Source organism: Orbicella franksi, chromosome 2 (genome assembly GCF_964199315.1).
Source record: "Orbicella franksi chromosome 2, jaOrbFran1.1, whole genome shotgun sequence".
Classification (NCBI taxonomy): Eukaryota; Metazoa; Cnidaria; class Anthozoa; order Scleractinia; family Merulinidae; genus Orbicella; species Orbicella franksi.
Window position 1 is genome coordinate 26,852,982 of NC_138146.1, and position 71,364 is coordinate 26,924,345.

Sequence of the window (71,364 nt, forward strand, 5' to 3'; positions counted from 1 at the left end):
GTCCAAGAGTGAAATCCAGCCGTCATACTGATTTCAAACATGTCACTCTTTTTCAAAGTGATAATTGGAGAGTCATGTAAACTGAGTATTACTTTCCAAATACTTCTACAAATGCATTTAACTGTTAAAATAGATCGTCTTTCGTTACGAAACCTGAAAATGGTTTAATCCAGACAAATATTTCCTGTGGTAAAAAAATTGGAATTTTGCCGGAGGGAAGATGGATAAATGTGTCAATATTGACGGAAATTTTTTCTTGGCGTATACCTCGAGAGGATGCCACCAGAATTTAAAGACATTTTTAGTGGAACATGCCTTAAGCGGTCCTTAACTTAGCGGAAACTCTCTATTTAGCGGGAAGTGGTTTAGGGTCCCTAAGTTTATCTTATGTAATTACTGTAAATAACACCTCTATTAGGCCACATTAAGCGGCATCAAAAAGGTGCTATCGATGTGAACTTGAGATTTCTTCATTTTTTTTTTATTTCAACAATCGACCTTTTATTTCAACAATGTTTTTAACACGGCTTTTGCTCTAAGAAAACAATAACAACAATAAGCCCAACGGGAAAAACTATATTCACTGCACACTGCCAAAACGTATTATGAGTACGCCAGAAAACGCCGCAATACGACTGTGAGTGGAGCGTAGGTGTAGAAAAAGACTCTAGAAGGCTTCTCCTTCAAGCACGGTGAAAGAAGGTCTTTCGCTCTTTTTCCTGGCCCAACTTTCCTTTGAGAAAAGTGAAATTGCCTTCAAGGGGGACGGCAGCCGCAACTTATTGCTTTCTGTGGGTGATCATGAACAGTTCAAAAACATAATTTAGCCAATGCCTTTAAGAACGTATTGTTTTTTGTTTAAAATCATAATTATATTGGATGAGTTAGATTAGATTTATACAGGAAGGATTTTGCCCCCTTTTATTTTGAATATTAAAGGACGGATTACAAGAGAACGACAAGTAGACAAGTGTTAAAACTTTTTGTACTCTAGTTTGATACCAATTCCGATCGTGCTTCTGCACTCGCATCGGCTAACTCGGAATTTCCTGGCGCATTCATCGAATTCGAACCTCCTCGGGAGTCAAATGAGTTTGTGCTTGTGTTACAGGAGTGACTGAGAGTTGATGAGAGCTAAGAAAGGCCGGATTTTTACCCCACAATACTCGGACTGGATTCAATCTTTAGACGAAACCCTCAGCTAAGCAGGAGTCCTGCTACACATAGTGCTCAAGTAGGCACTCGTCGAGTTTTCCATAACGCTTAAAAGCGCTACTCAGTGTAGTTTAAACCCCTATCAGTCTATAGCTCCACCGACAATTTGGAGCATTTATCTCAATGGAGTTTTTTGTTTAGCCTGCAGTGAAGGCATTTCTTGGAGAGCAGTATCGCTAAATTTGTTTGGTATTTGCGGGGTCAACCGCAGACCTCAAAGAGCGAAAAGATATCGACGAGTTAAAATGTTGATCATATTTAGGTTCATACTTAAGAGAAATGTTTCTCAACGTTTCTTTAAAGCTGGCCGGGTCATCCAAACAAATGACGAGGCAATTCGTCAACTGCTCGCCAAAAGCAGCCAAGATTTTTTGTATGCTTCCATGGAGGAAGATGAACACTTGCCTCTGTCTCGACCAAGCAATCATGCTTAATTGCACTTGCACTACGAGATATTTTACAATTAAAAAGGCGCCACTTTGCGCCGGATTTAAGAAAAGATGTACATGAAATCATAACATTTTCTATATTGGGTTCCTTTCTTCATTATTGCTATTTACACAATACACCCTTGCTATAAGAAAGCTATTAATTGAAAGAGATAACCTCGGCTTTTTTCATCGCCTTATCATTATAGCATCAACTCACGAGAACTCCGCGTGGTTTTCGTCACGTCGTAAACAACACTTTTCTGGAAAAAGGTACGGATAATAGCATGGCTCTATCATCAGATTGCAAATATGTTGTTCACAAGTTCTCGAGCTACCCTTTCAGTGAAAAAAGGATTCCAAGCACACTTGAAGTGTGGTTTATCTGCAAAAATAGCGTGTTGGATTGGCATGATGGAACCCATTTGAAACTCGTTAACTACTTTGGCCATCTACCAATAATCATATAACAACTTAATCTGCATGCTCACAAGCAACTCGGTGTAAATTTGTAACATCCACCTAACCGTATTCAGTCCTGTTGAATACCGGGTACAATGCATAAAAAGGCTTTGGGAGGAAAAAGTGCATATTTCAGAATGCTTCGGCGAGGTACATGCTGAATTCCTCTCTATCCAAGTCGTCGCATAAGAGTTCTGTAAAGTTTTCTAACACAGCCCCCGAGTTTCCTCTCATTCGTTCAGTATACTCATCGCCTTCGTCGTCTTCATTTTCAACAGCTTGTGGCTGGGCAAATCTGCAAGAACTCAGTCTTGTTCGGCCTGCTATTTTGTGTGGTTGGCGATCGTCTGTGGGTACTGTAGATCCACTACTTCCTGCGGGATGTACCGCACTTTTGACAACTGATGAACGAGGTCTATTAGGATAATAATGTTCAGATGATTTTATCTCTCCGGGCTGATAGGCACAAGGGGAAAGCATAACATCTTTCCTTCCAGCTTCGACGGGGTAAAAAACACGCTCAGCATTCGTACCAAATCTGGCATCGTCATACTCAGTAGTGTTCCGATCTGATGCGAAGCATACTCCTGCTTTAAATTGGGAATTGTGGCAATCGAGGGTAGCTGATGCGATATAATGAGATCTGCCGTGTTCTTTTTCCCATCTCGTCGCCGGGTACACATGGTAATCGTGCTGATTGCTTAATGATTCTCTGAACAAATTGGAGTTCCAATCACGGTCTTCAGTTCCTGCGGAGTAATATTGCTGTGCATTGTCCGCGTACTGAGTTGAGGAAAAATGCCTCTCCTTGGAACTTGGATCTGGAGAAGGAGGCATTCCGAACACCTGCCTGCTCATGACAACATTAGAAATGCTGCTGATGAAGGTTGGATTGATGTACGTTGAATTAGTTCGCTGGCCTGGTCGTCGCTCTTGCGAGCGCCTCTTTGGTGTGTAACGGTAATTTGGATGTTCCTTCATGTGGCGAATTCGGAGCCTTTCTGCTTTCTCGACAAAAGGACGCTTTTCCTTCGTGGTGAGCTCATTCCATGCTTTGCCTAGTAGTTTGCTGATTTCTGCATTGTGCAGTTTTGGGTTCTCCTCAGCAAATTTACGCCTCATAATTTTGGCCCAGATCATAAATGAATTCATCGGCCTCTTCACATGCGAGTCGTCGTCGTCTTCAAGGTAAGTCGATGGAAGCATCTGCGGCTGAACCATGCCGGGCCAATTTGTTCCAAAGTCGCTATGCCACATTTTCGTTATCGAGATAGCGGTAAACTTTCAACGTATCACTGCAGCTGTACACAAAGAGACACTAATTCGAGTGGGATGCTTTTATGTAACAGCGCCCATATAAAGGATACAGGTACGGTTTCGTGTCGCGGCGTCTTTGGTAGGGGGTAACTAAGGCACGAGCTTTGAAGAGGTCTTACTGTTAGGTTGACACCCTCCCATTATCTCCCATAGTGGGAATTTAGCGTTCTACTTCATAGCCAATGTTCAACATTTTTTTCCAAAATTGCACAATTACGGAGCTGACGTTCCAAAACGTGGTCCGGGGCTTTGGCTATTGAAAAGCAATAAGCAAATACTTCTGGCGATTTAGTTTATTTACAATTATCGCATGCTTAAATCTACCATGTGTTTCTTATTGGTGAAGAATTTTTCGCGTGACCCTAGATTCGGAAACGGGGCTTGCATCTTTTTCCTGTCTGCACTGTCAACAGGAAATGAAATTTCAACATATCTGGGCCTTTGCCGCACGGATGTTGTTGTTGATTTTTTTCTTCTGGACAATTTCACTTGTGAATCTCTTTTCAACTCGACATAAAAATCTTGACCCTTTTCAAATTAAAGTGGGTGAAAAGTGGATTTACTTGAACTTTGAACGGTCATTATTCCGAGCTTGCTGTAGTGACTGCAGTCAGCTGGAATGCAGAGCTTGGCTCAAGTTATGTGGACTAGACACGCAATTGTTATCTTTAAAACAATCTTAAGATTACTTCTTAATCACAAGAAATAGCAATAATTTCACTCTCGAAGGAAGGCTTAAGCGCGATGGAACATCATTCGGGTGCTGGGTTTCCTCAAATTTATAGACAGCAGTGTAATGCCTTGGGATAAACAGTGACCACTATCAAAGTGAGATAGATATCGATAGTCCAATTGACATGTGACCTAAATGCTTGGTATCTAACCTTATCGTTTCCCACTGCATTGGATTTCTTCTACATCTAAAGATCAGAGTTTTCAAATTAAAAACAAACATTGCAGTTGACACGTGATCAGCAGGTAAGGCGATTTTAATCAAACAATCACAATAACCTGTATTTGTGTTAATTTAAACTTCGTTTTCTCTTAATTTATGGTCTATTTTTGTCAATAGACATGGCCACTGGGCCCGTTATGTTTAAAGCATGAGTATGAAACATCCAGTGGAAGCAGGCCCAGTAAAGAAAACTGGATAAATTTCGATGAGCAGCTCTCCTCAAAGATACGGCCACTTCGGAGAGCTGACAGGAGCACGAAGGTTACCACAAAGGGAAATAACGCAGCGTGTAAACATTAACCGAAAGGACACAAGAAAATTCGATGTAGAACGTAGCTAACAGTGTTTCAAACACCTGCACAGTGACTAATAATAGTACAAAAGAAACATTGTGATTGCTAAATATCAACAATTATCGATAATAGACGGACTGGATTAGAGATTAAGGATCACAAATTCTTGTGGGGTGACTTCTGTCATCACCTGTCCAGCGGCGCATCATGATCAATTTTTCACTTGTCAATGCCAAAACTGGAATAGCCTTCAGAAGATTACACCAACCATCTGTCTCGTTTATTGACACCCTCAGTTAGGTTTTCCATAAATGAAGGTTAATGAAACAATTGTTTGACATGAAAAGTTGTCAAAAATCTTATAATGGTCATCACAAGTAATGCATTAGATGTCATTTGCGCAAGAAAACTCGAAATTTGAAAAAGGGAACGAATCAAAGCTTTACGGCTGTTACACCCTTCCAGTCTTCCAGAAGCGTCGATTCGATCTTTCCTGACGACTGAAAGGTCGAATCAACTCGCTTGCAGGATAATGTTACCGTAAGATGTTGAATATCAGTACGACTTCTGCAGTGTATATCGTCAACATCTCAGGCTTAAATGACCCTTTAATTTTCTTTAAAATCTTTTCAACATACTGATGCAGATTTTTTCAGTTCCAACTGATATGTTTATTATTGAGCTGATAATTCAATATTCAGTTTCGTAAACGACGAGCCGTTGACCTCGAAAGTTGATGCTAACGTTTTCCTTCTAGATCTTCTGAACAAATTTCAGTGCATCCACATTTGAATTTCGGTCAAACTATTTTCCAAACTATAATAGTTAGGATATAAATCATAAATTATGTACGATGCTATTCTGTCTCCCGCCAACAAGCTCTCGTTGTAGTCTTCTCTGATCTTAACTGTTTTAAAAACCAAGGCGGAAATTAAAATTCCTGAATTGTTCTCGATGGATGACTGACCAGACTGAGAACAAGTTGATCTAAAGTATTTTTATTACTATATTTACGCCAAAGGGCAAAAGAAGCTACCATGCTTACTACAAATTAAGAACATATGCCCAAAGATCCTAATTAAAATTAGGATAAAATCGTGACACACACATGGCGGGTTGTCCGCAAATGCCGCAATGACTCGGCTTTCAAAGAAATGTCATCTGATTTTGTCTCGATCATAAAAAGAATAATAGACATTTTTTTCTCTGTGCATTGGCAAGGATTTTATGGCCCTATTATTTTTACCCCCTTATCTAAGAAAACGAAGAGATGGGAATTCAGGATCCCCCGGGATGACCAACCCCAGCGTTTGGGTCTCACGAACTACGTTTCGTAATCATGATAAAAAGGTGTATCAACTGGAATTAGTGTTATTATAGTATTTAAACCATGCAGTTTCCGCTGAACTATGTACTCTGTTCATGAATTCGAACGCCTTCTTCAATCTCAGAGTCTTTATTTTGTTTGTTACATCAAGGCGGAAAGGCCTAAACTGCTATCGGATGAAAATGCATGAAAATGTTTTTTTTTTTACAATTGAGGCAAGCCAAAGCGTGTTTTACAGCTGTCTGGAGTAGATTTACCTAAGCCAGCTTACTACAAATTGAGAACATATGATATGAACTGCGATGATGTCGTGATACACACATGGTGGATTGTCGGTTTTGATCTTAATCTTCTCTTCAGTTTTGTCTCTTGCCTGGCAACAAATGCTGCCTCGGTCAAACCAAGGCTGCGAACCACTGGAGAATAGACTTGTTGTTAACTTGTAATTTAATGTGCGGTTTTACGCATTTCAAGCAAAAGCAGCAATTAAATTGAAACTTACATCTCTACGATGTACCCTTTCATGATCAACTTCACCTTTCTCTTTCTGCACATTTTTAGTATTTTTTCTTCTATTTTTCACCTCTGAAAATTCAGGCATAACCCCTTACACCACGGTACCTGGGGGTATACTTGGAAGGTACTTCACATCATAAGTGTAACCAGGAATCGGGTAGAGAGGGGAGTGGACTGATTTAATCATGAAACACCCAACCATAGGTGGGAGGCGGGTTAGTAATGCGCTCAAGTATGGATCGAGTGGTCCGGGTTCGAGCCCTGGCCGGGGACATTGTGTTGTGCTCTTGGACAAAACACTTTACTCTCACTGTGCCTCTCTCCACCCAGGTGTATAAATGGTTCCGGTAAACTTAATGTTGGGGATAACCCTGGGATTGACTAGCAGGAGTAGAAATATTCGTACTCGCCTCATGCTACAAAAACCGGAGATTAGCGCCGGCCTGTTAGACCATTTGGTTCGTATGCAGACTTTACCTTACTTTACCCTTACCAATTACAACACAGTGGGCAAAGTATTTTCTAGAAATTAAACCACAGTTGTTCAGCTTCTCGAAGCCGGCATTACTTAAATCAGATAATATTGTTCCTTTCTAATACGAACAGTAGAGTAGAGTTAACTATGACTTTAGTTAATTATTTTTTTGGTTCAATTTACTGTTAGTAAGAAAATGAATGATACGAATTTAATCCAAAGTCCGTTATATCTTAAAACTATGGCACCCACTGGCCACATGCCCTGCGCGAGCTATCTTTAACTTGAAATGTATGGCTTTACAAAGAATGGTTTTTTATTTATACTCTGTCACATATGCTTAGATTAACTTTAATTATAGCAGTTTACACTAGGTGGTATTCGTTTATGAGCAAAGCTGGTGCCCAGAAGGTCCTTGTATTAGAAACACGTTTGATTCTTTAGTGACGTGCTTCATTAGCTACCACACTAGGCCCTTGTACTTCCTCGTTTTCCTTATGGAAAAACCGTAACCCGGAGAAAACCCACAGAGCTTGGCGGAAATCATCATGTGACGACAAGCTTTTACCACATTTGTGGGAGAAGAGCGATCATCCAATTATACGAGCCAAAGACGAGCCAACACGGATAACACTAGTATTGGTTAACAACCCTGTTTTACAGACACCACATTAATACTGATACACTACACCCCTTTATTAATGGACGGTACCTTTGACTCCAGTTTGATGATAAGTTCAAGCAGTAACAGCTTGATTTTCGCTTAAATTCACCTGTTTATAAGTACTGGTCAACTTTATGGAACACGTGTGGCCATTCCGGCTGCGATATCCATAGTACCAAGCTTAAACTTTGGGATTGAGTCGAACCCTTTTATGGACCACACAAAGGGCTGTGTGTATTGAAAGGCTTACCCGCATTAAGCGCGTGAATTCAAGAGAAAGGTACTTAAAAACCACAACCATTGCGCGTGATAACGAAGTCTCCTCATTAACCAGGTGTCTTCAAGTGATGTTGCTAGTAAAGTCCCATCAAAAGGCGTTGTTAAAGTAAAATAAATAAAATAAAATAAATTGCAATAATTAAAGAGGAAGCACCACTGCGCCATCCCTGTTGGCGAATGACACTGGAATTGCTTCACCATGGTGGTCCTCTGTAACATTTTTAATATCAATAGCAAGAGATTTGTCCGCCATATATACAACCTTGAGAACCAATCAACAGTTAGTACACTGTCCATGACAACTGTTTCATACGCCCTCCATGCAGCATAGCTTCCTCAAGAGCTTGACGAGATCTGTCCGTAACGCCAGGGCAGCCATCAAAGATAAGAATGTTTATTCTTGGACAGCAAGCCAGCAGTGCTTCAATGCTGACATCTGTTATATTAATACAGTGTGACACTTGAATTTCCTGAAAAATTGAACAAAGATCCAGGTTTTGTTCCCGGCTTACACTTCTCTCAGTATTTCAATGCCTCTCCAGGGCTGGTAATATTATTGCTTCCAGATAGAAGATCGGGTGGTTGGGAGTTGGGCACTAGTTTGCCAAGTGCGATCAATAATCTCGTAGTCAGGCTTTCTCTTTGGAAGAGAAGAGTGAGGAAACCTGGGTATGAGATTGGTACTGATATCAGGGTAGGTAGGGTAGGGACAGCCTTGTCCAGGAGAAGGACTGTTAACTAGGACAGTTGTTACGAGAACATCCAAGGAAATTATCTGGAGTCAAGAGAACGAGGTGTATCTTTTGCGTAAAAATTGACCACAAACACAAAGATCACAGCATACTTTTACATATACTTACAGGGACCAAAATTTGTCAAACCGTCACGATCCGAATCGGATGTGCACTTGCTTGCTCGATGTCACATGATGTTCCCAAGCATGACCATATACGTAATTTGCTAACGAATATACCGCGCAAAAATGGACGCACAGCATAAATCAAGAAATGGAAAATTTTGCCGTTTGTCACGTTAAAGTTTTGAAGCAGGCAATGAGAGTGTAATGTCATTTTTTTTACGAATAAATTCACCGTTTTAAATCAGAAATAAATGCACAACGGTCTGAAAAAATATGACGGGTAATATTTTTCTCAATCTAACAATGCTCCTTTTGTTGAGTCATCCTTTGTGATCGCCTTTGAATACAAGCTTCACTTAAACAAAACATGAATCAGTATCAGACTTCAAAGGCCAAAGTCGATCAGTTAACAGTGCAAAACTCCTCCCAGAAGGGAGATGTGTACGTGTGTGGCTGTAAACACTTACTTTAAGAGAATGTTGACATTTTCCACTTGTTAAGTACATTATACCATCATCAGCTACCTGGAAGTTGATTTAAAATAGTCAATAAGGCGGCCATGCAATTGCACTAGGAGGGGTAAGCAAGAACATAAGTCAGGGCTGTCATTAACGTTTTCAGAAGGAGGGCAACTGGTTTTCAAACCCGGAGGGTGGGGGAGAGGTACTCTACAAAGTCTTACACGGGGAGGTTCTGCCCCAAGGTCCAACCCCTTAGCCTTTCATATACCATTTTGGCAGAAAACATACCCTTTTTGTATAACTTAAATTGACAAAAGATACCCCCTTCACATACCTTCTTAAGAACATGGCATCCCTTTTCTAAACCCAAGGAATGAAGTTAAAATTACAGAAGAACATCAAGCATTACCAGAACAGATGTTAACCAAAAGACAAGTATTATTTATTCAGTTTACATTCATGTTGTACCTAAATGACAGATTTCCCTACCCTTTCATATACCTCAACTTGTGATGTTCCTTCCCTCTTATATACCTGAAGCCTAAAATGGGCTCTATAGCTAGGCCATTACAGGAGCCCATGATGGGCTCCTGGCTGCTATAGGGAGTACCCCTTACCCTGTTTTCACCGGTGGGCATACGCTTTTGAAGTCAATTTCTTACATACGAAAAACTTTCCTCTAGATGGTCAAACAAGGCAGGTAAAATCCTCCTCAGAGCTAGTCAATTTGCCTTGTGCCTGGCCCCATTGTCGTCCCCATGGCCCTTTTCGCTCCTCTTAGCCGGCAGGGCCTTGGCACGAGAATCAGCCAAGAGGAGAGAAAAGGGTTATGGGGACGAGAATGGCCTGGCCCTTAATGAAATTCCCTGTAAGTATCATTTCCTCTACCTTTGTATTGGAGACGTTGAGACTTTGAAGAAATCTACAGTTGTGTGCTATGAGCTGAAGTGATGCATCTGTAATTTTGACACATCCACATAAATTGAGATGTTCCAAATGACTACAGTGTTGAGTCAGAGCAGCAACTGCATCATCTGTAAGATTAGCACATCGGCGAAGATACACTGTTCGAAGGTTACAACATGACGAAAACACTTCACTAATTCCTGCGAAATGAATAAAATGCATTTTATCACAATGAAATTATGATACTACCATCTCATCTTTTTTTTAGATCATGGACACTTTTTATGTTCCAAACAAAAGTTTTTTTTTACTTACATAATGGCCATTTGGTGGTCAGATTGGTCTCCAGTGGTGGTAAAGTTAGCACTTTTGATGTGACAGCAGTGAAATTTACATTTTTGATCAAAAGAAGTTGTACGTAACTAGTACCAGATCCTCATTAACTCATTTAATCATTTAATCTGAAACAACTCTTCATGCAGACAGTTAAATCAGCAAGAGTTACACTAGAAGGAAACAAATTATAAATTAAATTTCAAAAATTGTAAACCAAAAGCATCAACAGTACGAAGGTTATGGAACACGGAAGTATAAATATATCAAATATTCAGATTGTACTTTATCCTCAAGTCAATTCTCAAATATTTTTTCTAAGAATCTGTCCTGCAGAGGATGTATAAAAATTTTGGGTCGAAGTCTTGATCAACACATACCTTTAGAGGTGATAGTCTCCCTTGAATTCTTGGTAGCATTTAAGTCTAACTTCCTTAAGTTTTTACAAACACAGAGACAAGTAAGTCCATTGTCTGTTATCGTGCACTCACACAACTCCAGTTCTCTTAAGGAGGGATGTAATACCTTCAACAGGAAGTACCATAGAAAATTTTCAAAATGTCAAATCAGTCAATTTAAAATGTAAACTACCAACAGCAGAGCAGGGTGAAATGCAGACTGAAGGTAAAATGTAGACTGCAGACTAGACTATTTAAGTATATATCAAATTATTATATGGCTAGCTCCTTGAGCGGGCAAGATAAATCAAATCCTGCACTGTGATTGGCCACCCAAGCAGGCAAGATGGAGCTATCTTGCCTGCTCGGGACTACCCGCCATGTCCCGCAAGAAACATTTCCCCAAAAAGCCATATAATAAATCCTTTATTGACCAAGCTTGTTCAGTCAAGATTGCTGGATATTGGCCTTGTTCTTTTTTTGTGAGTTTATGGACCTCGACTCTGTCTTGGTCCATAAACACGCAAAAAATGAACTTGGCCAATATTCAGCCATCTTGACCTCACACTTGGTCAATGACCCATACTTATTTCCATTATTGAGTGCAGAACATAAACAGGATTATTCAGGGTAATTGCAGTGAAAGTCTGTACTCCAGTTAACCTGAACATCACTCCGGTTAGACTGCATCTCATTCTGGTTACCCCGTTTATGGTAAGCTCTCAATGATGGTAATGTTAACAAGATTCATTTAAAAATTCTACAGCCTGCAGTCTACATTTTACCCTTTGGTCTGCATTTTTGATGGGGGTGTAAAACCCAAACCTTGAAACCTGTATCCTATTTCAGACCAAAATCTGTGATTTTCCATACCCTATTTCAGACCTCTTAAATTGGTACAACATTTGAGAAGGGCTACAAATTTGTCAGATACCCAATGCCAAGCCTGAGTGAAAAACATACAATATTTCAGACCAAAATGGTCAAAGTCTATACCCTTTTCCAAATCAAAATCACTCAAAAATGATACCCTTCAGGGCCGCACATACCTATATTGCCTATATAAGGGAGTGCCTTTTCCCCCGTCCCCGGACTAACATTAAATGAAATATATAGCATCCATTCCAACCCACTGAGTCTATCTAAACCCTTTGCAATATATTTGAGCAACTTAAATTTCTATGAACGTCTAAAATAGAAATCAATGCAGCTGCAACACATCTGCACATCATAGAGATCAGATAAAAATCTGACTAGCAAGTTTACACTGTAAGTAACTTGCAACGTAAGCTTCAACAAACATCCCGATTTAATAGCCATCAATCTAGTCCAGATAGATCGATCCAGAAGGCATAAGAATACCTGACCACCTCCAGATATTTAAAGAAACATAGTGCTAAAACAACTGGGAAATCTTCCCAATCAGGTTAGATAAATGTATAAACCTGACTGAAAACTGCTTATCGTCTTTATCCAAAAGTAACAACAGACCGTTACGCTACTCACATTTGCAAGGTTGGAGTCCGTCAGAAGACCACGCTTGGAGAGCAAATTAACCAGTTTCGTTTTTATCTCTACTGGAAGAAATCCCAACGAGGTTTCGTGGTCTGGCAACTGACTAGCTACTGCTCTAAGACAATGATTTTGTAAACTACTCACCACTGCAAAAACCGCCATATTTTGTATTGTAATGGGTGGCAACCGCAGTAAAGGATGTTTTGTACGGGGGCTCATTTTAGAACCAGGCGCCAGTCTCCCTAATCTATCTCCTCACATGTCCATTTCACGTTACCAAAGATGTCGTCCCACTTGGATCGTAACCCTGGAGTGCCGCTGGATTTAGAGTGGGTAAGCAGGGCAAGAGTTAATCTTCCTGCAGTTAAACGACGCGCAGACACGCTGAAAACTCGCCGATCGGTAAAGAAGCAGTGGCAAGCGGCTTGGCTTCTCCGAGCAGTGACCTGCATAGATTTAACAACTCTGTCAGGAGATGACACAGCGACCAATGTGGCTCGATTGTGCTTCAAAGCACAAAATCCAGTGAGACAAGACTTGCTGGAAAGCATGGGTATGGCAGACAAGGGAATAACCACAGGTGCGGTTTGTGTTTACTCATCCCGCGTTCCGGACGCTGTCAAGACTCTGGAGGATATTAACTCCAAGATACCAATTGCCTCAGTGGCCGCAGGATTCCCAGCAGGTAGAAACCAAATCTAGAACTTTGGATCTCTAGCGCTTAATGGATATTTTAGTTTGGGTTGTCAGTCACCCAAAATTCTCCGAATTAACAGTGCACTTATATGTAGGCAACAAATGCAGTGGGTGTTATACCGTGTAGAAATGTACATCATCTACATGTCACATGTCGGCCGGGGTGTAGGAGGCGGAGGGGGAGGGGGAGGGGGAGGGGGAAAGGGAGGGGGAGGGGTGGAGCCCGTTTTGGGATCCAAGGGACCTCAACTTAACCACAAGAAGCTCCTGCACTTCAAGAAATGTTGCAGCGTAATTGTTGCATGGTTACAGGTATCCAATTGATTACAACTTTTTATAATTGGATACCTATAATTACCTCCTATGCCATATGCATGTCAATTAAGTGCACTATAATGGGATCCTTCCTTATGTTTATGTACTGTTAAAACTTACAGAAAACACTACTGACTTTGTTGTTCAAAAGAAGTTCATGAAGACTTGTTAATCTCAGAATTTGTTATTGTACAGTGAATAGTATTTGGACCTCATGTTCAATTCAGAGAGTAATCATGCTTGTATATTTAAATCGGCCTCATGCTGTGTGCTCCTCCAATTTTACAATTGCTTATCCTTTTACTCCCTCAGTTGCACAGCACTTGGTCCAGAACTTTCCTGTTACTTATTGACACTAGCCTGCGTAGTAGGCGTTAAAAGTGGGAGGGGAGGCAAAACATGGATGGAAGGAGGGGGACTGGGCACATATAAGTACATGTATACTTGGATGAATTGTGTATGTCCATAGCCTTGCGAGTAACATGTAATGGGGTTTAATTTTAGGTCAGACTCCACTCAAGCAAAGACTAGAGGAAATAGAGACAGCTGTTGCTTCAGGTGCCACAGAAATTGATATTGTTATCAGCCGAGCATTCGTGCTTGAAGGAAACTGGGAGGCACTCTACAGTGAAGTGCAGGCAATGCACAAGGCTTGCGGAGAAGCCCATCTAAAAACAATTATTGCCACAGGTATTTTTTAAACTTGAATTTTGTCATAGGCAATCAGGCTTTCCTGTAAATAATAGTATATCAAAGTTACTTTATTTCTGACAATGAACTGACAACTGGTTGACAATTTCAAAATCTCTGCTCGCAGGTGAAGATTACTTTACTTGTCACCTCCGAGTTAAACAGTTCGTGAGTTAGTAGTATGCAAATGCAACGAGATATTTTTATTTTTAGTTACAATTAGAGGTCACGAATCATCGCTTCTAGTTCTTAGGACATGTCTTAAAGTGGACGAGACTTTAGATTTGAAACAGTTCTAACGTTTACAATAGTAAGTGCGGGTAACGATTGTTTTGTTCTTGTTGCATGCAAATATAAAGTGTAATGTGACACTCTTGTTTTTCACAAGGGAGTAAATTCAATTAGAACGAACGAATCATCATCACTCTTTCCCACGAAATGTTTGCTATCTTTAGTAACAAATGGTAACTTAACACTTTTGTTTTTTATATGGGAGTAAATTCAATTAGAGCTGACAAGTTATCGCCTATTGTTTCCAGGATATTAAACAAAAGAGAAGCTTTCATTTCTGGACCGTTTTTACGTCTCTGCAGTAGCAGTTTAATAGTTTTATTTGATGACATTCATTTCAGTCCGATATTTTTTAAGGTAAAAAGTATGAAAACTGTTCAAATGTTCTTTGAAGACTGCGCACCACCAAGTTAAAGTGCAATTTAATTAAATCAGACTTTCAATGTATCAGAGGTTTTTTTCTCTTTCTTTCTATTTTCGGTGAAGTTGTGTGGTGTTGTGTTGTGTGAAAAGGTAAACTTACGTCTTGTATTAAATGCGAAAAAGTCCCTAAATTAACTTGAGTATTTTTGAGCAAAAATTCCTCTTGGGGGTTGGAAGGGTTATGTGATCGGTGAGTGAGGGAGTTTATGCATGTGCGCGTGTCACACTGGGTTGTATCAAAGAACAAATCAAATTGCCTGTTAGAAAATAAGATGGTATCTACATTAATCTGGAGACATGTCAGATTACTGTAGTTTGTTTAGTCAAACATTTTATGGCTTACTATTTAGCTATCTTACCATGACCGATGTAACATCACAACCACAAAAAATGTCAAATTAACCAAATCATTACTGTACCATGAATTCTCCTATCTCCGACACTTCACACAAAAAAATAACTCTTGCATGCCTTGCATGCCTATGTTCAATCCCTGCGTTGGCTTTACACTTTTTTGGTGCCAAGGTAAAGGTAAAGTCTGTATATGAGCCAAGTGGCCCACCGGGCCAGAGCTTATCCCAGTTACTGTAGCATGAAGCGACTAGGAGTATTTCTACTCCCCCCTGGATGGGATGCTAGTCCATCGCAGGGTTAACCCCAGCATTAAGTTCGCTGGTACCCATTTATACACCTGGGAGAAGAGAGGCACTGTGAGAGTAAAGTGTCTTGCCCAAGAACACAACACAATGTCCCCGGCCAGGGCTCGCACCCGGACCTCTCGATCCTGAGACGTGCACACTAACCATGAGGCCACCACGTCTCCCAAGTGAAAAGTTTAAAGTTAACAGTTCTCCATTTAAATTTGTACTACTTCATTTAAATCTGTACTTGTAATTGTGATAGTGTTTCAGGGAATATTCCGCCTGTGATCCAATCAGGACCGTCTGTTATTTACGTGATCATTTAGTAATATGATATCTTTCACAAACGGAATATTCCGTATTTTAGCCAATGAGAGGTGTTATTTTGGCAGAAATCAATTTACACATCCACAAAACTAATTGTTAGCCACACAAACATTGTCGATGCTAGCAGTTGCAACATATCAACATATCAACCAACTTAGACTTTTTTCTTTCATAGAAATTTACATGTTATGTACGCTATTATTAGTACTAAATTAAATTTACACTGGTTACCAGTAAGATATAGAATTAATTTTAAAATTTTATTACTTACTTTCAAAGCCCTCTATGGCATGGCACCTAGTTACATCATTGATTTAATTCATATTAAGACTATTACACGCTATTCGCTGCGCTCTACTGAAGGTGTTTTATTAAAGCATCCTTCGGGGAGAATGAAAAAGTCATTTGGTGACAGATCCTTCAGTGTGGCTGCACCCACTCTGTGGAACGCTCTTCCTGTTAGCCTCCGCATGATCAAATGTATTTCCACTTTTAAGTCTAATCTTAAAACTTATCTTTTTAAATTAGCTTTTAATATTTCTTAAATATGTATATATAATGAATGATGTAGTGTTTTTTTTGTTTATTATTATTATTATTATTATTTTAAAATTTTATTGTAGATTTTTTTTAATACTTGTACAGTTTTAGGTTATTTATTGTTGTAATGCGCTTTTGATCACCTGGTATGTTAAAAAGCGCACTATAAATCAATAAATTATTATTATTATTATTATTACTATATTGTTATTCAGAGTATACAATTCATAAACACTTGTTATTTATTCAAAGTATCTTAGTTGAACAATTTACCCTGATTTACTCTTGATCAATTTTGCGTTTGAAGAATCTTCTTATTCTTGTTGTTCAGATTTTCTGCACCATTTATTTTACAAAATGTTGCCTGAATATCGCCTGCATGGTTCCTGCATGATGATTTTCAAACGTGAACTTTGTCATCTTCTTCGGAATATTCTGTTCTTGATCCAATGAGAAGCATTGGTGTAATGACGACTCTGTCATCGACATCGATCGAGCCACAGCTATGTTTTTGTCTTCGCCGAACAGATTCCAGATGTTCAGTAGTCGCTTCCGGTTAACGGGCACGCAAAAAACATGTACCGGTATTCCTAGGAATTACTTCGATCAACTCTTTCATGAAAGAATATTCATATGCCAAAAATTGTCCAAAAATTTTTTGAAGTAACACCAGTGAGCAGCACGTCTGCGAACTACTTGAGTTGTAAAACTTTTTTATTCTCTCCTACGCGTTTTGTGTGACTAGCACACACTTCTTCAGGGAGTTTAACAATACAATCAAGTATACCTGTATATATACCTAGATACAATTCTGCATTTCGCAAAAAACGACACCTACAGATTTGCGTATACAAACCGCTTGGTAATGCGTCTAGGAAACAGGCGTAAAAATATTATTAAGGTGTGACATATTTTAAGTGTGACATAACTATTTGGGGCCCACAGTTTTAGCTAAAACTGTGGGCCCCAGGCGGAATATTCCCTGAAACACTATCACAATTACAAGTACAGATTTAAATGAAGAAGTACAAATTTAAATGGAGAACTGTTTGTTGTAGATGTTGACATGCATTATTGATTTTTTACTTATTTTTCCTTACAGGTGAACTTGGCTCTCTAACCAATGTTTACAAAGCTAGTCTGGTTTCAATGATGGCTGGATCAGACTTCATTAAAACATCAACCGGTAAAGAGTCTGTAAATGCAACATTTCCAGTCGCATTAGTTATGGTGCGGGCAGTCAGGGATTTCTATCAGGTAATACATGTGTGAGCATTTCTGTTTTGTTAGTTATGTCTTACAGTACTTTATAGTACTAGATATGTCAGTGTGGTCAAATCTGGCTTAACAATAATAACTTCCAATGATTTTTGGAAGCACTGATTGCGAGCTAATGTCAGATTTACAAATGTCGGCTTCACAAACCTGCTACAGTAGTTAATTTACCCTTTTCAACTTTAAGATGTTAAGTATATATACATGTAGCTAAGTGATTTACTTGCCCGCTGATGCAGCCTAACGGTTTCTTAAACAACTACACATCAACATGCAACACCTAAGTGAGGAATGTGTCATTGTCAAGTTAGTTATAGTCACATGGCTAACTCAATGGCTTCATGAAAAGCCTTTACTTGAATGATTCTCCAAAGAATGCAGAATACACCAGTTGTTCAAGTTATAGTCTTCTACCCCCCAGAAGACATGTTTAGGCTTGATGACTTGAGTCAGATATTTACATGACATCTTTGGTTGTCTGATGTAAAACTACTGAGATGCTGTTCATGAAAAAAGAAGGTTATGATTTTGCTTCTCATTTCAGCAAACAGGTCACAAAGTAGGCTTCAAGCCAGCAGGTGGAATCCGTAGTGCCAAAGATGCTTTAACATGGCTTTCCTTGATGAAGGAAGAACTTGGAGATGATTGGACACATCCCAACTTGTTTAGAATTGGTGCCAGTTCTCTGCTTGGAGACATAGAGAGGCAACTTTTTCACCATGTTACAGGGAGGTGAGTGATAAATTCAGGGAGGAAATGGGAACTCTTGAAAGAGGAAAGGAAGAGATCGATTAGGCTTTTAAAACATATATAAGTCAAAGTTGAGTAGAGACAAGGATAAATTGTTTTAAGGTGAGGGTGGGCTGGAGGATACATAGATAGTAAAAACCATTGATTACACCCACCATTTATTGTTGGATAAAGCATAGGTAGTCTATGTGATTCACCTCTTCACTCCCCTTGCCTTTAATCATCAAGCGTTCGTAAATACAAAGTTGCAAGGCTGTTGACATGTTATTGCAGGGATTTTTGTCATTCATTGTTTAAGGTCATCCTGGTGAATTGAAATTATAAACAATTAAGGCATGCATGTGCGCAACCACTGAGCCAGTAAAAAAGAAAGATGGTTATGGTTATGGGATTTAAAAGTTTCATCCTGTTTCTTTGTTTTAACTTGTCTAGATATGCTGCACAACATGAAATGGCAATGGCTTGATGACTATAAGGAGCAATTGTGTACTGAAAATACAGCAACCTTTCAACGCAGAAAGAAAAGAGTTACTCCATCATTACCAATTGTTCAAAGTTGAGAAACTTACCTTTTGGAGTGAAAATGTGAACTTCATAATTTATGGAAATGGGGATTGGTGTTTTTACCTGGAGTTGTCAAATGTGACCTATTTAATAAAACGTTTTACTAGTAATAAAGTGTAAGCTGTCCAAAGTTATTTTTATGTAAATTTTTCAAATAACCCTGAGGGATTTATGGTTTTAGTACCTCTGTAATACATAAATAATAGCCACCAATTCTTTTTTTTAACAATTCCAATGTTTCTTCTCCCCAAAAATTGAGCTTTGAAGTTCTTGCTTGAGCTCTGACCATCCAAGTTGATCGAGTGTTTGGAGTTTAAGTGTCTAATGAGGTCACTTCAGGAAAGGTACATAAAGAAGACTTTCACATCCAAATGGAACTTTGAAGAATCAGCCCAAGTGGTTCTAGTATGGTCATGATGTTACTTCCCCAATGACAAATCTTGCAGCAAAAACTTTTTCTCCTTGTGCAAGTCAAGTCAGTGTAGCAAATCACTATCTTTATAATAAACTGGTTTGTAGCTCTTGCTACAGACCAGGATATGATGTGATGATGAGTTTTGGTATGAACTGTAACTACCTGTGGCAGTAGGACAATTGATTTACTGCAATCAGTCAGTATCTGTTTACCATACTTGAGTCTGACTGGGGCAAATCTTGGGGGAGTTCGGGGGGTGTGGTCCAACCCCCGTAAGTTTAAAAAAAAACAAAAAAAAAAACGAGACATTTAAGAACAGGCTGACTTGGCCTGTTGGCCGGTACATGTATCTCGAACCTCCTTCTCCAAAATCCTCTATCCATCCCAGTCCAAGTCTAGTTCTGGTAGTGATTTCAAGGTCCTACTTCCCTTCCCCCATACCCAAAATTTAGCATTTTTGTATTTTTTGTCTTTTTACCATCCTTTATGGACAAGCGGTTAGGTGTTGGAATTCCTGCCCCCTCCTTCCCCACCTCCGGCACTAGATAGGTCTTGAACATCTTGTAAATCATCAACTGGTCAGCTTCCGATTAGTTGGGATTTTTAACAGGTTGTCAGTTCTCAGTTCGATTTGTAAATTATATTTGCTTCTTTGTTTGCTGTGTCCATTGACTTGCATGGTAAATAAATAAATAAATAAATAAATAAATATTAGTACAGCAGTGAGACTTAAAAAAGTGATTAATTTACTGATTTATTAAAATAATTGCAAATTTTATTTCTTTATCGTTCTGATCAGAATATTTTCTCAGATAATCGCATTAGCCATGACGTGCAAAGCAAAACTGAAGTGAAAAGGAAGAGGTAACAGATAAACCGACGAAATGCAGTGATTGGTTGAAATCGTTTACGTCACGTTCGCGCCTCTCACATGCCGCATGCCGCCAAAACAAGACTGTGACTGTTCAATTTGCCGGCACTCATCGTTATGGCCAACACGACTTTCCTCGTCATTTTGGCCGATGTCGTTGGCTGGGGATATTTCCTTTCCTGGACAGTATCTTTTTTGCCGCAGATCTATGAAAACTGGAGACGGAAAAGCGTGGTGGGCTTTTCGTTCGACATGTTGGCCTATTTCCTCCTCAGTTACGTTACCTACATGATTTACAATGTCACCGTCTACTTTAAGCCAAACGTTTTGGGCGATCTGACCGAGGACAACCCTGTCAAACTGACCGATGTCGTGTTCGCCCTCGTAGCATTTATTTGCACAAGTTTTCAAGGAATACAGTGCTTGATGTACGATCGAGGATCGCAGGAAATTCATCGTAGCACCGTGGTTCTTTGCATTTGTTGTCTGCTCGCTCTAGCCATCCTAACTGTTCTTAGTTGTTTTGGGCTCAGCTCTTGGTTCTTGGTCCTCCAGTACTGTGGATACGTGAAGTTGGTTGTTTCATTCGGCACGGTATGTTAAAAATATTCTAGAGTACTGTACATTAGATAATGAGCTTATCAAGGTATCTCGCGGCGTTGTTGTACATGTTATCTATTGTATTTTTAATAAACTCATACTTTAGTCAATGCCTGTTTATGCGACACGTAGATACAGGTAGGCTTATATTAGATACAATATAAGCTAAAAACTTTTAAATTTGCCATTCTCGATGACAGTTTATCATGTTTCGTTTCACGTGGTTGTTGTGCTTGGCCAACATCAAAGAATATTGCGAAATCGTAACAATCTTCGAAGGCAATATTTGTCCTGATAGGGGATGGGGTGGAGGATAAGGCATGTTTGGTCATCGCGGCTCCCTGTATGAGTTAGATAAATTGCGCTCGAAAATTGGAGCATTACACCTTTCAGCATCACCCCTAAAAACAGCAGTATCCTGAGAATTAAGCTCCATTTAATAATTCAATTTAAGAGCCTTAAAACGCTTTCCAATCCCCTCACCCCTTCCCTGCTGCTAACAGGTAAAAGTTTTAAGGGAAAAAGTCTTACTGAAGTTCAGAACACAACATTTTATTGGACCACATTTCTCAAAGTAGAAGCTATAGAAGGCCAAATTCACTGACAGTTGAAAAGTGGGTGGAAATCACAAAATTGAAAAGTGAGTACAATATAATCGTGATTTGGAACTTGCAGAAACTCAACAACAATTTTTTTTTTGTCATCTTCCCTTGGCTAAACTTATTTCTCTCTTGAACTTGAAATGGAGTTTAAGACATTCATGCTTAAATATTTTAGTCATTATGTCACCATTATGCTGGATGCTGTGATTCAGCAATTTTATTTCCAGAATTTTGCTGGCGTAATAATTTATTTGACCTTAGCTCTCTGGGCTTGGGCTTGAGTGGCCTGGGTTTGAACCCTGGCTAGGGTCATTGGATGGTGTCTTTGCACAAGGCTCAATAACAGTGTATCTCCCCACCTGTAGCAATAAGTGACTAGGAGTATCTCTGCTACCCCCTGAATGGGATTTGAGTCCATAGCAGGGTGCAAAGAAGACGGGGTTCAAAGAAAACCAATGTGATCAGAAGTATCAAGAGTGGGAAAAAAGTAAATAAAAAACTATGAAATTGTTTCTATCCATGCATGCCTGCATGTAAAACAATTTTCCACTCTAGACAAAGAAAACTATTGTTCTCGTTAGTGACTAAAGTTATAAATACCGATTGTCTATTCCCATGGTTAGAAAGAAATTATGACACTTAGCTGTACACATGTGTCAATATTCATTTGGAAGCTGCCAACAATCATCCATCTAACCAATCAGGTTATGATAATCAGAATCTGGTATCAGGGATGAGCTTGCTCATAGTCTACATTTCGATGGTCTAAAGACACATACCTTCACCAATTAGGTACAAGGTCAGTGTTAAAGGTGGTGGACTTAAATTAACAGAGAGCTGCTTGCTCAAGACTTATGAAGCTCATTATTGGAAGGGATTGATGGGACAGTTATATGAAATAAAAGTTACTTCGTCCAAAAGTTATATTCTTGGAAACATAATTTTGTTAAAAACAAAGTTAAGTTCTGAAATAACTGAACTTATTTTTCACATTATTTTTTTTTTGGTATTTTTCAGTATTCTCCTCAAGTTTGGCTCAATTTCAAACGCAAGTCCACAGAAGGATTTCATATTGGTGGTGTGTTGCTTGATTTTGGAGGTGGCGTTCTTAGCTTGCTGCAGATGGACCTCTACTGCTTCATTGAACACAGTAACAAGCAACTCACTGGAAACATTCCCAAGATGGCCTTAGCTGTGGTCACACTCCTGTTCAACATCATACTGGTCTGGCAGCATTATGTTTTCTATTTTGGAAATGAATATGATCCTAGTGAACAAGAACCCCTGTTGAGAGATGCCAAGAAGACAAAGTTTTATGCTGTAGATGTCAATGCTGACGATGGAGAATTTCTGGTGAGAAGTTTGTCTGTTTCTGATGAACAGAATGCTGGAGAGACAAAGAGAAATTCACAGGAGTCGCTTGTGTAAGAACATAATGTCAAATTGGTTAGTGGAGTATATTATGGCTATAAATGCACAACATATACATTGTATAAGTATAAGTAACTAATTTAACTAGGCTGAAGGAAAGATGGTTTGCGATTTAGATAATACTGTTAAAGTGATATTAATATATATTTTTTGACCAATAAGGATTTACATGAAATTGTTGTCAGTCAATTTGGTAACAAATTTATGGATATATGTACATGACTTTTATAATAGTTTTAAACACTGCGAGTGACCATACCGTAAAAATGTTCTGGGAGACTATTGCAGATGTACAATGGAATGTTTATTACAGATGCGAAACAAAATTAAAAAAAAAAACAAAACAAAACAAACAACAAACACACACAAAAAATAAAAAACAAAAGAGAAAAGTTTTAAAAATCAGGCTATTAGTACTTGCAGTGCACTCGCGAGAAACAAGAAAAGATGCGAATGAAACAAGACGTGACTCGAGAGAAGCAAGACTCGTCTCAAGAGTTCTAAGTGAGATGCGTCTTGCGAGATGGTGGTAACTTAAATTTGAGTGCAGTGGAGTGGTTTTCAATTGAGTGTCAAAGCCAAAACTAAACCAATTACTTGCCAATTAGACTACTCAGCCAAACTCAAACCATGGTAAAACCAAAACCAAAGTAATTGAATGATTGCTTTTGACAATCAATTGAAAACCGCTCTATATCAATATCAAACAAATTATTATTCAAGCTAAGCTTGTACTAGGTAGGTAAAGTTTGCATATGAGCCAAGTGGCCCATCAGGCCAGTGCTTATCTCTGGTTTTAGTAGCATGAAGCGACTAGGAGTCTTTCTACTCCCCTTGGATGGAATGCTAGTCCACTGCAGGGTTACCCCCCATCATTAAATTCGCTGGTACCCATTTATACACCTGGGTGGAGAGTGACAGTTTTTACCTTAAAGCTAGTTTTGTACCTGTCAGAAAGTTTTACTGTGTAATATTGAGACTCATATTTTAAGCTTGCACAAGGGTTTTCTCCATTGTGATATATCTTCACCCAGTTTTGTAGATGAAAAGCAAGAAAAGGTCTTTGCCTAAGTAAAGCCTATCCTGCTGCTCTGCAATGTGTGTAGTTAGTTTGGTGTTTGTCTTTGGGAGCAGTTTGTGTTCACCATCTGCCAGGTAAATACAATCCAAGCCACTGACCATTAAGATTTCAAGACAATCGTTGAAGGATAAGCCAAATGTCAAAGTGTGATATACCACATAACCAAGAGTATACAATACACCAAGTAAAACATACCATTTAACGTTGCTAAGTAAAACATACCACTTACCATTGCTAAGTAAAACATACCACTTACCGTTGCTAAGTAAAACATACCACTTACCGTTGCTAAGTAAAACATACCACTTACCATTGCTAAGTAAAACATACCACTTACCGTTGCTAAGTAAAACATACCACTCACCGTTGCTAAGTAAAACATACCACTTACCATTGCTAAGTAAAACATACCACTTACCATTGCTAAGTAAAACATACCACTTACCATTGCTAAGTAAAACATACCACTTACCATTGTTAAGTCCAACATACCACTTACCATTGCTAAGTAAAACATACCACTTACCATTGCTAAGTAAAACATACCACTTACCATTGCTAAGTAAAACATACCACTTACCGTTGCTAAGTAAAACATACCACTTACCGTTACTAAGTAAAACATACCTGACTTACCGTTGCTAAGTAAAACATACCACTTACCGTTGCTAAGTAAAACATACCACTTACCATTGCTAAGTAAAACATACCACTTACTATTGCTAAGTAAAACATACCACTTACCATTGCTAAGTAAAACATACCACTTACCATTGCTAAGTAAAACATACCACTTACCATTGTTAAGTCCAACATACCACTTACCATTGCTAAGTAAAACATACCACTTACCGTTGCTAAGTAAAACATACCACTTACCATTGCTAAGTAAAACATACCACTTACCATTGCTAAGTAAAACATACCACTTACCATTGCTAAGTAAAACATACCACTTACCATTGCTAAGTAAAACATACCACTTACCGTTGCTAAGTAAAACATACCACTTACCATTGCTAAGTAAAACATACCACTTACTATTGCTAAGTAAAACATACCACTTACCATTGCTAAGTAAAACATACCACTTACCATTGCTAAGTAAAACATACCACTTACCATTGTTAAGTCCAACATACCACTTACCATTGCTAAGTAAAACATACCACTTACCGTTGCTAAGTAAAACATACCACTTACCATTGCTAAGTAAAACATACCACTTACCATTGCTAAGTAAAACATACCACTTACCATTGCTAAGTAAAACATACCACTTACCATTGCTAAGTAAAACATACCACTTACCGTTGCTAAGTAAAATATACCACTTACCGTTGCCAAGTAAAACATACCACTTACCGTTGCTAAGTAAAACACCACTTACAGTTACTGTTAACTTTGTTTCAATAGAATCAGTGTCAAACACATCTTTGAATGTTTATTACTGAGGCATAGAGATATTCAACAAGAAGTACAAGGAGTAGCGTAATTCGACGTTTTAATTGTCAAAAATAAAAATCGTTGAATGTCATAACTCTTATGCACATAGGAATGCCACCTAACGATATTCGTAACTCAACTATTTCAACAACTTTGACATTCAACGATTTAATATCATTAGGTGGTATTCCTATGTGCGTGATTGTGACATTCAACGATTTTTATTCTTGATAATGTTGGATACATCGAAACGTCGGATTACGTTACTCCTTATATTTCTTGTTAACTGCTTTAACAAGCAACTGACCATTCGATACAAATATTAAATATTAAATTTCAACTGCATGTCAAACCTGGAAATGGAGAAGTAATATGAAATGGGACTAAGAATAGCTTAAAAGGAACGGTACAATATTATTAATAAAGTGTTAAAGTTCGCCATAAGAGTTGGTGAAGGTTACATACATATATGTATTGTTTATAGTATAAGTATTTAGGTGGGAAAAAATTTTAGAATGTTTAAGTTTGAGATGCTTTGTTTAATACTTCCATTAAGAAGAGGTGTGAGCCGTTAAACCGTCCATAAGCTTTAATAAAAGTTGTTTTCCTGTTGAAAATGATACTTATACTCTAATCACCCTGAAACGATTATAAAATATTTTGTAACTAATCTTAATAAACACAAACACAGCATCAGGGGCGGGCATCTCGTTTATTGATGCAGGATACAGTGAGCGTTACATCATCATAAAGAAAATACAGCAGTGAATAAACAGAAAAATTAAAAAGCAAAGTTGAAAGAGGTGCCTTCGAGTGGCTCTTGCATAACTTACAAATTCTTAAATAGCCTACTAGCCCCTTAGGGATTCACGCCTAAAATACTTCTACAGTTAACACGAACCATACATAGTGAACATACTCCAGTGTAATTAGCGAAACGTTACAAAATATATTTATACTCTAATCACCCTGAAACGATTATAAAATATTTTGTAACTAATCTTAATAAACACAAACACAGCATCAGGGGCGGGAATCTCGTTTATTGATGCCCGCTTTCGGAAATAAAGAAAGAGAACAAAGGAATCTAAGTGTGCAAACTTCAAGAAACTGAAAGTAAAGATTCTAACTTATCGTAATATAGCCGTAGCTAGCCGTCCTTGGCTCGATCAGTCTCCCATCTGCCGTGACATAAAGAGTCTAGATTGTTGATGTCTGCTCCTTAGCGGCCCCTGTTCTTAAGCTATGTAGATCAAACAAGTGTATAAGATATCCTAGTTCCGCAAACGCATGCCAAGTCTAAAACTTTATTTTACTACAAATTTTTTGAGAGCAAAATATGCTCTATCTTTGAAGAAAATAAATTCATAAAATTAAAACTAAAAATTACATATAATAAACATCTGTTTTGCTCTCACATGTATAAATTCTGACAAATGCATCGCAAAAACTAACGTCACAACAGCGAAGGCTAGCTAACTCGTTGACGCGGAGAAAAGCCGATTAGGCAGTCACGCAAATTGCAGCTAAGCGATGATTAGAGGGATTAGCCTTGGGGCGCGCAAGCCTATTATATATCCTCAAAATCATCTCGGGAGTAACAGCGCCCCCCTTTTTATGGAAACAGGTTTTGCAAGCTCAATTTTAGCCGCCTCGAGAACACTTGTATCACAAGTCAAATCACAAATCGGAAAGCCATACCGATGGTGTGCCCAATTTATGCCATAACAGACAGACTCAAGTGTGGAGTAGAGGGAACTCTGCTGCAGCAAAATACTCCAAATAAGGAGCAAATGACGTCTCATCAGACGGCAAACAAGCGACTTCCTCAAAGCGCGAAGACCATTCTCTAAATGTTTGAAAGTCACTTGAATAACGCTCTGTTGTTGAAGGGGCCTTTGCTTTAGAGGAACGCAAGGGAAGACCTTCCGTTGACTTGCGAAGCCGTCTGGATCTCTTGAGTGGGCAACCTTTGTAGTAAACACGCATCCACTTTGTAGACTTGAAAGATAACAAAAAAAAAGTGAGAACAATTAGAAAAAACAAAAAAGCAACAACACGCAGATCAGAACATAAGGAAGGCCCAGAGGCCTAAATCTTGTATTCAGCACACTATATACTGGCAGTCCTGCACAAAAACGGCATGGCTCAACGGCCTTAAACAGTGTAATCACCTAAGATCAACACGTGATAAACGGGCAGTCCCGCACAAAGATGACATGGTCCAACGGCCTAAAACAGTGCAGTCACCTAAGATCAACACATGATAAACGGGCAGTCCCGTACAAAAATGACATGGCCCAATGGCCTAAAACAGTGCAATCACCTAAGATCAACACATGATAAACGGGCAGTCCCGTACAAAAATGGCATGGCCCAATGGCCTAAAACAGTGCAATCACCTAAGATCAACACATGATAAACGGGCAGTCCCGCACAAAGATGACATGGCCCAACGGCCTAAAACAGCGTAATCATGACCGCGCGGCATGACTTCTCCATAGACAGGTTCTACTGGATACTGTACTGTACAGCCCCGACAAGCAACTAAAATTCTCCGAGCCAATAGGGAACTGTTATTTGTCCCATGGAGATAAACATCTTTACCGTTCTCAACGAAGAGAAAATCAATAACAAAAGATCTGAAACCCCACCTACGATTCACCAAAAAGGGCCAAAAGGGAGCTGAAAGGCCAATAAAGAGTAACCAGTTCTATTGACAAAAACATATGTGGCGGATGACATTTTTAACGAAGCAGGTATCACCAGCCAACAGGTTTCTCCTACCCAACTAAATGCTAGGGAATATTCGAATAGAAACTGGGAAAACTTGAATTTTTTTTTTTTTTTTAACTGGGAAAGTAATCAATTGAACAGGGACCCCAATAAGAGGTTACTTCATGAAAATAGCTATCTTTAACCGACCAGTCATCAATCGACGATCTTGCATAAGTAATCAGCTGAACGAGGTATCAACTCAACCTCGATTTTGATATTACTTTCTTTGGCGGTATCAAATATATCACCGGCGAGTTGAAGCGAACACAGTTTCATACTACCAGAATCGACGATCAAAGGTACAGTTTGGTTGTCAGTAAACCACTTAACAGAGCACCCTGAAAGAAGATGTGCAAACTTTTCAAATCAAAACAAACACAGTGGAGTTCTCTCCACGTGGTACTCGATCTGGTATTCGTCTACATAGAATCTCAGTTTTTGCGCGAAAACAGGCATGCTACCAATGGCAATGAAAGCAGCCAATCAAATAGCGCTAACATCCGAGTATACAATACGAGATAGTCTGCGAGCAACGTCTGCAAAACACTGGAACTGAGATAAGAAACATTATTCTTCCAGAACTCTAACTGTATGGAAACTGACAACGGGTTAACCACAGCAGGAGCACACGCACACTCGACCACTGAACCTGTGGCCAGAAGATCAGAAATAGCCTGCTCGACAAATCACTATACTGGACTGGATGGCTGAGCGATTATTAGAAAACTGAGCTGAGGGTAGAATGTAAATAAAGAGAATCTGATACCCCACAAAAATAGTATCGCGAATAAAGCAAGAAGCACTTATATGATTTCAAAACTCTACATTAACCTTAAGGTTGCCTTTAACTTAGATATAATGCGTTCCGTCCTAATAATCAGTCTTTTATTCATTCATTCAGTCATCAGGGCTAATACAATCGTTAACCCTCGGACTAATGCCCCCATCGTGGTATAAGGGGGATGAAACCCCCTCCTTGGGTTTTCGTTTTATTAAGGCACAGAAAATAAATTTACATTGATTAAATAGAAAGCCCTGAGCTTGCTCTATAAAATAATGACATAATTTTTGGCTGTGAAATAGCATGACTTCATTTGACCCGCCATCTTGGATCCGTCATCTTGGATTTTACTATTTTCTTAAAAAAGTCAAAAAATAATCTAGAATGCTTATGAAGCCAGAATGCTTATGAAATGTACAATTTGGTAAAATTCAGCAAAATGATGAACAAAGCTGAAAAAAAAATACACAAGTATGTCGAAAAAGTTGATTTTTGTCCAAACCTATATGAAGTTTGTGGTTGTCATGACAAAGTCAAAAGTAATGGACGCAGTTGACATATCCAAAATTTACGCGAACGATAAATGAACAGCTACAGAAATTGTTCAGCCCCTTAGAGTAAATTGTCTTTCCAAGACTTCCAAAAAACCTTGAATCACATGGTTCAACAAAATTATCAATAAGTTCAACTGAGTCAAAGTCTCCCAATCATTTTATTATATTGAATAAATTATATACTCATCTTATCCCATTCTCTTCAATGCAGCTTGGTATTTGCCATAAGTATGTATTTTTACTGCTTAGAGGGGCTGCAGCGGCTCCTCTAAAACGGCTTGGGCAGGAAGATGGATTTGCTCAGAGGCTTATTTGGCCGCAGCTGAAACACTTGTCTGCTAGTTGAGGCTGACGTCCACGAAAGGACTGCATGCGAAAAAACAAAAAGGCTGATCAGAAGAAAAATAATTGCCAGTGGATAGACCATGAGTAGATGGAGCTTCACTGGATGTAGAGCGGGTAGCTGTAGAGTTGGCCAGCTAGACGCATTTTTCCGCTTTGTCTCCCGGATCTTAGCTAGCGCTCGTCTTTCGGCTGATCAGAGCTTTTTCTCTTCCTCTGAATCTTCGGCGAGTTCGTCCGACTCGTACTTGTACTGCTGCCCAAACAGCGGGGTTCTTGTCCACGGAACGAAATAACTTGGCTGCTGAAAGGTTTCCTTTTGAGATGGTCTTGATGGTCCCGTCTGTTGCATCAAGCAGAGAGTTGCTAGACTCGTATTGTACTTTAGAGTTAAAAGAACTCGAAGCCTTGGATACCGTTTTTAGCTTCTACAGTTGAGACTGAGTGGCGGCTTGTTTCTCGTGGAGATCGCGTTTGAATGCAGCGAACCTCTGATCAAACGTAACGTCCAAAAGACGAGGAAACAATGTTCGTGAAGCAGTCTTATGAACAGGATCTCCCTCAGTGAAGGATTGCGCGATCGAAGCGGGAACGCTCGCTCGTTCAGTATCCGACGACATAACAACAAAAGCAAAGTTGAAAGAGATGCCTTCGAGTGGCTCTTGCATAACTTACAAATTCTTAAATAGCCTACTAGCCCCTTAGGGATTCACGCCTAAAATACTTCTACAGTTAACACGAACCATACATAGTGAACATACTCCAGTGTAATTAGCGAAACGTTACAAAATATATTTACCTTATGAAGAATATACAGCTTCCAGTATGTACATCTCCAAACATACACAAACAACAGCCCTATACTTTTATTGACCTTTAACTTGTAACATTTGTGCCAAACTGAATTAACGGTGTAATCTTGCACGTGAAACAAGTCTCGACATATTTGGTATCACGTTGAAAACTGGGGAGGAAAATTGTTAGATTGGGGGACGGGGAGGAAGGAGATAATTTCTAACGAGAACTTGTCGCTGGATGGAGTATGGTTTACAGTGTATCCTTGAAGCTATCGAGGGTTACCACTGGAGCATTTTGAAAACTAACACTGCTAGATAACTAAAAAAGATGTGTTCTGGTCCAATTTTACCCTTGTAACATATTAGTTTTTTCTTTGTTCTGGTGCATGGTAATATAATGAACATGAAACGAAGGAAAACGCCCAATTATACTCTAATCACCCTGAAACGACGAAAAAATATTTTGTAACTAATCTTAATAAACACAAACACAGCATCAGGAGCGGGCATCTCGTTTATTAATACAGCGAGCGTTTACATCATCACCATAAAGAAATTACAGCGGTGAATAAACAATAAAGCAAAGTTGAAAGAGATGCCTTCGAGTGGCTCTTGCATAACTTACAAAATCTTAAATAGCTTAATAGCCCCTGGGGATTCATCATAACTGCAAGCAGGCCTAAAGTACTTCTACAGTTAACACGAATCATACATTATGAACATACTCCAGTGCCATTAGCGAAACGTTACAAAATATATTTGTACCAAGGGTAAAGATACGTTCAGTCTCAAGCAAAATTGCGATCAACCTTTCCTGTGAGATAAATTAAATCTCCAACGCCTATTTGCTATAAATGATTTAATATTCTACCAAAAAGATCTCCTCTTGATTCTACCAATCTCAATGTAAAAAACAGGTTCACAAACTAATTTTGCCATAAATAGAAGTATGAAAATAGGCAAAATTTGACCGACCCATTGGCAGCAGTGCCATTTGCTGTACCCGTTCTGGTGTTCTTGCGGACAGATGAGAGACTTTAGTTACAGACTGGTACACAGTCGCTATTTACGTGTTGTTTTGGGGGAGAGAAGATTGGATACTAGGGTGGATTAAGGCGCGCAAGGTGTCATTGGAAGGGTCGAAGGAAAAACTATTTTTTTCTTCGACCATTCCCATGACACCTCGCGCGCCTTAATCCACCGTAGTATACAGTCATCTCTTAAATAGCGACTGGATACGAGTCTGCTTCAGTTATTCGTAATTCAGTAGCTTGCGGTACAATATTCTCGTGCCAACACCCCGACTTGCTGGCCGTCTTTTATGCAAACTAATGAACAATTGAAACTTTTCCAGCGAAGGGGTATAATTTAGTGATCAAATTGTCGTATCAAAGCTGCTTAACGTGTATTCTTGAACTAAACGAAAATTATATGCTTTGAACACTTTTTCTTGAGTAATCACCCAAAACCTAACTGTAATGGAACAAAATCACATGAACATGAAACTCCGGGCGTGAAATAAAGTGATAATTGATGTAGACGTCTAGAATCGTCTGGAAAAAACGCTTTGTTGTGGTATCAGTTTGATTTGCTGTTTACTTCAGGTAATGCCGATCCTTTGTTTTGAAAGTTTATTGGTTATTTTAGCGTTATTAATTCTTTGTTCACTCAGTTTTTACATTTGGCTATCAAGAGTTTAAGTTGATTTGTTTAGTTGTTCGGTATAATTTACTTAAAAGAACGTTAAGTTTTTTCAAACAACCTTAGTCTTATTCACTCTTTCGCGGGCTAAGATTAAAAGCTGTGTCATAAATTGTCCTTGTCCAGGTACTTTTTTCGCCGCGAGCAACCACTTATAAAGCAACAATTGGCGCTCTGTGGGTTGGACTTATTTTCATGCTATAAACACTCTCTTGGGATGCATACCTGCCACATTCTAAACAATATTGAAGCTCGTCTGTTATTAGTTTTATCACATGGTTACCACTTGTCTTTATTTCTATGCTATTGTGACGGGCCAATTGTGGTTATTTCTTTGTGTTTTGGAAAACACCGCTAATTATTAATCCTGGCACATTTAGCGATGCGTTTCAAGGTTCCTCGGCGTATTTTCGCAATCGCTTTGAAGTAATAGTTCAGAAAAGTTTCCTCTTGGAATGATTGGGAGATTTTCATCTGAACGAGGAGAGACATCGAAGAAAGGCTTTCAGTTCGTTGTTGTGGCAAATGGTAGCTGTGCAATGGACAGTGATTTAAAAGGATGTTTGATGTGGCGAAACATCGACTCGCAGAGAGATGAGAAACGACACAAGACCGAAACTGAAAAACTACCAAAGGAAGACCTGGCGAAGAATATGGCTGACGTTACAACATCACTAGATATAATCAGAAACTCGACAAAAAAGACCTTGGACAGATCTGAAATACTTATAGAAGGAACTGCTTTTAACTGCCAAAACTCGTTCCCGAATACAGATGGTGCTAAGATTACACCGGGTCACGTACACTACAGTGTTGAAGAACACAGCGCCAGTTCAGACAAAGACGACAGTCAAGCCAACGAAAATGCCATGAACACTGAAAAAATTTTCATAGACTGTTCCGAAATGAGTTTGAATACATTAGACGAGAGCAGTGATCAAGATAATGAAAATGATGTGAGTTTATTGGGATCACCAAAAGCGATGCACAGAAGCCTCAACCCAAGCCCTTGGAAGGAAGTCTGGTCAGCTCTACAGGACAGAAGTTTGGCGACTTGTCTCTCAACTAAGAGTATGGAGTTTGGACAAGACATGTCTGGAACATCATTTTCGACCAGGACCAATCCTTACAGTAAGCAAAGGAGAGAGAAACCTCAAAGGATACCGCCGCTCTATAATAAAAGGAAAATTGTTCCGACAACCGGTGGTAATAAGACACAAATACCTTCATTTGACGACGCTGTCATATTTAGTGCCGTGATCAGAGATGTTAGACGTAGCCAAGATATTGGAATCACTGACGATATTGGCAAATGCAAAGAATCCATCAACTTAATGGAGTTTAAAGACAACACCGTGCAGGTAGACAGCGATGAGGGCCAAAGATGTGGAAAACACGAGAGTAAAGGTATTAAGGACAAGACTATTGGCCTTCCTCAGATAACGCGATACCCACCTACTGACCGCTATAAGAGCAAGTTTCGCGTGAGGCTACTTCCTCTAGTGGCGAAGAGCGATTCACTGCCGGATCTGACGTCGACTTCAACATCGGCGCCTTCGGAACTAATCGTGACTGCGCCGATGAACGTCGCAAGCCCGAACGAAAATGTTGGCTTTGATTGTTCTAAGAGTGAAGATAGTATAACCAATCTAGTTACGGAACCAGGGCAGCTGATGAGCCGCTCCATGTCGTTAGATTCTGTGTTTTCACTGGAATCTCTCGCGGCTTATCAGGCAAAGAAAGGTAAAGGGATAAACGTGCAAGGATTTCAAGTTTTGCCAGACATAAAACAGATCAAACCAAAGAAATACCGATCAACTTTGAAGCAAAACGACCCAAACATCTCGGGTATTTCTCAAACACCTGTGATAACTCTGTCTTGGAAGTGCAACTGAGTAGCATAAGAACACTGGGGGAACTTTTCAAGTAAATGACACTTTTCGGCGGTGTAATTATACCCCCCTCCCCCATCTTCTGTGTAAATAAAGTTGGCTTCGAGTGGCAGGTACACAACAGATAGGATTGATTGAAGACCACATCAAGGACTGAGTAATCAACCGAACCCACAAGGTCCCCACTAAATTGCAAATAGTTACTCAGAATAGCGACTAGGAAAGAGATAATTTTTTGTGCCTTCAAATTGCTGTGGGAATGAGTCCTCTCCTTTCACTTCACATTCAACGTGTCATACCGATTTTATGAGGAATTACCACTATTTTCTTCATAGGTAGACCTTGTACTGGCTTCCATTCCTTCCCCTCCAACCCTAAAAATGATGACAAGAATAATGCTATTTTCTGAAATCGTCCAGAACGAACTTTCAGTTTAAAAACAATGTCAGCATAGCCGTGGGAGTTTCTTCCTGCCTGGCCATTTTACGGATAGCTGGTAGTCTTTCAGTGATAGAAGTTGCAATGTAGTAAGTATATTTTCCTTCCCTGTGTAGCTGTTCGAGAAGTATTCAGCACCAGGAGAAGAGTGTTGCTCATGGTAATTTCAAAACCATACCACAATACCCAATGTATGTAAACAGTACTATTAACGGTATTAAATTCACTAGTTACTTTTATAAATTTAACATAACAAAGAAAATAACAACAAAAAATAAAAATATGTTCAAATCCGATCTTATTCTTTTTATTTAAATATCCAATATATAAATAATTTTTGTTTTGTTTTGTGACATGTTACTTTCTTCTGAATATTCATTTTTCTACTGACGCAAGAAACCACTGCTGTTAATCCTTTTCATTCTTAACTGGTCGTGTAAATTCTCAGCCAAATACATTTTCCAGTTGAGTTGAATTACGTACGCACAGATTTCTTGAGCTTAGCAGTGAGAACCATGACGCCCTTTTAGTTTTGTAATTTTTAAAGCTATATTTCAACTTTCATTAAACGACTCAGAGCTGTAAAAAAAAGTCTAAGCTTTGTTTGTGGTGAGACAGAAGTCCAAATTTACCGTGATGGCAGGTGTTTCTCAAATTCGCCCGAAAATGAATAAATTACCGGAGTTGTAAAGATCATTGACAAGTGTAACTTCAATTTTGGCATCCTTTTAGTCCTATTCCGGCTAAACCTTTATTAAATTTGTTATCACGTCCTTATGGAAAATAATTGCGGGGAAATTTAATCGAAATATGGCAAGGATACAAAAAAATGACTACAATATCCAACGAGGAAGTTTGCCGCTGTCTTACCCAAGGATTCAAAGTAAACAAATCCAAGATGGAAATTTGGTATCCTCTGACGATGTGAAAAATGTCAGAGATCTCTTCATCTTTGGCGAAAAACACTGCGAGCCGAAATCTTTCGGAAGAATGGAAGCGTGGTTAAGCGAAGAAAGCAGAAAACTAAAGCGAATGAAAAGACACTTTCAACACTCTGGAAACTTTCTTGGGAGTCTGAGAGCCGAGGGGTCTAATGAGGTCTCTTATAAGTTGGTGCCTTCACCTGAATTCAAACCGGGAAGTTATTTTCTGTTGCCAGAAAGCTCTCCCGGATCGGAATATGACGCAGTTCGCTTTGACAGATGCGTGCCCTCGTATACGTACATCAAGCCTACCAATCAGCTATGCAAGAACAATGTTATGAGAAGAGAGTTTTGTGAAGTCGTTGGGAAAGAATTGTGTATCGACTGTAAAGGTGGCAAGCTGAGGCAAAAATTTAATCACAAAATGGATTCTTTATACCCATGTCTTGAATATGATAAAGATAAGAGACCTTACGGGTACTGTCCAAGAGCGATACGTCTAACAGAACCTTTACCATCAAGGGTCCAGCAACGACCGAAAAGCTTAAATTTGACTGAAAGAGGTCGTACTACTTTGAGCGGGGACATCCGCGGCACCCGCCGGGATGGATGTGACAGTGATGCACCAATAAAAGTATTTATCAAACCTCGGCCGTACACGAGCTGAAATAAAGTATTTGGGGAAGAAATTAAAATCACGACGTGGCCGCGGTAGAACGAAAAGATAATGTTCTGAAGGTGATACCGTTTCTCTTTGAAAGAAGAGCCATTGTTCCGATCCATAACACTGAAAATGTACCAAGGGATACACTTTTTATCACATTAGGTTAAAACATAGAAGTTTATATAAAAATATGCAAAGGATGGAAGGAATTAAGTCTAAATGTTTGTGCAAACGTTTCTCTCCCTTCCAGTAAACACACAACACAATTCTCATGAGAAATGAGCTAGGTTGAGCCAGCAATAACACAGAGCTAGAGGCAGTGATAAACTTTTCGAACAACTATGCTTATGCGCATCAACCCTATTGAAGTCTATCGCAAAAACTTACTACAGCCACCTCTTCATTAAGGACCATTAAAGGCCATGCTTTGACCTGAGCATCGGTTTGATTAGCTGGCCGAAAGTCATTAATACTGTTGCCCAGTTAATGGCCTCCCTTTTAGGGTCTCGTTAATGGTCTCACCTTACATATCAATCAAGAATATGCCGCACTTTCCCTTTTTTATGTTACTTATATCATGCATCATTGTGATACAACTTAACTAGCCAGAGATGGACGTCCTTTCTAATAGTACTTTGTAAAATTTTGTTCGTCTCTTGCTGTATCCTTGCGGCATCTAAATAAGTAAATGAGTGGACTCAGGGAGATGTATCTATATGGGTCAGTCGTTTCTTAGCCAGCTAACCGCCAAACATTAAAATAACACGTTCCAGAATTTATAACACTGGCAGAGCTGAAACATGGAGAATTAGGGCGATTGAGAGAACTGTAAAAGGAAGAAGAGGCAAGGCTAGACTTGGGAAGTCAGGGGAGCCGCTTTTGTGATGACAGCTCAAACGAAAAGCATGTATTGCAGCCCACCTAAGACAACTTTGGTTCGTGGCGAAAGACCAGACTGCATAATCACCCGCACAATCCGAGAACTAGGCCTGGACGATCACATGTCATGGGTGCAGGTTACCATATTCACCTGGCTGTGTTTTATTTTCATTTATTTTTTGACTGTGGAATCCATTTGATTTGGAACTAAGCTTGGCTAATTTACAAAGTTTAGAGTTGTAATTGTTTACTGAGGGTTACGTTTGAATAGCGGTTTTACGAAAGACAATATCGGCATAAAAATTAATGCGTCATTTTCAATCGTGACCTCTCAGTATAAGGCATTTGAAGCCAATTTTGTTAGCTTGGAGAAAGGTAAATCAACTATGAACCGAAATGTGTAACAGATGTATAAATTGACCATGCAAATCAGTGGTATGAAGTAGGATTAAAAAAGCGATTACACTTTCTCTGTCAAATTGTGTCCTGTCATGGTTTTCGTCTTAAGCTCCTTTATTACAGACCTCTCTGATTAATCAATATTTAGTTTAATCCTCGAAGTGTTGTGCAATCAAAGAAATCGAAGCCAATTTTCTCAGTTATCATGCAACAATTGTTTTGACCCCATGGCATGAAATTCGTAGACAATTAGTTTCTTAGTCTGGATTTCAGTTCTTTTGACTGATAGTTCATTTAACGACCCTTGCACAGAAATGCCTAAGGAGATTTTCTTAGATGTTCTCTTACATCAGAACTATTCGCTCCGAAGTGTTATTAAGAGTTCATTAAGCCCTTTTCGAGCTAATAATGCAAATGCAAATAATTCAATGAGGTCCAAGTTAATTGTGTTCAAGCCAAAATTGACAGATTATTTGTTTTTGACAATCTGGCCATGACTTGCATTGTTACCCAGCAACAGTTCAGTACAGTGAAAAGTCGCACATACCGTGACAATAAAATACTTCGCAATCTGTTCTCCACTTTCGCCGTGTTATGGCTTACAAAGCAAGCCGTTTATGTACGTTACAAGACGTACAGGACATATGGAGGCCTTGTACTTCCCAAGTGGATGGTTTGCAAAAGTAAGTGGCAAACAAAACCATTGTGTATGATTTTGTTGACGACCATGTCTCGATCTAATCGAACAAGACACAGTGATGTAGTGTTCTCTGCTATCCCTACTATTTCCAACAAGCCGAGACGCATTCTAGGCCGTTTTTGGGTACTCTTCAGTTGCAGATTCGAAGTTTTGACAGAACTAAACTGTTGCCATTCAGTTTGATCTCGGGTGTCAAGAACTTTCGTTTGCTTTCGTTGTTCGACAAGTGAGTTGTCAACATGGCTAGAATGTTTTAGATAAGTGGAAGAAGGTCAGCGCGTGTGTGTATGCCGCCTGATAAATTGTCCAAACTTAGGTTGTATTTGTGAGTTGTTTGTCAGAAGCAGAAGAGAATTCGGCGGAGACACGGTGTTTGTTTAAGCAGGTTTAGGTAATTCGCAAAACCAATCTGGCATTTTTACAAATTGTACAGTACCAATGAAAAGGAACGGGCTTGATGAGTATTGTGATTGTAAGAGACAATGAAAGGTCATGGATCGTCGTGCAGTGCTATATCTAGCTCATTTGTACCCTAGTTAATTTTAGTAAGTTCAAACAAACTTCCAAAGTAAGTGAGATGCTGATATTTAACTCGGCAAGTTCATATAGCAGTGGCTTGTTGACAGGTGTTTTATGTCACAAAGTGATTGACATCTGAACTAGAGTTTCATGATTCCCAATAACGTGGTTTATGCGCATGTAAAGGTATTCAGTCAAGCTAGTAATGGTACGCAGGCTGATTTGCCTTTCAAGGGTCTTTCATGGCAGTGCATGCATGACTTAAGCTTACATTTCATGAGTTTGACATTTCCATGGCCGAAAATGTCTGTCTGTTGGACTACTTGTTTACCAGCGTACGCTGCTTATAATTATTTCACCTCAGAAAAAAACATGTGAATTAACATCTGATGGCAATTCGGCGTGAATTTTTCTTTTGAAAACTTAAGACGTTTGGTATGTGAGAGCACCTGAAACCACAACATCTGGGAGAATCTCAGTAGACTTCAGGCCTTTTGCAAAATGACGAGTGTATATAAGTCGCGACATTGGCGAACAATATTTATTATCTTTTCCACTGATAGAGGAAAAGACGTGAGTTATATTGATTCTTCAAATCTGGATAGACGTTTCCATGAGTGTGTCATAGAGAACTGTAACAATTGTCACCATCATTAAAAGGACAGAATGAAATCCAATCGCTCGCCGTCAACCACATCAGACCATTTCTATTTACCCCTGTCCTCTGAACGAAGACAGTTTTCGCGTATGACTTACACAGCCATAGCCAGACATAGTCATGATACAGTCAGTCCTAACCCCTGTAACAGGGCATAAAAACTTGATTATATTGATAGGCTTTTCCACGAGACGTTCACGTGTTAAAACGTCCTTCAAGCAATGCGACAGCCTCCAAACACGGCAACTTCAACCAGTTAATCTTGACTCTTAGTTTTCCTTGGTTTCGATGTGTCCCAGAACGTAATTTGACATGCAGTACTATTAGGCGGATTTTTGTTCATGCGATTGGCTCGGGCGAATGGTCCATACCTTAAAATTAATCACTGAATGAATCGGTACAGTCTTTAATTTCCGGGGGACTATCCATTTATGTTAACTTCTCCACTAATCTTGCATTCTTAAGGTTTAACCTCAACACTGTCACAGTAGCCTTCGATAGCAACAAGATCTACCAAGTTCCACACAGCCCTCCCAAGTGTATTCCAGTGGAGCAGCTTGGAACAAAAGAGGGAGAGGCTTCAAAAATGGATTGTAGTACTCCAATGACAGCAGTAAGTGACACTCGTCAAAACGTCAGCGCCTACCGTGATTACGTGACATCATCTAACACATGCGCAGTAGACGACACTCGATCCGTCCACTCAAACTCAGAGGGTTCACCTGACAGGGTTTCGCGGACAAATATCTTATCGCGCATGGCAAAAACTAAAGCATCTTGGGTGGAAAACCAGAAGCCTCCTGAGAATCTGCCGGAACGAAAGAGTCCCATACTCTGCAAGGGGAGGCCGCTTGGGAGTTCCTTACTGACACCATACATGGAAAACAAGTTGTTAACGGATAGAGGTACGAAAGGGGTTCGCTACGGAAAGAAATTTGATCTATTGCCGATTTCCAAATATTTGACACAGTACCGGCACGAGAGTAAGTTTCGGAACGAAAAAAAGTTGCCCCTTGTTCGAATAAGTTCTTATCACACAATGTGTGGCTGCTTGGACGGTTTTGGATCCTGGGATTGCTCAGACGGGGAAGAGCAAGATGACAAGCAAACAGCAACCTTCTTTACCACAAAGGACGTATTCAGACCTTTCCACTCGAGGTTGTCACCCACGAAGGGTGAAGCCTTATATGTTGAGCCTGTACAGGGCAAGTTAAACACTGGCTTTATAGATGACATCAGATTGCCAAGACTTCAAGACAGCAGCGGAAATGAAACCTTTTTCACTGAACCAAACAGACACTACAGAGTGAGCCAGAGCAGATTTAAAACAAGGAGAAATGTTTCTTTTCCTGTTATAGTCAATTAAGATCAGGGACGCCCTCTTGTCTAATATCGCTGTACGACAGCAAAAACCGTGTTTTCAGAAGAAAACTGAGAGTGATTTGAAGCAGGTAGCTTGTGAACGATCCTTCAAATACTTCCTGTGTTTTCATTGGTCATAAAGGAACAAGGAGAAGTTAGGTGAGTCCAAACGGCAGCCAGAGAAGGTGGTAAGGTAAGGCTGGAAGAGGCCCTCGAGACTCCCTTCAGAAACGGCTCAAGAGTGAATTCGGCATCGCACCAGACTTTGTCTTTAATGAAACAGCTGAATGAAATGTCTTGTTTTATTTACCAAATAAATAAGCCAAGTGCACAAACTCGAAGACATCATGTTGTCACGCTTTTCAGATCGAAAGCCTGAAAATGGCAGAGAGTGTAACCTAAGTGATTATGCAATCAAAGTTGTTAAATATTGAATACACTTGAATACAATTCCATCAGTTTGGTGTTGTTTACTTTCAGCAGGTCCTTTACTAGGTATTTCCGTGGACCATAAAAGCTGCTTTCTTGGCAAATCAAGTTCTAAAAAAAGTTTCAGTTGATCATTCATTTGACCGCAAATGCACGCTTGTAAAAATGATTACTGTTGCCATAGTTATTGCGAAATCTAATGGATTTGTAAATTACATCGTAGGCCTTATGCGTATGGCTAACCAGAAAAATGAACATGCATATGAGAAAGCGCTTGATCTCATAAAATCTGCGCATGACACGAGTAGGCAGACGCAACACATGTTATTAGACTTTGTGAACCAAAACTGGTTGAAGTTAGCTTAAAATACTAAATAACAAAAGGTAGCACTATGCTCAGTTTACAATAATGACTAGCAATCGTGGCCAACTGCAAGTGGGCTATTCGGAAAATAGAAAGACTTCCGTATTTCCATTGGGACATCGATACACGAGTGCGATTTTGGAGGAAAGATAAAAGCCATGCAAACACACAGTTTTTCCAATGGTGTCGATTTGTAGCCCTACCAATTCAAGAAAAATAGAACGTGGCCGTTACTTCAGTGAGGTAACGAAGGTAAGGGTAATGTGCAGTATTATTTCTTTTTTGGGGGGTAGCAGGTGAAATTCGCAGTAGGAACCGTTGACTTTATACACAACAAACTGCTGCCATTACGTTGGATGTTTTGTACATCTATATGGCTGAATACCGCGACGGAAGATCATACAGATATTACGACAGGTTCAGAGTTTGCACACACCCTTTTAGAAAACGAAATCAATCAAAAAGGCAAAACAAATACTGCACGATACTCTCGTTGTCTATGTTCAGTTTCTCATATTTTTAAATACACCACAATGAATTATGAAAAGGAGTCCAGTTATAGTGCAAACCCAGTTAAAAAAATGTTCTCTGCACGCAAAACATCTTCACTGAAATGATTCAGCTGCACTGCTCTTTCTATCGGATGCCGAACGACGTTGTATTCTGAGGGACGGACCATTATTTTTTTTTGAGGAGGGTGCGGAGGTGGGTGGCGATTTTCTGGACACGATTTTTTTTCGCACGTTTAGGTTACGCATGATTTTTTGGTTGGCAAAACCTTGCATACAACTTGAAATTTGATTTGAATAATCAGGATTAAGTAGGGGAAAAAACTGTACTCCCCTGACGTCAAACGCTTGTTAACAGGAAAGGCATTGAAGTCAGGCATCTATTCTCGCTGGTGACAGCATTCACGACTCTGAAAAGGATTTGTAATTCCAAACGTCATGTCAGATTGTAAAAAGTGAAAGAAACGGAACATTTTGTGTCTCCAAGCTTTTAATTTGGCGCCGAAATTGGGTCTGTCGTGTTGGGCAACTCGCTCTTCGATCGCTGTCGCCAGGTAGGATAAAAGTTGTGTAATTTTGAAAAAAATATGTCAAATTAAACCCAGAATGCTCGAGTTAAGCATTAGAAGTAGCCAAGGCAGCTTAGAAATGTCTATATTTTTTGTTAGTTGCGAAGAAGAAGACTATTATCGTGTTGTTTCGGTAGGACAGCTCGGCTTTGGCTGTCGCTCGTAATGCGAGCACAGTCACCGTATGCAATGAAACTTTTGCAAGAATCGTTTTTAAGTCAAAAACGGTACCTGGATAGTAGGAAGCAATTGTTCAACTGTTTTTCCTCGTGGCTCCCCTTGCACGATTTTTTTCAGCAGTTTTTGCCGTGCAGGATATTTTTTTGGAAATTGCCCAACTCCTCCGCTCCAAAAAAATAATGGCCTATCCCTGAGACCTTACAAGATTTGATAGTTGACTTCGCCAGTGGCATGACCTCTTGCACTGGATTTTGCAAGACCTCTGTGCAGCAAATCTACTGCCCAGTTCAGTACTTTATATCTGGTGATATAGTGACTCTTTGGATAACCGACTCGGCCCCGCATTCTTTTTTCATGATATCTGCGTGTTTTCTACAATCGAGTTCTTTATGTCGGACTTTATTCTGCGAACAGAAACGCCGCATCGAAGTCAACCACTTTTAGAGCCGGCAGTTGATTTGTAGCGCAACTCTGGGCTTGCCACCCTGTCATGGTGGTGGTGCTTGCGTGTCTCAGTGACTCCAAGATCCATGCCTGTTAGTATCTGATTCCTGGTGGGTTCAACCGTGCTGGACTGGTCGAGAGATAGAGGCCTGACAAAAGACAGCCCCTGGTCCTCCACGTTGGGGATTGAGCGTTAAGCTAATCACATGACTCTGTAATAAATTATGTGATTTCAGAAACCTTACTCATTTTGCCTTATGCGCCACTCTGGAGCAAGGAGTTAGGTGATTTTAATTTGTAGCAGTTTTGCCGGAAATTTCTATCATGTCGAGCTGCCTTCAAACACCTTCCGAACAATGAGAACTTGGTATCGTGTAAAATGTTTTCATTTTAACAGTTCAAAAATAATCAACAATCTTATTTGTAGCGATGACACGGCTTTCACTTATCCAGCTCATTCGTTCAGTCTTTCTTTGTTTTCTTAATCTCGCCTTTCAAACATTAAATCTTCCCTTTCTATACCAATCAAGGCCCCTGAATCATTTGAATTTTTAATAACCCAAGCGTTTTAAATTAGAAAGCGTTGTCAACACAAAGGACTTAGACTGCAAATATGTAATGACTTCAACATCGTGCTAATCCGTATGTGTAAACTATGTCAGGTGTTTTCGCGTTTATCTTGAAAACGATGGGAATCAAGGAACTTTCCACACAGTAGTACCGAGTTAAAATAATGTGGTCTTATCAACATTCACTAACAGGTAAAACACTTTACCATGGCCAACAAATAATGGCCAATGACTTTGATTCGTAATTATCACTTTCACATCGGCGCAAGAAAGTTGACCACTAATCGATGAAGACTTATGGTTCTGCTCTGGTGTCAAAAGAGGTAAATGTGTAAATGTATAAATGCACTGAGTTAATTGGCGGTTAAACATGCGCAGAAACAAGCCAAACAGTCACAAAAAGAAACAACAAAACCAGACGAGGGATGTTCGGGATATTCATCTACCAAGAAGCGAGTCACCATTGGACATTCTCTACAACTTCGATGACATCGAAAATGTAACACGACGAGAAAACGCGGTGCAAGTTCGGGACTTATCGGATAAGGATTTGACAAAGAGCAAAAAGTATAAACTCCATCTCAACTCGCCTCCCGAATTGAGAATAAGCAAAGATAATGAAAAGACAGCCGCATGTTTACCACTGCTACTTCAAACATCACGGCAAGAAAAGGCTTGGAATTTAAGTGAAAACAGGAAAATATCTAAAGGAAGGAAACAAGGATCTGAAAGTTATGGGCCTGACTTTGGAACTGTGAATGGAAAGAAACTATCAAATTCGATAACTTCTGAATATCACAATTTAAGACCTTATCTCCCTTTACTCACACTGTGTCAATGTCCTGATTATGATTCAGCTGTGATAGAAGTTGTCCGGGACTATAATGATCCATGTCGTGGTGTAGCGTCACTTATCTATCCAGCTAGTAATCCGTAAACCATGGCATTCAGTGCGAACAGGGGCAAGATAAGGCGATGCCTACATGCTAATTTGATCCTGTTCCAATAATGCTGGCGCGCAACATGGAATCTCTAAGAGCTTCTTAGAAATTAAAAATTCAAAAACAAAAATCGTAGGTAGTAAAAATTTTGAACTGTAACATGTAAAGGGTAAGGGTTTCGCCAAGGGGATTGGCGTTTTTGAACGATTTAAAATGAGCGGTCTACAACTATGGTTGTAATAGGCAAATCTTTATTGTGGAAGCCAACTTCACTAAAAGTGATTACAGAAGGGTCCTCATAAGACTTAGCGAATAATTAAGAATAAAAGCACGAACTATGTACTTACAAGCTATGAAACAAAAAATATATATATAATAAAGGACTAACTGAGAGGACAACGAATTAATTACATACCGAGAAAGGTTTTAATTTATGGAGACCATGCTTTAAGACAGACAGTGATGGTGTTTCTCTTTGTGAGATCGAGTGAGTTCCAGTCGTTAGCAGCAAAATTTAAGGTGGTCTTAAGGCTCCATCTCTTGTTGGCTGGAACTTTCCTAATGTTGATCCTGTATCTTTTATTATAATCTTGAAAATCATAGCCGGTTAAAGTTACACTGAAAAGTATGGGAAAAATAATCGTCAATTGATTTGCAGCAGAGTCTTGTAATTAATGTGGCTCGGGAAGAGCGTCTCGAGCAGATGCGTGCTATGAGGTTAAATTATCCGTGCTGGATAAGCACTTGCAGATCAGCCATCATAGAGGGGTCACCACAGATAATGTCGCCATAATCAAAAAGCGGTTAAACGAAGCATTAGTGTAGCAGTCCATAGTAAAATGTGGAAAGACATCACTGACTCATTTGACATGTTTAAATAAAACACCATGCTTTTCAACTGGAACACAAGACAAAATATAAACGGGAATTATCGTATTGAAACAACATAAATAGGACTAATTGAGACGACATTTGCCAGGGAGTAGATGTCCATTTTTGAATTGCTTTTAGCCTCCTCAGTCATAAAATAACTGTACCGTTATTATGACAAGTGATGAAGGAAACCTTTTTAATAAATATTTTTCTTTGCCTTTCTTGACGTATGCCTGTTGGCGCTGGCAATTCCTCTCCATCCCTATCAATTCTGCGTCAATGAAAAGGTCGGTCCCGTATGTTGCCACCTGTTTTATTTCAGCCGTTACTACTTTTCAACTCACGGCCCTGTCTGTGCAATTTTTCCTTTTTTGAACATGGTTCATATGTTCCATGTTATAATTTTCAGTAATTGACACCATAGATCTCAGTAGACTCAACATACCGCCTAACTTTCTCGTTTCTTCCACTATGCACCATCATGCTCCTCCCTCCAACCTGGGAGAACCCTGGGCCAGGATGTTGATATCGTTACTATCATGTTTCGACTTGATTGCCTGCGCCGTTTCTGTAATCTGTTAAAATCTGTTAAGATTTTACTTTGATTTCAAAGCTTTACGAGATCCTTCCCGTCTTCCACTATGCGAGAGAAGGTTTGGTTTTTGAGAAATATTTTTGATCTGTTATTTATGTTTAAAAATAATCGGTATCCAGGTGATGCTGCTAAGATTAGATGGTGTCAATGGGGTGGTGGCTTTTACGGATAACAGATAATATTCGCTTTTTACGGTTAATAACGGTTAATTTATTTTCCTTACGGTTAGCAGAAATCTTAGAGATTAATCATTACCATTGTTTCAAAAACAGCTAAAAGTTCATTTTGATTAGTGTAAAATATATTTAAGGTCTTAATACCATTCTAGGATGGGAAAAGGTATTATTATAAAAACTGTGGACTAATAAAGCTTACCACTAAGTCTTCCGGCTTTTCCTGTACTATCAGGCCACGAGACATGACGCAAATAAAGTCTTGGCAGGAGATCCTGAGACTTTCACTTTCGTGCGTGGCTAAGTTGTTTCTTTTTTTTTTTACCGTTTTTTTTTTTTTCGAGTAACGGTCAAAATTTTCTAATTTTTGCGCCAAACGGCTAAAGTGTTTTGCCCGTTTTATGGCTAACTGTTAACATACCCCATTGAGACCCTCGGATTATATTTTCGCTTTTTTCCTGAAGTTTTTCGCGGGTTTAATAATCAGCTTCATGGATTTACAACAGCCCTTGGCAAAATTCGACTAAGGAAATTGGTTTCGATAATTAACTACTAAACATTGTGAACAATTACCGGACTATCCTAGTTAATAGCTTCAAATCAGCGTGAGTTTGCACAGCTCATCGCCATTTCAAGATGGTGTTTACAACCTTCATAACTTTTGCTGAAGAAAACAGGTGTATAGAACGACGCAATGCCTTTATTTGACAAAGCATCGTCATGAAATCGAAAATACCTTGCCAAGAAATGTTTTAAAACCCATAGATGAGGTGGACCACTGTTAGAAAAAGTACATCAAAAAGATTGTAAATCCAAGTATTTTCACAACTTACATTGATTTATATTCTTTAATTTATTCTAAGGCCCGGAGAATGTTTATCACCTGTTGTGTGGACCTCGTGCGAGTAGCATCTGAATCTAGGGTTTTACTCATTACGCTCAAATTTGTCACTATTATGCTAATGCTTGATGCTCAGCAAGTCTCACTGTTCTGCTCCAAAGGCGTCACTAATATGCTACATTATGCCTAGATAAAAAAATAATATTATCCCTTAAGGCTTATTTTTCTAAAGCGCGAGCGACGCCTCAATGTAATCCTCCATTGCTCTGGCTTGATCATTACGAAATGAGTTTTCCAGTAATGAAAAAAATGCTTAGGTGCAGCAGAAGAGGGTTGAATTAGCAAAACGTTCTCATGCGCTGAAGCCCAACTTGGAAGCTCTCTTAAATGTTGAGACCACCAGGTGGTAACAGATTATTATTAGCTTGCCCAAAGCTCCGAATCAGCCAATTTTTGTCACTATTATTCAGGCTTAATTCTCGATCCTTTTGCCTCACTATTATGCTCAAAATAATGCAATCATAAGATGTAAAACCCTATTTGAATTCCCTCCCTCATTCTGTTCGCCGGTATCGTACCTCCGTTCCGGCGAAATCCAAAAAAGAACGTTCGCTGGCAGGCTATGGAAGACGCGGGTGTTAAAGATATCAACTGTGCGTGGCTCACTCATTAGCAAGAAGAAAAACTTGCCTCCTTTTAATGCAGATGTTCTTCCAGTAAAGCGAGAGAGTAGGGAACTGGTATATCAAGTGCCTATTTTAATTTACCTCAAAAAATGCACAGGCAATTACGAAGCAGTCTGGTTTTTAAGCTTTTTGTGTACGAAAAAAAGTTATTAATTTTACAAAGAGGCGTCATCAAGTCTACCATATATGTAAAATATCCCGCTCTAGCGTTACTAATAAAGCTTCAAAACAACAATGAATGATGATAGTTATAAGTGATCAGTGAAAAACAACATACATAGGCGGGCGGCATTGAGTCTTTCGAGTTTTTTCTGGCAGAATAGGAAATACAATCGAATTCGGTTGAAGCTAGGGTCCACGTAACTTATCGTCAAGGTACCGCATTCTAGTTGCAAGAGCGTTCTTCAAATAATGCTTTTTCGTGAAGCTGTCAGCGGGCTCCGCTGGAAAATTGTCACCGTCGAAAAAAGGATGAGCTGCTTTGACGCTTGCTCTATAACTTTTAAGGTGAGTTAATCGCATAGCATTTCAATAATTTCAAATAAAGACTGAACTGAATAATTGTAACAACCTTTATTGCTGATTGACGCAAATAAAAGGGTAGAGCTTGTTTTCACCGAAAAGTGAAGGGAGTAACTCTGGTCTGAAATCAGAAACTTACGGGAAATAATTCAACACTATGTCGATGGCTTTGTACCTGCATGATACATCGACCCTACTGAACTTATAGTTTGTTAGTCAGGGACGGATTGACACTCATAAGGGCATCTCACCTTTTGACATTGATTTCCGTTTTAGTCATGTTTAAAACATCGTATTAAGAAGATCAGTGTGACGTCACTTATGTTTAATTCTGAGAATTGATGTATAAAAAAAAGAAATGTTTGGCTTAAGCCGTGTGGCGTCGATTCATATTACAAGTAAGTAACTGATCTTTTTTTTACCTCTTAGATCAGTTATTTCTTTAATGAACTGTAAGAGAGAAATGTAAGTTTGCATTAACTGGCCTATAATTTCAACAATTGCCTCGTGCTTTTTCATGCTCTTTATGGTACTTTACTTTTTCTTGTTTTTTTTTCAAGGAACTAAATCCCAAATCACAAAAAACTGAGTCTTGATGGTCTGATTCTTTGATCAGTTTTGAGTTAATAAGTTATGAAATATTAATCACTCTATTTAAAGAAAAAAATAGGTAGACGCATTGGTGGTCGAGTTAGCAGTTTATTTTCCGTTGGTTTATGCCGTATAAAACAAATATAATTCTTTACCCCAAGGTTTTTTTATATCAGTTTTGCTTTCAAAGTTAGGAATTGAAACTTATCAGTTTTGTTTTGGACGTTAGGTTGTCAATGATTGAAAACATGATTAAAAAACCATAACAATTAAGGAGTTTTTTCAATTTGTTTCCGTAAGCAGCTGCTATAAGGCTTTGAATAATGATAATAATACTTAGTGTTTGGAAATAGCTTTTGGAAATAACTAATAAACGTATTTCAAAAAGCGACTATTTTTCCTATTTGGCAAATGATTTGGTCTATTTGTGATATGTGGGCATGGCAATGTGTATATTGGGCCAATAGGCCATATTCGTGTTCTCGGTATTGGACTGGAACTAGCTTGCAACCGAGGCTAATACGGGAAATCTTTGCAAATGCTAATGACATAATCTCTTTTTAATGATATTCCCCCGCATGAGCCTCCTTTCCAAGCTAGTTCCAGTCCAATACCGAGAATACGAATATGGCTTACTCAGTCAGTGCGGAAACAAAGTCACATGTCTTATTAGTCATCATTGCTGTATAGTTTCAGTTTAACGTGTCTTGTATTGTTTTTGCGAGTCCATTGGGCAGGTGAAAGCGGATAATACTATTCTTTTTCACAAAAATGTCAGAAGCCCGTGAGGACAATTATCTTCTTTTTCTTGAAGCCACAATTCCCTGGAGGAAATGGGGCCGGGAGGGCAATGATACATATTTCAAGAGTCATAGAGCAAACTGTTCCAACAAGCTCTTGCTATCTCGAGACCTTACCGGCCGTATAACCCTCTTTAGTCTTTCCTTTAGAGACCTCCGTTTCGCTCTCTGCCAGAAATACCTCGGGCGATATTCCTTTTGGTGGGGAAATGGATTTTCCTGCGCCAACAGACAGGACAGTGGAAATTGATTTGCTCTTCTTGGTTTAACTTGGAATATTTAGATGCTACAACGAGATACTAGTTTTAACGGTTGTGTGATTTATACTACAGTAAGTGCAAGTAAGCTGACAAAAATCATGTTGTGATCAGTCGATCTTTCTGTTTTTGTATTATAACTGTAATTATAATAAAGTTTCCATATAACGCGCGCTCTGATTGGCTGAAAGAGCGTGCTTTATCAGAGAACAGAGCACGGGTTGATGACAGTAAGTTGGCTTTCAAATTTTTGCTTCGGAATTTTGACAAATTTGCCCCAAATTAAACATCCCCTGTGATTCAGACAAACGCAATGGAAACGAGCTATTTGTCTGTAGTAAATATGGCTCACAGAGACCATTGTTAGCAACAGTAGTGTTAAAACTGTACTAAAATAACAAGTTTTGCTAGATTCTCGCCGACAAAACACGTAGCGAAATAAACAAATTCTCAACCTAAACAGTGCTTCGATTTATTTGTTACGAGGGCAGAAATTATACTTAAGGAGTAAAACGACGACTGAAAACAACAATTGAACTGTCTCTGTTTATGATGAGAAGCTTTATTTTTGTAAAAATGCTCAATTGCTCAAACAACACTTACATGCAGTGTAATAACGCTCGTTCTCCGGTCATCTCAGCGAAGTGAACCAACAAGTGGTCAGTGCAAAGCTTGCTCTGATATTCTCTTCTGCGCTCGGAGTAGAACCAGTGGGAGCTGTTTAGTCTTTCTAACTTTTACGCTAGTTCGGGCAATCTTGCTGCATGCGGCTACAAGCCGTAAATAACTGTAGCTCCTTTCAAATTCAACTCGGCATTTCGCATATTCATCCGCAAGCTTTGAGCTCAGCGTTTCGTAATTTCCACTGGAAAAGTGCACGTTTTCATGAACACAATACAGCCGGATTCCTCTGGACTATAAACCTTCACCTGCCTTTAGATCCGTATTTAGAAATTAACTTAAAAGCGAACTTTGCAGGTATCGTTCTTCTCTCGAAAGCCGCTCAAACTACTCGAAACTGAAAGCTTAGCTGAGGTCCAGTTTGTGATTGACAGCTGTCGCTTCGTTAGCCAATCAAATTATTTGAACAATTCTAACAAGGATTGTGATTGGCTTATTTTAGCGTGCTTTATCAGAGAACAGTGCACGGCTGACGCCAGTTTTGCTCGTTTGGAAAATAAAGTTTGGTTTGAAAATTCAGCCGAATGTGTGGGGAAATTATCGGATCCTTTATCATAAAACAAATAAAGAAACCTCGACTGTGTTCTGTTCTGTTGTAAAGCACCTAGGAAGCAGTAGAGCTTTCAAGAAGTAGGGAAAAACACTCGACTACGTCTCGTGTTTTCCCCTACACTTCTTTCGTGCTCTACTGCTTCCTGCGTGCTTTACAACAGAACAGAGCACAGTCGAGGCTTCTTTATTTGTTAATCAGAAATCGATTATTTTCTATGATGTCATTTGATAAAAGTTTACCTTCAAAACCGCCAGACATCCCCGTCTAAAAGCCTTATTTAACGAAGCTTCGAAATATGGAGCTTTCTCACGACATACGGAACAACCCATACTGTAAAAGGGATTCAATATAACGAATTCCATGTCCCCGAAACTCTTTAGCAATTATCACGAACCCTGGGCATGTGAACGACATAAGGCCTACAACACGAGATCATCATTCCAGGCCGAGGGTACAAAGACCCTTAGAATGAGGATTATATAAATGGACATTCCTATCCATTTTCCATACAAACCCCTTCAAGTTTTTTTTTCTTATTCTTGTACGGAAACTATACGATAGAAGTAGAAGAAGCGCATGAATTCAGTTGACCTACTGTGAGATGGAAATCTGAATGATCTGTGTTAAAATGGCCAAGACAAATGGAATGATATGAAATGATACCGATGCCCCACGCATCGTCAATAACCGAACACATGTAAAAAATATACAACAGCTGGATACGAAAAATACGTGCACAACTTTGAAACGCAACCATAGTCAAAGCACGTAATAACTTCATATCATTTGCATTTAAAAAAAAAAAAATAGCACAGCAAGGCGACAAACGAACGCGCTGATATTTTGTCTTTTTCAGTCCATTTGTACATGTATTCTCCCAGAACGTGTTTGTGTTGCTTTAATCGCTTGGCGCGGGTATGTTGGGAGATGAAACGAGAAGCCTGAGGCGAAATATACCAAGAACAAAAGATATCAAAGGGATTGCGGCGAAATTTCCCTATGAACAAATAATCTCTTTTCTGACTCTTTCTTTTCTTCTTCTCTTCATACAAAATGTACCAATATACAAAATACTTCGAATGCATTACGGTGAAATGTCTTCATGTACAAGTAAATCTCTTTTTTCTCTTCTTCTCTTCATAATGTATCAACTGATATACAAAATATAATAAATACATCATGGCGAAATGTCGCTATCTGATGTACAAATTAACTCTTTCTTCACTTCATACATTTAATCCTTTAATGAAGAGTCTTGACCCCGTTGAACGCGTGGTCTCCCTTTCTCGTTAAATGCTATAACATAATAAACACTATCCGATTAACACCACTTCATATTGAGTTGTATTTGCATCCGTTATATTTGTTTAGAAAACAACCTTAAGAAAGCGCACGTTCACTTGTATAATCGCTCTCGATTTCTATCGCGTGATACATATAGCTGACCAAGGGCGCAGCCCGAGGGAACTAGAAATAGAGAGCGACAAAACACAGAAGAAGTTGTTGACGTAATGATGGTACGGACAAAGAGAATTTCCATTTTGATAATCGATATTAACAAGTGAGTTTTCCTTACTTTTCACAGAGTATTTCCTAAAAGAAAGAAAGAAAGAAAGAATGAATGAATGAATGAATGAATGAAAGAAAGAAAGAAAGAAAGGAAATTTTCCACGTGTTTCTATCGAGTTTTAGTATAATTTCCTATCTTTTCTACCACGAATGCCGTTATCTGATTGGCTACACTGTTCAGTATCTATTCTGTGGAAGACAATGAGTATAGCCAAGCCATGGCGGCGCTTCTTTTGCGTCTCTGTGAAGAGGTTAAGATAAAAGTTTGAACGACTGGCAGATTTATACCTAAACAATTAGGTCATTCACTCTCGATATCATCACGCGATAGAAATCTCGGGCTCGTAGTGTAATTGTTAAATAGAAACACTCGTTGAACTCCAAAAAGTTGAGGAAACACTCTCCTGTGACTCATGTTACCCTAACATTTTTTCGTTCTCCCAAACTTCTACTCGTGTTGCTATACGATACAAAAACCAAGGAGAGTTTTTGTTTTAAACAAAGTAAAGCGCCTTTAGCACGTTAGGCGCTAAATAAATTATATTCTATTATTATCGTTTTATTATTGTTATTCAAAATACTGCGTTAAATTATTTTCCTGTCTTCCTACACAGTAGCGCCTCAAGGCAGCGTGGAAACAAATATCAAACGTTTTTTTTTTAAGTACGTCAAAAAAAAAAAAAAAAAAAAAAAAAAAAAAAAAATTAATAACTAAAAGTAAATTTAAAAAAATATATACGAGCCTTCATGTGGTGTTTACAATGATTGTTTAAATGAAATCTCGTCCAGACCTCCAGGGGCTACCACAAAATATAAATAAAGAAATTTATAGCGTAAAATATTTTCTTTTTACACAAACAAACAAAAAAAAATAGCTGCGTTCTTTCGGCGTGTTTATGACGACTTAAATCAAAGGTCTTAATTAAAAGACCTTACAAGGGTTGAGTTGTTAGACAGAGAGAGAAGCACGCCTCCACAGAAACATGGCTACCAACGAAAATGTCTTCGACTTGACAGAAAAACAGTAGTTGAATTATGGTTAGCTTTATTTTGACCTGATGAAAAAGATTCTCAAATTTTTGTATCTGATACAGGCGGAACATGGCTAAAAAATTTGAAAAGCTTAAAAGATCTTTAAATGTACTCTTGAAACTTTTACTCCATGAAAGGAAGGTAATACCTTATCTTAATTCGAAATAAAATGCAATATTGATAAGGGCATTGTCTTCTTCTAATTAAATGTCAAGGTTCTGTTTGTCAGTCGTAATTATTAAGTATTCCCGCTGGGATGGTTGATGTAATTAAAATCAATCATTACCTGCTTTGTCAAAATATTGAAAACTGCCAGACTCTAATCCCTAATTACACAAGCCGAAATCACGCAAGAGAAACCTTTGGTGGAGACTAACTCAGCTGAGCGTACAGGTAAATGAAATCTCTCTTGAAATCGCAAAGTTTATCAAAGGTTAAGATTTGCAGGATCCATATGCTTCAAAGCAAAGCCTGTGCTTCTGTTTCTACTGACTTACCAGATGAGTGTTGTGATGGGTAAGTTCATGACATTGACTGCCTCTTGTAAGGCAATATAATTTCAGTTTACAGTGCTTTCCTCGCAGCGTTACTGGCATATTTCGATTCCTGTATAAACAAGTTGAGAGTTGTTTAAAAACAGTCGCCAATCGAATTTTTTCCATTAGTGGGAAAGAACGAACAGCCGCTTAACATGATAATGAATGTTAGAGACGACAAGTTTGATTTTCTTCTAAGTGGGCTGGATAATCCGTAATCTAAATAAGGATGTACAATTTATGCGAGGCTTAGAAGAAGCTTAAAAGTAGCTACTCGTTCATATAAGCTTCTTGTTCTTTGGGTTTTAATTGTCACTAAGGTAATATGCGGTTTACTTACACGTGATTTGTAACCACAAGCTGCGGGTTTAATCTTAGTTTCGTGTAAATCGACACCAAATCCGCATTTCCAAGTCCTACTCCTCAGAAATTGTCCCGAACTACGAAGTAATTTCCTTCTAAACAGTCTGGGATTCTTTTAATATAGGAACAGTCTTCTTATTTACTCGATAATTTTTAAATTTTGCATCGCGTGTTTGTTGCGGTTTACTCAGCCATAATGGTTTTCAAGATACGATCAAGTCATTTTGCATATTGAGAGTTTTTTCAAGAGGCAATTTACTCCAAATGGGCACCTCTTACGTTTATAAACTGTTGTCACTACGTTTGAATGCGAAGTAGAAGAACATAACAAGTTTGACATCGGTTCACTGGCGATACTTAGTCGGTTTTGAAGGTTATCAAGGCTGTTTGTTTGGATACAAAGCAATGATAGGGAATTGTCATTGAAGAAAGGAAGCTTGTCACGGTAGAGGTACATCATCTTGACGGCAACTTTCGCTTGGAAACTGTACCTTGAACAAAATAGTAGAACTGCCAGTCACGAGCTATAAACAATGATCAAATATTTTAAAATGACTATTTTGCCCGAGCAGAATTAGCTTTGATACGAGGCTACAAAGTCCGGTCATATCGGCGGCGCCAGATAACAAGGGCTATGATAATGACCATGATTAATGCACCTCACTTTGATGGCCCACGCGCGGCAACGCTCCCGAGGCACTAATGACGTCGCTACGATCGTTAGAGATACTACAACACAGTAAAACCTTCCCTCACAGATTTTTCACCATTACGGAGTCTGTTTGCCTATTACCAGCAGCAATCTTTTCGCTTGTCTAGAAGTTTATCGTTTTCTTGAGAGAGCTCTTTGTTTTAGTGCAAGAAAAATATCGAAATGCCCAAGTTACAGCAAGAGAACAACATCCGTTTGCAATGTTTTTTTTTTGTTAGTGAGTGATAGGCGAGCACAGGAATAGATGTAATGTGTTTTGCCAAAAATGCAAACAGAGCAATCCATACTGTTACACAGTAGCGGCAACATCCATTGAAACGAGGGTCTGTAAGCGGTCCACTCTAGTAAAGTAAACTTACGTACAGAAGAATTCAGACGGATTGCATCCAATTTAATAAATAAAATAAAACAAATCAGTAACTGCGACTAAAGTGTTTTTGTTCAATTTCTGTTAAACTTTTCTTTATTTAATATTTTAATGCAGTAATCGTTTCATTGTATCCCTGCTGTGTTGTATCCTCGGTTAAGGCTGCCTGCTGAGATATTTTCAATACTGGATAAACGCGAATGTACTTGTACACGTCCCATATTGAACATTTGTTCACGTGACTTGGACCGGGCCAGAGTCATTTTTTTTTGTTGAAATTGTTTTTGGATAAATAAGGATTTTATCTCATAATTTTTGTGACAACCAAAACCTTACGTTTACTTTTAGGTGGTTGATCCAAGTTATTTTAATTATTTTCCCACAAATTATGCACCAGACAACTTGGACAGAAATTCATTAACTTGTGACAAGAGGATGTATTTTTCTCTTCAGTCAAAATTAAAAACAAGTGTTTTTTTTAATATTTCGAGAATACTTTCAACTCCGTGTCTAGGCAGACAATTGTTTAACGTGATTATCCGCAAATTTATAAAGAAAGGTTTTTATTTAAAGCATTAATACTAGGAATCTTAATTAAAGGTAAACCTTTGAAGTATTCCATGTGGACAATAGCCCAAGATCCTTGCTGGCAGTCAAATAAAAGAATTGACACTTTCGTGTCAAAAATGAATCCATCCAGCTTAATAAGATTCAGAGAGGGGGGGGGGGGGGGGGGGAGGAGTTCTCTACTGAAGAAGTTTCCATGATAGAAAGGAAGCATTAAATCACAAACCTGACTTCGGTTTCAAGAATTGATCAAAATTAACCAAAAAAAGAGAATTTTTTTACGTCTGTTGACAAGTGTTTTATTCTAAATGAAGGGTATTCAAGGACGTTACTGACCTTGGACGCGGTCGATTTCAAATAATGTCATATTAAGTAACCGTCAAAATGGCAGATAAAAATAAACAAGGAAGCAAATTAAAAATGATATTATTTTGCCTTTGTTATCGTTGCAACGATTCTATTTTTGTATTTGACGAATTGAATATCCTAGAGCATCAACTGAAAAACGCTCGGTGAAGGAGCGCCACTTCATTCATCGTTCTCAATCATCATGGCGTCCACACTGCCTGGTATTCGCGGTCGCTGAGTTAACGGTAAATGTATACATGTTTTCTGCGGCTAACTGTTTGAGATAGCTTTGTAAGAACGTGAGGTGCATGAAATTAATCTCATTTTGTTACCCAAACCTGAACCTACAAACATGAAGGTAAACCAATACTTGAATTTAGATAAAGAGGGGATTTCTTTATATCCATATGCAGGAGTCAATAATAATTTTCACTTTTCGATAATCAGAAAATCACAGAGAAGAGAAACGTTTGAATCATACAAAGGTTTAATCCTTCGAATAACGTATAAAATATCTGGAATAGAATACGTCTTAAAACTGAAAGGTTCTGGTTAGTAAAGGAAGTAATAGATATGAAGAATCGCAGTTAGCTATCTTAAAGCATTTTCTTAAAGAAGGTAGCCGCAGCGAAATCGAATTTTATAAGCCTTGCCCCCCTTGACATGATAAAATATCGCAATATGGAATTTAATTGCCACAGTCAATATTGCAATATTTAACAATTATTCACCGAAGTGGAGGTGAATAGTGATGGATATTTACCTCGCCGCTTCGCGGCTCGGTAAATATCCATTACTTTCACCGACTCTGAGGTGAATAATTGTTTTAGTATATACTACACAAGCTGAATAATTAGCGGACCAAAACGTTATTTTATGTGTGACAAGCGGTCGGAAATTTTAAAATCTCTCGCGCCGGCTGCTCGGAGGTGAATAGTTCTTGCTAATCACCTCCGAGGTAACCAATCAGAGCGCGCGAAAAGCACTATTCACTTGTGTGGTATATACTAATGAGTTTTAGCTGCCTTAAAACGAGATGGGACCACTGGACTAGTTAGTCTCTAGTCTCTCTCCTCCGTGTCCACAAAAATTAATAATAGCTGACAAATTTTCTTGGCTGCGTCATTTGTAGCTCAAACATTCTGTGTGTCAACAATAAATTTGGGTCTATTTTCCCAGTGCGTGATAGCAATGATCGTTTTATAGTCTCAATCTGAAAAAAATACAGCTGTTTTGAGAAAGATTGTTGCACAAAAACGTTATAGCGTGCCCGACAATGCCGATTGATATTATGGTTAGTAATATTTTGGCGTTGCTTCGACGTGCGATCAGCCATTTTTTTTCGGCGAGCGGGGGAAGTGACGGTTACGCAGGTTATAGGCGTTGCTTGGTTGAGGCGCACGGCGTCTCAGCAAGAAGGAAGGAGAAAGTATAAATGGACGTGTTTGTGCTGTTTCCTTCTGTCACCGTGAAACACCTTAGAGCTTCAATCAAGTACGTTAAAAACCTTGAGCCTCTATTACCCATAATACCTTTCGACATTGTCCCGTACGCTGTTACGCTCTTGCAGGACAACCTTTCTCGAAACAGCAGTATTCCCAAAATACCGGCAGGAAGTGCTGAATCATTCGTTTCAACCTAGTTCACCTTCACTGGTGGTGCTTGTGAAAATTTTATCCCAGATGGGGACGCACAGTGTACGGGTGCCCCTTTGGTCTTTCTATTGAGCGATTTGTATCTTGCCAAAGTCATTTAATTTTCATGTTTTCACACTGTTGAACGATATGCATTTGGTTGTAGCGCCGTATTTTATCTGGTTTACTATAAACACAATCTACAAATGATGTTTAGAATGATCGACAGTCGGTTTGTTTGCGCAAGGAACACAATAGAGGCTGACATCGGATGGCTTTTCTGCGACCAAAATTAAAGCGACTCAGGGGCTTTTCAGAGTGACGCAATATTTGTCATTCGCATGATTGATTTTCTGGCACCGTTTCTTACGTTTATGCAAGAATAGTTACTGTCGGTTTCCATTTATTTAATAGCTATTTATTTCATTGCTGGGATCAGATATGCATCGGTTAAAATAATTGTTTTATCTATTTGGTACCGTTAGGGCTAAAGCAATTTTTATGCAGGTTGTGTTAAAGCTTGAAGCCTGTGGGGCCAGGTTTAAATGTTTGAAACGAATACGAAAAAGACACGATATAGTTCATAATTCCAACTGGAGGAGGGCTGGCCAGTTGACCAGTTACAACGCGCGGAGGGGGTCTCCTTAGAAAATCTAAGATAGATATTGAGACAACATTTGATGATAAATAGTTGGCTAATTAAGATAGTTTTGTGAGTTTTTAATGGAATCAATTTTTTGCACTATGAAGTGTTGTCGTTGGTTACAATCCTGGTTAACGGTGTTAATGAGCATGGTGAGCCAACCACTTTGTACTCGCAGGTGTTGCGCGCGCGATAACTTGAAGTAGCATATCAAATACGAAAAACCGTGTTTGACCACATTTCCAAACACCGAGAAGAGAGTTGAAGATACGACGCGCAGCGGAGTATTTTTGACGAACTTCGAAGTTTGTGTAAATTGGTCAAACACGGTCTTCAGCGTTTGATGTAGCCTCGTAATCGAATTGAAACAAAGGAGAAAGCAAAAATATAAAATTGTAAAAATCTATACCAGTTAAGATCAGATATCCAAACACCGTCACGGTCTTGATTTCCTTTGTTTAAACTTGATGAATTATTAATGAGTTTGAGAAAATCGAATAAAGCACGGTGTTGAGTATTTCATCTTCCCGTTTCAGGTTATTTTCACAAGGCAAATTAAGTATACTAAAATTTAGAACTTTTAAGGGCCTTTTTTTAAACACGTACCCTTCCTCTGATAAACCTGACAACTTCTAAAACTGGCCCCTCGTCTTTTACACAAGGTTGTAAAGAGCTGTATAACAAAAGAATCCAGACTGCCCCCACGAATCTTGGGCAAATGAAAATTTTAATATCATTCCCGTTTTATTCGTTTTGTCTGTGGTTTTGCCTTTTCTTTATTTGCAATGTTGAATTTGTGGATGGATTAGCTGATATGGTTCTGTCCCTTTGCCCTTCCCCACTGCAGTCAGTTCTATTTTGATTGTTACTTATATATTTATTTATGTCATCATTTTATAAGTCATGTATCAAAAGTTATACAGACCTGTCGGCCAAATGGTTAAAACATTTACGAGTACAAACTCGTCCATAACAAGGAGAAATCATAGCAAGTTTTCTGTGATAAATAATTCAGATTTGCTTTTAGACCATATGCGTCAAAGGATTTCATTTAAGACTTTTCTCGAGTGTCGTCCTTATTGCTGGCGTAGGAGGTCCGATATATTTATATTTTTATGGATTAGCATGAATCAACAATCCTGTGGAAATAACCGTTTGTACAATTAATCACGTCGTGCATATTTCCCTCAGCGAGGACTCAAATGTAAGACAAACGCTAGAAAATTGGACGTACAGTTCACACCTTTATCCATAGGTGCACCTTGTACATTTTCTAACAAATAAGCGAGGATTGTGGTCAATGGCATTTGCCAATTTTAGACGACAATAGAGAATTCCTCTGTAAGTGTTAATCGTAAGGCTTTAGAAGGGTGTGTTTTAAGTAAGATTTGCATTTTTCCAATCGATGTTGTTGTCGCGTTCCTGACTTCAAATGTAAGAAAATGGAAACTAGGATACAAAAAGTGAATTTGGCAAAATTCTGTTACACGTATTCAGTCTTTTTTAGTTTAATTATAAGAACCATCAGAACTTGTGGCAACTTGAGGCGATAGTTAAATTGATTTCTTATAGTGAAGCATATTTTTCTTTTTATTAGCACATTTCATTTAGTACGTGATCGGCTAAAAGATGCAGTTATAAAACGCACCGAACGTTAAAGCATCGGATGGACGTGTAATGTTAAAAACTGAAACCATTCAAAATTAATGAGATTTCTTGTTTGACGATAATATCATAAAAGAATCAATTAGTTCATCAAATTCAATTATAGAGGTTCGGAGGGAGAACTCCAGTAATTTCCACCTCTTGATAAGCAGCTCAGTATTTATTGAAAAAGGTTAAGTATATTCACTATTTGATGACCTTGAGTTCTGGCTAGACTTGAATTTAATAAAATTAAAGACATTGCCATTCTGTGCAAGAACGTTCCACCTCCCCTTCAAACAAATTGGGTGAACAATTGTTTCCCAATTTTTTATTGACAAAATGTAGATAAAAGGTCATTGTTATGAACAGATAGTGAATTTTAGTCAAATGCTCGAATATGGCTCAACTGAAAATAAATTTTGGTTCAAAGTTGACCTTGGTGTAAGATCGAAACGCCTCAAAATGGTGTTAATATGCGTTCGGTTAATTAGAACGTATATTTCGTATTGTATCGTGCAACGTGTTGGAATGTGGCGCTTGTATCGTTACGTAATTTATTCAAATAGCCTGTGAGCAGCGCTTTTTTTTAGTTCTCGCAATGCGGATCGGAGTGCAGTAGTGAAATCGAAGCATCTAGTGCAGTTGTTGTCTTATCACAGCGGCATCTCAGCCAGTTATAGCCCAGCATCGCATTACAAATGTAAGTCTGTTACTTTCTTGGGTTTTAGTTTGCGCCATTTTCGCTTTGTTTATGTTTGTTCTGTTCGTGTCTATTTCAGTTTTAACCACAATGAGCCACAGTTGTTGATCGCCAGTAAATAAAGTGTGCGTTCTAAATTATATTGCTTGCTGGAGATAATGTCACGTCCTGTTGGTAGCTTTACTTGGGCTTTTGGAACTCTAACTGACTCAATGAAGTCCGGTGTTATCATTGGTTTTTATCATTACAATTTTGCAGCGCTACGTAGTTTTGCTAAACGTGTTTAATTTACGTCTTACACATACGTTCTAGTAGAAATACGTTTCTTCAGACTTCGTGTACGGCACGCATCGTTTACGGTGAAATCATTAGTCAGAGTTTCGGAGCTGAGAGGGAAACTGAATAATAGCCTGATGTATTGTGATTTCTTATATTATTGCTACAATGTTCGGAGTAATGGAGAATTTCAATGCTATTGTCCAGGTTACCATGTTGAGCCATGCAACGTGAATAGAAAACATTTGAGTTTTTAAAAAAGAAGCAGGCTACTTCAGGACGAAGGTAAACCGACTGAAACTAATAAGCTTAAATAATTACAGCTGTGTTTCGAGTTATTCAATCATAAAAAAGACAGCTCTCTGTCGCCACAGCTTTTCCGTAGCTTTGTATCTAGCTAGACCGTAGCCACAATGGTTTTCATATTTTGTCGTAAATATTCATTCCAACTGAGTTTTATCGCTAGCGGATTAGAATTTTAATTATTATGGGAGTGCAAGACCAGCCTCTTTCTTGTTTTGGTTTCAAAATCAAATAAACATTGCAACTGATCCATTGACCGAGGAACGGAAAATCGAAACTGGTTCCAAGAGTCAGTGAAAAATAGAAGATGCTTTTTCAATGAATGTCCTCGGCCTTCACTTCATCTGAATAGGTAACAGCTGTCTAAAAAGTGATTTTCTTGCGTTTGTTCTCAGTGTAGATAACGGTAATTCTTAATTTTCAGGTTACATAATTAATTGCTAATTGCTATCGTATTCCCTATCAGTTCGCCTTCGAATACCATTATGCTTATGCTGATTTCTAAACTACAAATCATAGTTTTTAGAGGGAAACGGTTCCCCTCTATTAACTATGGCAAACAGAAGGCAAGAACTGACGCCAGTAGCAAAGCGAATCAGAAGTCTAGGTATCTATATTCAGAGGCCTAAAGAGTTACTCGCTTGCGAAAACCTCATTTCGCTCATTTCTTAATTTTACCAACGGCATTACGACATCGAAGTTTTTACTTCCAATTAGTAACTGACGACTCGTGTGACGGCTTTGCAAGAGATATAGCTCCTGCAAACCTGTGTTCGCGTGAATTAGTATTGTTCATAAAATGTTGGTTACAAGATTAATTAGCAACATACATTCTGCTTGAAAATAAAGAACCTTAATTAAATCGCCCCGAAGAGCATCTTTTCACACTGATTGCAAAAAATGCTGTTTTCGTGCGTGCTTGGAAAAAAAAGTTAGGATCACGAAAATATGACAATTGTTTTTTTCTCCTGAATGATTTTAATTATTGTATTTCCTTCCGCTTATTTTACATATTAAGAATAATTTTATGAAGGCTTTTTATCGAACAACACGACAGAACTTCCTTAATTTCAAGGCTAAATAGTAGAAACAAGCTTAAAAACGCCGACACTTACACCAACACGAATATCAGTGATAACAAAACACGGCAAAATTTAACCTGATTAAATTTGTGAAACCGTAAAATGATGCGGGCGCTGTTGGTGAAAAAAATGAAAATGATAAGTTCAAATCTTGTTGCGATGTTGCGATATAATTCACCACTTCATGATTTTCAAAGTGTTAATTTAGAAGGCGTGTTGGGAATGTCAGAAAAAAAACCAACTACTATGCCCAAAAAGCATTTAATAGCGTAATTTTCTTTGCACGGAATGCTTCCTTTTCTTTTTCGATGGGATTGCACTGTTTTCTCGCTTTCAACAGCTGCATACTAAAATTGACCAATTTAAATTGGCGCTTAGTCGAAAGTGTGAAAACCGCACCGCAGCATTGGAAAGACAATAACCTGTATATCCCTCGCTCTTGTAATGTATTCTGTTCCCCCGGATATCACTTCATTTAAAAGTCCTAATATTTGAGAAAAGTAGAGCCAGGAGCACCTTCCCCAAGTGCAAAACAATACAATTTGATCGGTAAGCCATACGAAAGTATAATCAACATCAAAAGCAATTTTCTCTGAGGTAAATTTATTCCACCAGGTATATTGATTACTTAACAAATAACGCCAGAAAAGCTTTCCTTCGTCGTTAGCGAATCTTCTCTTTGCGGGTGATGGATTGCCCTGGCCGCAGTAGGATCCCAGTAATTGAAAAACAACACCATCAACTCGTACCGCGCATTTGAGCATTGTTCATAAAAAATAACCGAATTATAAGAGTGTTAGGAAAAGGACCTGTTCAGATTGTAGTAAACACCAAATGTATATCATGTTTGTGTACAGTCGGTAAGTTTTAACTTCGTCAAGACAATAGATTTTAAACATGTTAGCCAAAAGAAGTAGATATGAAAAAGCAGAATAGGAAAAAATACTACATGTATATTGTTTAAAACACATTTATTTAGCTAATTGTTAATTCCACGCTAAAAAGAAATCAGAACACAGGTTAACTGTGACAAAGGAAGTTGAACATGTCGACAAAATATATGTAACGATATTGCAACCGCTTTACAACTGACGCTATATAAGCTAAGAGTTTTGTAAAAACCTTTTGTTAACATTCAACCTGATAACAAATATTTTGTGTTTGCAGGGCTTCAGGAAAATAGATTGCGCGTGATATGAGAGCAGTGAGCGAGCAGCCGAATACTCGAGTGCAAGTACAACAATGACATTCACCGACAGCAATTGATTATTTGGAACTGGTGGAGCTATCATCAATCGTACTCATGAAAAAATAAATGATTTTTATTAACCACAAGGGTAAGCAATATCCGAGATAAGAAAGAAACTCTCTTTATTAAACAGCTTGTCAGGAGAAGCTTCATCACAGCAAAACAGCAGCGACAGGAAGGTGAAACTCGACCCTGAAGTCAAGGACCCCAAAATGGCTGACGAAAGATTTTCGCCAAGGGTTGTCATTCCACTGAGTATCCTGTCGGTGAGCACCATAGTAACAAACACGATGGTCTGTTTGTTGGTGTACAAGGTGAAATCGATGAGAAACTACACAAACGGATTTGTAGTTTCATTGGCGATCTCTGACATCTTGACAGGCGTCTCCATGTTTATCCAATATAACGCTGAACTTCATGTGTGGTCAAAAGCTACCCTCAATGTCCTGTACGCCGTGGTGCTCTTCGTAGGAGCAGCAAACCTTTGTGCAGTGACTTATGACAGATATTTGGCGATTTTGTATCCATTTTCGTACACGGAGACAATATCTAAAGTTTTCAAAATCCTGGTTCCGACAATTTGGGTTTTATCAGTAGTCGTCGCTTGTATACCTCTCACTTGGAAAGGAAATACCCAACTTCTCAACACCAAGATTTACATCTGCCTCGTGCTTGTTATTTGCATAGCTCTTCCTTATATTTTAATAGTCTATGCAAATTACAAGATATTTCGGTTGGTCAGGCAATGTGTGCGGCGAGAGAGAGAGCTCAGTATCTCTTCGCATAACACCAAAGCGGAACTGAAAAACGGCGTGAGGAAAGTATCCTCTGAGGCGAAGGTGGCAAGAGTCTTCGCCATCGCATCGTTAATGTTTGTGTTAAGCTACTTTCCAACTTTGTTTTACACTGCAGCGGCCGCTTTTGGTCATGGTGAAGTTGTTCCAGGCCTTTTAATAGATTTCTCACCTTTCTGTGTGGTGTTTGGATCTCTTGTCAATCCAATCTTGTACTCGTTCATGAAGCCAGATTTTCGAAGGGCCCTTAAGAAAATTCTAACTGGACAGCGAGCACACCTGAACGCAAGAAGATCTCAAAGGTCTTCGACGCCGAGTATTGGTGACACAAACACCACGCCTTTTGTGCCAAAGAAAATCAAGAAAAAGTCTCGAATGGACGAAGTATTAGATGATGGTGACGAGCCCTGTGCGAGTCTGACTGCGAGGATTTTGCAACTGGATTACAGCAATCAGTCAAAACAAGGCGAAGAAACGCAACTTAACGTATCACCAGTTTGACCAAAGAGGAATCGATCATCCGGCTTTATATCTTTCCAAAAAATGCTGGTGAAGATAGTAAATTGACATTTAGCTTTACATTAACCTGCATGAAAAATACAACGATCTGTCTTCAGAAAACAAAGACAACTTTAAATGAAACCCTTCGCGAGTCATATATAATACTACGTCTACGAAACAGTAATTTTAAGGAAACTAAGTCTTAAAATTACAACATTACCAAGAGAGGAAGAAAGGTCGCATGGTAAACCCTCTCAAGTTATTTTTAATGTTGTATCGATTTTCCGTACGTATAATGTTACTGAGCGTTCTGTAGATATTTTTGAAGAGGCGCACTGTTTACGTGAGTAAACTTTGCGTCACGGGATTGGCTATTTCTAAACCCTCCTAGGATTTCTGAAGCTGGGAGTGATCTAAAAATAATTAGAGAGGGATTACCTTGGTATTAAGGTATAAATGAGGGATTAACTCTCTTACCCTTCATCCTCTCTTGGTCCTATTAATGCAAGTGGCTGTTAAGGACGTTCGCGCTAATTGTTTCTGCGCATCCTTACTGCGCGCGCAAATTCATACGCCACGTTATGCATCGAGCGCGCGCGCTAAGTACTAAAACGAACAATGATAGGGTTGATGGCCATTGCTATAGCTTTGCTTGGATTTAACGATCTTGGACGTTCGGTGATCCCCACTTTTGTTTCTAGAAATAGATTTCATTTACAATTATCTCCACATTATCCAAAAATGAACAAAAAAAATCAATGTGGGAAGTAAAAAAAAAAAAAAAAAAAAATTAAACATTTCTGTCCAAGGGAAATCGAATCCTGCCATTTTGTGGCTGTAAGGCGCGTGAAACTATGGTCGCTAAATGCTTTAAGGAACCTCGCCAGTTGACTAAATTCACTTAATAGGTCCACTTTAACCTGCGATCAGGCGCTTTTTTTTTTTTTGGAACGTCTGAATATAAGGGAGGGAGGGTATGATCGCAGGTCCACTTAAACAATATTTGGCAGAGAACATTTCACTTCACAGATCTAATTGCAATACTTTTGGGCTTACAGACACGGTGCCTTGATTCGCTAACGAAGCCGGATTTTTTCAGATTTAGGTTGTTCTTCCGGGCATGTTATGTCCAAAACGAAGTCGGTGACCCCGCATTGTTTTTACATTTCTGACATAACTAGCTCATCATCTTGCAGTGGTAACAGTCTGAGAAAAAAAAAATCGATGTTAGAAAATTTTCGCGCGAACGTCCTTAAGTTTGCTAATTAAACATTAAAAAGGAATCATCAGAAGTTCGAGTAACAAGTGGACAAAGATTTTGTACCGAGATTATTTGTATCATTTGTAAACTTCTGTGCGAAGTTCACATGAAACAATTGAAAGTACTGCTGAAATGAAACTGATGATGAAATATTACCTGTGTCTGCACAATTTCTCTGAACTTTGAAATTTACTTTCTCGAGTTCCCATGGGAAATTGTTTTTGATGTTATTTCAGGCCATTATTTATATCTGTAGCTTTTAGAAAATGCAAAAACGATTTTAATACACTTAAAAACATTATTCTGGAACAAGATTTTTGTCCACTGAGAACTGAAATTGCTCAACTCCTATCGGATTTCATCTTAAGACCATTCTACAGAGCAGCTACTCCAACCAACCCCACCCAGGCAAATTCTTTGTAAACTGGACAATGTTAAAATAATATAAGTGGTCACAAATGAGTCGCATTTGACGGTGTACCGCCACGGCTTGTTCAGATTGATAATTATTTGTTAGAAAAGTATTGTTAACATCAACAGTTTTCATTCATATAATTTATACAGAGTTCTTTTTTGTAGTCGAACTGTAAAATCATTCATTTAGATGTGAAATATTCAAAAGAAAATATGTATTGCATCTTGTGCGTATACATAAAAGTTCGAGTCTTTGAATAGCGGAATATAATCGTTGCGCTAGGTGTATAAATTGTATGTCATATTTCTCTATAATACATTATTTGGGAAATAGGGTTATCAGCTATAATTAATTTATTACCAAAAGAAATCTATCACGATCGATGCGAAGCGTACCTTACTGACATCTAATTTACATATCATATCACAAGTGTTCTTACCTAACACAAAAAGTAAAACACACCTCAAAAATAAATCAACGATATTTTATCGTATCAACGTTTCAATAAATCGTAGTAAGACCGATGGCATTTAAACCTTTGCCGTGTTGTGCCAGCGTATTTGGTTTTGCTTTGTTATCTCCGTTTTGTTTTTTTTGCTTAGTTAATAAAAACACTTGGTTGGTTTACAAATCAAGCGAAAAATGGTCATGTATCGTCAGATATGTTTTACAATGCGTGTAGATACAGTGCAATGACAGAAGTACGACATAGGGATATTAACTAGTTCATCATTCAATACGTTCAGCCTGGCTTTGAATAAATGAAATGTTAGACCCGAGTTTTGAGATTTGCATAAGGCTAGTTGATTTGAAAAAAATACGATCCCCTGCGTCTTGTCCCCTAAAAGCTTGCTGTCTGTTGTGTAAAAAAGGCAATTTGCTTGGAGAATTCGCATTCGACCAGGACAGAGGACCCGGATGAAAACCAGGTAAGGCTGATGTGGCTTCCTCTCTAAATAAAATGAATCCTCTTAGAAATTTAGATTGTGATCGTTAAAATGCTTGTCGAAACCTAAAATGTAAACTTGATTTCTTTTGTTACACTTGTGGTCATATTTTTTATGATTTTTCTTTTCAAAGGTGAAATAAACGCACCTCACGAGAAGTATTTTGAGTTAGTGTAGCTCGTGTGGGCGTACCGACCTTTGTACTTGGCCTTCATCCAGCGCTCATCAGCCTGCGTCGCGGGGATTTTTTGCTTGTTTTTATTCCAAGAACGAGTTTTATTTTCAGGCAAACAAATTAAAAACACGCGAGATATAATAGTTGAAAGGGCCAGAAGGTTTGGGCTTAGACTTCGTTAAAATGGGCGAAGTGGTCGTGGAATGATGTTGTGCGTAATGTTCATTTTTAAAACCACTCTTCCATTGATGGTTGACCTTGAAACCTGTCTACGGTATCTTCTTAAATTTATATAATTATATCCATTACTCGAAGCCAACAAATCAATCATTTTAACCAGTGTCCTTTGTTCTTTTTTCAAGTAAAGATGCGTGGAAAATTTGATTCTCAGCAGTAAAGATGAAATTTAATGAATATAAAGTCTAATGCATTTTTTGAACCGAGAAAACAACGTTTTGGACAAGATAGCCGGAAACAACAGGGTGGGATGGAGTCAGCACCTTTTTGGTCTTATCACCAATTTGCATCAACTCTGTTTTTTGATTGTATAACCCCAAGTGCACTGTTATGATACACAGGTAGGTAAGCAAAGATAAAATTTTCTATGAGAATGAGAGGTGTAAAATAATCGCCGTCACAGTTCAGTTGTAAGAGGACATTTTGTTCCAGACATTTTGCCTCAGTACTTTAAGAAAAAAACAGACGTTGCAAATTCCTCGTGCTGCGCTCGACTAAGTGATTTTGTCGATTTCGGAACAATTTGGTGCGAAAGACCTGTCTTTGGTTGTCTTTCCTGAAGCCGCTGAGGTGAATAGAGCTCTTCGTCTGCTTTAGCGTTGTATTTGTTCGTGGTGAGTTAGACGACTTCAACTCCTGAAAGATCAGTTGCGCAAAAAGCCTTGTGTTTATCCGCAAGTGCTTGCGCTATTGATCTGGGTAGCAGTATCAGTGGGAAGAGTATACATATGGGGAAATGCAGGGTTGACCAGGGTTTCAACGAGCTCCAAAGAGAGCTCCCGATCAACACGCAGCGTTTCGTAAAATGAAGACATTTTAAAGACTTTTGGAGTAACACATACACTGGTCTCCTTCCGCCAGTTTGTACTATTTTCTATATATTTCAGTGCTTTTGTCAGACAGACGCTTTCAAATTTAGCGCTCTGCATCCGAAATTCATTTCCTTGTTTGAATAATATCCTGCTCATGCGCTCCCATGCGCTCCCCTCCACCACCAGACCGTTTTCGGCTAGCCCCGCTCGCCCTAGACCACACTCGACTAGCTCGCACTAAACCTAACCGGGAGCCTGTTTGCAGGCCTGTAGCTTTGCAGCTCTGAGATTAAGCAGTTAAGAACTGCAGTCTTGGCTGGTCTAAACTGCATCATGGGTATGAATCCCATTGAAGCCCAAATGCTTTTTTCTATACGAAATGGAAAGAAAAAAAAACGGATTGAATTTTTAAAACTAATGGATTTCGTCAGTAACTTGTTTCGATCTAATCAATTATCGATGTCATTTTCGGAAAAATTTGCTTATCATTATAAGTTGACAAATTTGCCACGTTGACAATGTGTCAAAAAATCTTGGGAAATATTTTGTGGGAGGAAATGCCAAATAAATTTTGCAAAGTCAATCTTTGAAATACCAAAATAAAGAAATTTTCGGATACAGACTCCAGCGTTCTTGCTTTTAAAGACTAAAAGATTAAGATGGTTTGGCCATGTCAGTCGTATGGGTCAGGAAACACTTCCCAAAGCCTTATTACAATGGAGGCCTGAGAATGCGAAGCGAAGAAGGGGAAGGTGTCGCACTCGATGGAGAGATGACGTGGAACGCAATGCTAAACTAGCCGGAATTGATCAAGATCTGGAGTCCATGGCAGTAGACAAGGCTCAATGGTGGGACATGCTCGCACTATTGGTGTCATAAGACCATGTTGTGATGATGATGATGATGATACTACTGTTTCAGTTGTCAAAAGATGTTAGGAGAACTTAGATCCTGAATGAACACTTAATAGCACACAATCATTAACAGTCCTTTTGTTTTCCACGGAACGATGCTCTGGTTTTTTCTCAGCCTATTTGACATACCGCTTTTGTCACGTGCAATTCACAACAAAATACTCAGAACGTGAGCACGTGTGGAATTGTAATCAAGCGGACGAGACTCAAATGCAATTTCAGAAACAAGAATTTTTTTTACTTCAGTGTGACAAAAAAAAAAAAAACAAAAAACAAAAAAGAAAAAAAAATAGGTACGCTTACCTATCACCTGTTGACTTTGGTTTTCAATTCGGCATGTTCGGCCTCTTCAATTTAGTGATTTTTGTCTTCGGTGTATAGACCAATGTTTCCACATTCTGTGGAATAATCATAGAAAATTATGATAGCTCACTAAAGAGGAACTAATTCGCGCATATATTTGTGAAGGAAAACATTCTTGACTGAGGAAAAATTGAATTGGCATTTTGAAAGCGTAAGAACTTATAGTTTGTATGGTATTTAGCACTTTCTGCCGTTAAATAATGTTGAAATCGCGAAATGAAGTTCACGATACAATATTTGGTTTTGCTTTCTATTGCTACGTTGTGTTTTTAAATAATTTGAGCGACTTTTGATATGTATATATTTGGTCATGTACTACGCCTTAAAACCAATGTTGGAAAACGCAAAGGTTCAATTCTAGCTGTCGACTCACTTCGGAATGTTCTTGAATGTTAACACAAAACAGCTAGGACAGGAATAGTGCAAGAATGTAAGAACGGTTCAGTACATTGAAACTGCACATACCTCTTTTCTTAACGGAATAAACAGCTCCAAAAAATGAAGTATTATTTTGAAATTGCCGCCACTTACATCTGCGCAGCCTCAAGTTTTCGCGTGCGAATATCGTACCCAGAGCCCGCGCCTCCCCGAG

The 71,364-nt window shown here is 38.8% G+C and overlaps 6 protein-coding genes across 11 annotated transcripts; 4 read left to right on the top strand and 2 right to left on the bottom strand.

Moving 5' to 3' along the window:
• Positions 1-221: 221 nt before the first annotated feature.
• Positions 222-4,064, bottom strand: LOC145469345 (uncharacterized). Its single transcript, XM_081453029.1, has one exon. The coding sequence runs from the start codon at positions 3,360-3,362 to the stop codon at positions 2,238-2,240; it is 1,125 nt and encodes a 374-aa protein (XP_081309155.1). The 5' UTR covers positions 3,363-4,064; the 3' UTR covers positions 222-2,237.
• Positions 4,065-6,884: 2,820 nt separating this feature from the next.
• Positions 6,885-12,622, bottom strand: LOC145478992 (protein AMN1 homolog). Of its 2 annotated transcripts, none has more exons than XM_081457214.1 (5): positions 12,548-12,622; positions 10,871-11,015; positions 10,140-10,357; positions 9,258-9,314; positions 6,885-8,401 (listed from the first exon to the last, which is right to left on the bottom strand). In XM_081457214.1, the coding sequence occupies exons 1-5, from the start codon at positions 12,620-12,622 to the stop codon at positions 8,213-8,215; spliced, it is 684 nt and encodes a 227-aa protein (XP_081313340.1). In that variant the 3' UTR covers positions 6,885-8,212. The 2 variants fall into 2 exon arrangements, with proteins under 2 accessions (XP_081313340.1, XP_081313339.1); XM_081457213.1 differs by having other exon boundaries at positions 12,395-12,622.
• LOC145478990 (deoxyribose-phosphate aldolase-like) lies at positions 12,612-19,038 on the top strand. Its single transcript, XM_081457210.1, has 5 exons — positions 12,612-13,088; positions 13,919-14,104; positions 17,429-17,583; positions 18,146-18,333; positions 18,784-19,038. The coding sequence occupies exons 1-5, from the start codon at positions 12,686-12,688 to the stop codon at positions 18,815-18,817; spliced, it is 966 nt and encodes a 321-aa protein (XP_081313336.1). The 5' UTR covers positions 12,612-12,685; the 3' UTR covers positions 18,818-19,038.
• A 1,136-nt stretch (positions 19,039-20,174) lies between these two features.
• On the top strand, positions 20,175-24,198 carry LOC145478991 (cystinosin homolog). Its single transcript, XM_081457212.1, has 2 exons — positions 20,175-20,795; positions 22,421-24,198. Exons 1-2 carry the CDS (start codon positions 20,319-20,321, stop codon positions 22,829-22,831), a joined length of 888 nt encoding a protein of 295 aa, XP_081313338.1. The 5' UTR covers positions 20,175-20,318; the 3' UTR covers positions 22,832-24,198.
• A 13,722-nt stretch (positions 24,199-37,920) lies between these two features.
• Positions 37,921-41,405, top strand: LOC145478993 (uncharacterized). Its single transcript, XM_081457215.1, has 2 exons — positions 37,921-38,192; positions 39,852-41,405. The coding sequence occupies exons 1-2, from the start codon at positions 38,104-38,106 to the stop codon at positions 40,750-40,752; spliced, it is 990 nt and encodes a 329-aa protein (XP_081313341.1). The 5' UTR covers positions 37,921-38,103; the 3' UTR covers positions 40,753-41,405.
• Positions 41,406-54,121: 12,716 nt separating this feature from the next.
• On the top strand, positions 54,122-68,339 carry LOC145478994 (D(1A) dopamine receptor-like). 5 transcript variants are annotated; one of them, XM_081457218.1, is made up of 2 exons: positions 54,122-54,442; positions 64,272-68,339. In XM_081457218.1, exon 2 carries the CDS (start codon positions 64,566-64,568, stop codon positions 65,646-65,648), a length of 1,083 nt encoding a protein of 360 aa, XP_081313344.1. In that variant the 5' UTR covers positions 54,122-54,442; positions 64,272-64,565; the 3' UTR covers positions 65,649-68,339. The 5 variants fall into 5 exon arrangements, with proteins under 5 accessions (XP_081313344.1, XP_081313347.1, XP_081313345.1 ...); XM_081457221.1 differs by having other exon boundaries at positions 54,122-54,319; XM_081457219.1 differs by lacking the exon at positions 54,122-54,442 and adding an exon at positions 56,650-57,064.
• The last annotated feature ends 3,025 nt before the right edge of the window (positions 68,340-71,364 follow it).

Bases quoted from the DNA above. Each gene is read 5' to 3' on its own strand.
- LOC145469345 (XM_081453029.1), bottom strand. From the start codon at position 3,362: ATGTGGCATAGCGACTTTGGAACAAATTGGCCCGGCATGGTTCAGCCG.
- LOC145478990 (XM_081457210.1), top strand. From the start codon at position 12,686: ATGTCGTCCCACTTGGATCGTAACCCTGGAGTGCCGCTGGATTTAGAG. The intron at 13,089-13,918 runs GTAGAAACCAAA...GTTTAATTTTAG, and splicing joins GGCCGCAGGATTCCCAGCAG to GTCAGACTCCACTCAAGCAA. The intron at 14,105-17,428 runs GTATTTTTTAAA...TTTTCCTTACAG, and splicing joins AAAAACAATTATTGCCACAG to GTGAACTTGGCTCTCTAACC.
- LOC145478993 (XM_081457215.1), top strand. From the start codon at position 38,104: ATGGCTTACAAAGCAAGCCGTTTATGTACGTTACAAGACGTACAGGAC. The intron at 38,193-39,851 runs GTAAGTGGCAAA...TGCATTCTTAAG, and splicing joins CAAGTGGATGGTTTGCAAAA to GTTTAACCTCAACACTGTCA.
- LOC145478994 (XM_081457218.1), top strand. From the start codon at position 64,566: ATGGCTGACGAAAGATTTTCGCCAAGGGTTGTCATTCCACTGAGTATC.
- LOC145478992 (XM_081457213.1), bottom strand. From the start codon at position 12,622: ATGAGCCCCCGTACAAAACATCCTTTACTGCGGTTGCCACCCATTACA. The intron at 10,358-10,870 runs GTATGTGTTGAT...TTCATTTCGCAG, and splicing joins GGAGACTATCACCTCTAAAG to GAATTAGTGAAGTGTTTTCG. The intron at 8,402-9,257 runs GTAAGTGTTTAC...TCAATTTTTCAG, and splicing joins AATGTCAACATTCTCTTAAA to GAAATTCAAGTGTCACACTG.
- LOC145478991 (XM_081457212.1), top strand. From the start codon at position 20,319: ATGGCCAACACGACTTTCCTCGTCATTTTGGCCGATGTCGTTGGCTGG. The intron at 20,796-22,420 runs GTATGTTAAAAA...GGTATTTTTCAG, and splicing joins TGGTTGTTTCATTCGGCACG to TATTCTCCTCAAGTTTGGCT.